Source organism: Thamnophis sirtalis, unplaced genomic scaffold (genome assembly GCF_051295495.1).
Source record: "Thamnophis sirtalis isolate CommonGarterSnake01/CBP01778 unplaced genomic scaffold, rThaSir2_p1.2 scaffold_5, whole genome shotgun sequence".
In the NCBI taxonomy this organism is placed as follows: Eukaryota; Metazoa; Chordata; class Lepidosauria; order Squamata; family Natricidae; genus Thamnophis; species Thamnophis sirtalis.
The window spans coordinates 95,015,178-95,074,949 of NW_028261385.1; the positions used below are offsets into that span (position 1 = coordinate 95,015,178).

At 39.2% G+C, this 59,772-nt stretch overlaps 1 protein-coding gene across 2 annotated transcripts; it reads right to left on the bottom strand.

Annotated features, from left to right (window-relative positions):
* Positions 1-3,773: 3,773 nt before the first annotated feature.
* Positions 3,774-47,258, bottom strand: TMEM38B (transmembrane protein 38B). 2 transcript variants are annotated; one of them, XM_014060893.2, is made up of 6 exons: positions 47,058-47,258; positions 31,533-31,689; positions 24,318-24,502; positions 22,475-22,562; positions 7,320-7,437; positions 3,774-5,862 (listed from the first exon to the last, which is right to left on the bottom strand). In XM_014060893.2, the coding sequence occupies exons 1-6, from the start codon at positions 47,164-47,166 to the stop codon at positions 5,650-5,652; spliced, it is 870 nt and encodes a 289-aa protein (XP_013916368.1). In that variant the 5' UTR covers positions 47,167-47,258; the 3' UTR covers positions 3,774-5,649. The 2 variants fall into 2 exon arrangements, with proteins under 2 accessions (XP_013916368.1, XP_013916370.1); XM_014060895.2 differs by having other exon boundaries at positions 47,050-47,200.
* Between the last annotated feature and the right edge of the window lie 12,514 nt (positions 47,259-59,772).

The following is a 59,772-nucleotide window of genomic DNA, read 5'->3' on the forward strand; positions in this document are numbered from 1 at the left end:
CTTCCAACCATAATGATGATGGAAATTCCAGGCTCAATTGTGGTTTTAAGAGAAAATTACCTGAATTTTAAAACAGAAGCACATCTTCATCCTAGATTTGGAAGAATATAAATAATATTGGATTTGGAGTTTAAAAAAAAACATCAAATGCATAAAAGCAACAAAAAGGCCATACAGGGCTGTTGTTTGAACCATGGGAAGGGCATTAGGTTGGCATCCTGAAAGTACAACCTGTTTTTTAGCCTGCATCCAAACAAGTGTTTCACTCATGCACTCCAAAATCCTTGAATACCTAAAATCCAGCAACTGCTATATTGACAGGTGTAGCCCAGAAATAACAACTGTGCTTCTACCTGGAAAAACATTGACATGGAATGAGGGGAGGCCAATATCTATTGTATTATTGTAAGTGCAAAAAAAAAAGCGCTACCCCTATTTCAGAATGGATTGATGCCCATATGCACCTATGTGTCCTTTGGAACCAAAACAGTAACTTCTTTCAAAACCCTGGATATATACCTCCTAATCTAACACTTTCATCCTTCTCCTACCCCAGTGTTTCTCCATCATGACAGCTCTAAAATGTGTGGACTTCAACTCCCAGAATTTTAAATGTGTTAAGTCTACATATCTTAAAGAGTTGCCAAAGTTGAGAAATACTGTTTTGCACTATACATTAGTGGTGGAACCCAAGTGAATAAGGAATGTACTCCAGAGAACCAAAGCCTAAGAAATATTATCAGAGTCCATTACTGTACAATTGTCTCTATGCATCAGAGGTGGTATTCTGCTGGTTCGCCCTGATTCAGGTGAACCAGTACTGCCGGCAGTGGGAGGCTCCACCCACCCACCCAGACATCATCACAGATGCCCTGTACATGCGCAGGTTCTGCGCATGTGGAGAAACACCACATGTGAGTGCTCCCAGTCCAAACTGGTAGTGAAGATAAGAGGACACCATTACTGCTATGCATGTATTTTTGAGTCAGACTCATGTTGTTATTATTATGGGACAGTTTTCTGGGCAACATTTCAGAATTGATTTGTCCTTGCTTGCTTCCTACCATCCTAAGTTGCCTTTAACCACACGAAAGTGGATCTCCCCATGTCTTGGTTAAAAAGATGTTGAAGGGTAAAAGAATATAATAGGAATTGCTGGCACCTGAGGGTAGAACAAGAAGCAATGGGTGGAAACTAATCAAGGAGAGAAGCAATTTAGAACTGAGGAGAAATTTCCTGACAGTTAGAACAATTAATCAGTGGAACAGTTTGCCTCCAGAAGTTATGAATGCCCCAACACTGGAAGTCTTTAAGATGTTGGATAGCCATCTGTCTGAAACGGTATAGGGTTTCCTGCCTAGCAGGGGGTTGGACTGTAAGACCTCCAAGGTCCCTTCCAACTCTGCTATTGTATTATTGTATTATTGCTTTTCTGTGTACTTGTGGAAAGAAAATTCCACACTGGAGGAATTCCTTCTGGGGGAAGGAATGATTTTTTATATTAGGTTCAATTCTGCAAAATTGAATACTCAGCTAAAAGAAACCTTAAAAATATCCACGCTCTCCACTTGTCAGAAGCTGGCCTTTTACATCTTGTATAGCGAGAGGGAACAGACCGATGGCCTTGCAGGCCTGTATGAAGCCCTTTGACATGAGCTTTGCAGTATTTTAAAAGCAAAGATGGTCTGAGATATTTTGATGGAAATGGCAGCTTTACAACAGTGAACCGTTTTGTTGAAACACGCAAGATGCAAGCGTACTCCTCCTTAAGTCTGGTGCCTCAGTCAGCCTCATAAAAGTACCAACAGTGCATAAATAAGGAATAATGCAGGTGGATTGAAAAAGACATTCTTTTTTAAAAAGTATGAAAGCAAAAAAAGTATATGCTTAGCATCATCCAAAGCAGGAGTGTCCCAACCTTGGCAACTTTAAGCTTGTGAACTTCAATGGCCAGAATTCCTGGAGGTTCCTGCCTGAGGAATTCTGTGAGTTGGAGTTCGTAAGTCTTAAAAGTTACCAAGGTGGTTACCAAACTGATCTCAAGTTTAAGATTCACAACAGACCCCAAAGGAGCAAAGTGCTCAAGTGGCTGCCTCATAAATGGAGATAAAAAATGTGTAGTTTAATACTATACTGTAGTGCTAGGAATGAAGGAAAAGCAGTTTGACACCACAGCATCCCACCTGTTCAGTTCAACAGGCTGGTGTGAGCATTACTCTTGAAAAATAATCTTTTTCTTCCCTGAGGACATTCAGAACAATTCAAAGTTTCTGTCCCGGTATTCAAGCTCACTGAGATTGGCTGTTCCAATCAAAGGCCCTCTTTTCTCACTCCCAAGACCATGATTTCTTATAGTAGCAGGAGAAAAAATTGCAGTTGCCTAAAGGCAGAGAAGCATTGCATGGACGTTAAACTTCTGAAATAAAGAATAAGCACTCAAAACTGACTTTCCCTTTGCCTTTATTCAATATCTATTGACACATATAATTGCCTCATGGTCTTTTATTTAAAAAAATAAGTAATCCAGGGATAAACAGACCTCTGGCCTTTAAAATCCCCTCGACTATGTATGGAATAGACTTTCATCCAATTATTTAGCAAAATGACACCAATTATGATGGGCAAAGTAAAATGTGGCCTATCAAATGTTAATGTAAATATTGGTATCAAGTACTGTTTCATTTATACATGAGGTGATTTTGAAATAAAATGGAAATTGGAAATCAAATGGAAAAAAGGGTCACCAAAGACCCCAAATTATATATCTATGTATTTCTTCCTTGCTTACTGTAAATTCAGAATTCTTAATCTAGCATCTATTGTTTAGAAGCCAGAAAGAGAAAATTTAAGTAATATCATTCAGCTTGTTCTTAATATCATTCAGCTTGTTCTTAATACCCGATATTAAGAACAAGCTGAATGATCTTACTTCTTAACATGCATGAAATTATGAAAAGATTACTTAATGTCAGGGTCAAAAATATAAAAATATGGGACAGAATATAGATCTTTTGCCTTCTTCAGATTCCAGGGATTAATCAAATGTTTAATGGTGGTGGATCTCTGTGTTGACTTCCCCATCAATATAGAGAGATAAGAACTGGAAAAGGCATGGCAGAAATCTCTCCCCCTGCTACCATTCTTATTCCACATCTAAAGGCAGATGTCTTGTGGTTAGATAGCAGTGTTTTTACCAATGCACCATTGGGTGCTAAATAAATGTTCAGAGTAATCAAACTGGTCAAGAGTCAAAGAGAATCAGTCCCACATTTCTCATAGTCTAGGCCAGCTGAAATGTCCTGCTATGCAAAAATGGTAACTAAAGTCTTCAGCTCCTGATGAAATATCCATGTAGCAATGTTTTTTTTTTCCTGGCAGCAAGACAGAATGACTTACCAAAGCTTAGCCTGATCAATGGCCCTTCAAACTAGGCCAGGCTAGGAAACCAAAAACAAGCATATTAAAGTACTGTTTTCCAAATTGTAGCTCTTCCTGTCTCTCAAGATTATTCTCACAGCCTATTATACTGTAAGCCCTGGTAGTCTCTCATCCATGTATAAAACAGATCCAAATTTGATTAGCTTTTTCAAGGTTTAATTGCCATTTCAATTCAAACTAAGCAAATGCAAATATTTCAAATGGGACGAAATGTGCTTCAGGTCCTGTAGAGAAAGAACATAGGGCTTTTCTGGGTGAAGCAGAATGCGTTAGGCACTAAACTTTTCATATCCATGTATTTGCTGATCATATTATTAGCACACTTGAGAGCCAAACTATTTCCATTGTTTAATAGCAGGTTTTTAAAATGCTGAATTCAAATGCAAGGCATACCATGTTCTAAGTATTTTACAGTAATTTTAAAATACATTTTCACATTTATGTATGCTATAAAGCCTACACTATAATTAGTGAGATTGTTGACAAAGGCATTTCACACAAAAAAATCTTGGACTAAAAAGCATCAAAACATTTGTTCAACCCAATCATACAAAAACATCAGTGATTTTACCAGCGTGCATTAAAAAAACCCTCTCATAAACATCTGAAGCACATTGGCTGCTGGTGTCCAACTCAAATATTTTCCAAGTATGTACAGTACAAACCAAGTTCAAAATAATGCCACAAGGACATTTTAATACACTTTTTGGACATTCTTGTTCTAATCTTCTGCAATAGAGGATCTAGAATGAAAACTGCCCTAAATGATATAACAAATAGTTGTTACTCTTTTTTTAAAAAAAATCCCTGTTTTCTGCTTCATTTCTGACTGGATAATTTTTTTTGTAATTTATAAAAAACAGATTACAAATGTTAGTCTCAAAATGTTTATGAAAAATATTAACCAAAGAAATGGAGGCAGCTTGATTGAGACGAGGGTAGGCCACTGACTGTGCATTATAGGCTGTTTGGTGATTAGGGAAAAGGATATTTCCCTGCAATTCTCACCAATCTTCCGGACAGGTGAGCTGTAATCCCTGTTTTGTCTTTTTTAATCTCAGATAAGATTCCAAATAATACTCGTTTTCAAAATTATAAATAGTGGCTCAAAGTTAACAATGCATATAAATTTTGGTCTCAAAGAATTTCATTGTTCTGTAAAAAAATCCAGCAGAGGTATGTACAAATTGTTTCATGTCCAAAAATCTTAAAATTTAGTATGAAAAATTGGTGGAAAAATATATAAATTAGCTTGTGATGCAAGCCAAGTGCGAACACTTAAGAATTTGTGCTTTCAAATCAGGTCATTAGTATATCTAAAATTAACAGGTGCCAATATCAGAAAAAGTATACATCCCACAAACCCTAAATAAAAATATTTGTAAATTGAAAGATTGAAAGAGCATATTTTTGTCAAAGAAGAAAATATCAGTTGAGTCATAAGGAAGCAATAAGAAACATAGACAAAATATACATATTGTGAAGCCTCTCCCATGCTATTTAAAAGTGCCCAACTTTGGATGAACCATACTCTAAAATCTAGTTTTTACGTATTGCCACTATGAGAAAAAAAAGAGAAAATATTTTGACAAGTTTTTATGTTAGGCATTATTTTCTTAAATTAAAAAAAAACAATAAAAATGAGTAAACTCACAGCATTTGATCACAGTATCTTTATCATTCTTTGATGTTCTGTGACGCTTTGTGTTGTTTGTATTTTAATTTTAAATGTGTTTAGCTTCCCAGTCACTATAGTGAGATGGTCGGCCATCTAAACTGTATAAATTTAATTAGAAAAAAAATTGACATGATGCATCTTATTCAATTATGAATTTTAGTTTTAAAAACATAGCCAATTTCGGAAGCTACACAGACCATAGGGCAGGATTAAGTCAAGCTTTCTCTAATATGGTACCCTCAGGGCTGTGGTGGCTAGAAAGTATGGGAACTGTTATCCTAAAATGTCCACATGACAGCAGGATGGGAACTGTTTCAGTAAACAATAGGAGCAGTTCATGGGCAATATAAGAGCTTCACTGAACTGTTGTTTGCCCTGAAAACTTCTCTGAAGGACCAGTGCAGCTATCCTCTTGTCACAGAAATTACCTCATGCACAATTGTCATTTCACATCATTTGGAAAGAGAAATACTACATTTTTATGGGCACACACAAACAAGCCTTTTTGGCTGTCCTCAGCACTTTTGAGGTTATCATTGAGTTTTTTTTGCTTGTTTCTTTTCGACTGCCTCACTCTTCTCTCCCCCAAGAAGACAGTCACAGGGTGAGGAGATGCCATTTAAGGGTCCTTTGATCTCATCCGCAGCGGGTGAATCAGTTGGCTTCAGGCCAAAAAAGAGGCGAGCCAGCGGTTCCTCCAGGGAAGCAAATGGAGAAGTTGTGCATCCTGTCACCATCATGTTTATCTGCAGGAAAACACACAGCAAGTGCATCAGCTCTACAACTAAAACTGGACAAACTCAGCCTAAATAATACCTTTCTGACAACTCAATGCAAACCTTTGGGCCAATTGACGTGACCTGTGCATTTATTATAATACTTTTACCCCCCACTTTTCTTGAAATTCAACAGAGTTTGATTTTAATAAACAAGTTGGGGAAAGCACAGAGAGCACAGTTCTGGAATTCTTTCCCATCTTTTTAGCAGCACTAACCATAGAGAGGAGACTATATTTTCTCCTGTGTTAACAAAGTAATCTGTGCAGTTGTGTGTCTTTGCTCTCCCCTTGCATTGCACTTGTATTGGGTGGACACTGGAAAGCACATTGAATACATTCCATTCTGTATCACTTGATTAGGAAACAACAAAATAAAGGTTTAGATTAAAGTAGTCAGCAACATTTTGAGCCACTGCCCGCTTGCCTCTCCCATAATGATTCACTGGGCAAATTAATCCTGAAATAATTTTCCTTGAATTCTCAAGTCATCTTTCCAAAAAGATATTTCTTTTGCCAGTTTCTTCCTCCGTATTAAAATGGGAGTCATTCTATTTAATTTTCCAAAATGTATGCTGTTGATAGACAGAGTTCTGAATCCCTTGATATAATTTCTTTTCAACGTTCTGTTGAGCTGGTGGAATGAATGAAGAGGCAGACATGCTAATGATACATTCTGGTCTTGAAGGTTTTTCTTCCCAGGGTGGAATTTTAAATATTTCCCTATTAGTTCTGCCTTTCCAAGAAAAAGAAGATAAATAACTATAGGGGGTGGAGGTGGGGGCGACTGATTCTGGCAAAAGGAAATATAGGTTAAATGGGTTCTGTCCAAGCGTGGCTTGTGGTCAAGTGGTCAATCGTTATAGTATGGTCCAATACAAAAGTAAAGTATATTTACAGATAGGCACTGTTCATACATACTGAAAAGTTAGCCAATTCTGTAGCAGATATTGTCACTGGGATCCCAGTTGTGCTCATAAATACTAAGCCAAGATATGAGCCATCACATGAATTGTCATTAGGAGAAAATATAGTTGGTTTGGCAGTGAAGAGAAATACCATGCAATAATAATACATCTGTGAACTACTCCTTAGAATGCCAAATTGTCTCAAATTAAAGTTATGGAAGTGATGATTTTCTCACACGTTCCTGACTGGTTTCCCTTTTATTCTTTAAATCCTGATAGAAGACAGATGTGGAAAATATATGTGAATCAGAATGATGACAGCTATAGTTCAATGCATCTGGAGGGTACCGGACTGAAAAAGGCCGGCATATATAATTAAATCTGGAAAGGATAGTATTAGTATTATTATTTAATATTCAAACTATTATATCTGCCATATGAATGTGCCCAATAGATGTTATTATTGTTACATGATAAAAACATGTTGAACACACATCCATAGAAACCATAAACAGCTTACCTTTGTGGCTACCAAAAACATGGTGTAGAGTAACATGAGATTGTGCTTGGTTATTGGAAGATAAAAGTTGCACTGCATTGTGAAGAGCACTGCTCCTATCAAACTTACTTTCACGGGACTGGGGGGGAAAAGGAACATACAAAAGGCAGGGTATATTTTTCAATTCTCTATTCTCAAAATACATATTCAGTCATCATTGCTGTTAACACCAAGGCTCATTAACAGGGCTTCCTTCAAACATTTAATTGGTTAACTTGTTTATAGGGACCAATGCTCATTAGCTGGCTGGCAATTCAAAATATGTTTGTTGAATTTTTAATGCAGCAAGTAGTTAAGCCCAACTGATCTCAATAACACTTAATGCCCAAACAGATAGTTATTACCATCTAAGACTCTTGGTTTTCTTATGCTATACTATTAAGAAATAAAAGAAGAAAGGAAATTCAGCATGGACCTCTCTTCTAAAAATACACTAGAGTTGCTTTAATTTCTCTTCAGGTTTTTTTAAACCTTCTATTAAAATGTAGAATATTAGATAATATGCATACTACTTCTGAAACTTCTATACTACACCAGGCAATAGAACATGCTTAAAGTGACACATCAATTGGATATAATTAAATTTATAATTAAAAACATAAATTAAAAATAGAAACAGTAAAAAAAAATCCTAAAGGAATGATAAAACAACTTATTTATGGGATCTTCTCTTGCAGATTAAGATAAGGAAGTAAACGAATCACTTGGAAGCAGATGTGCTAAAAGTCCTGCTTCTTGTACTTATCAGGTTTTCCAGATATGTAAGAACTAGAAAAAGATATCTTAAAACAACTCCCAGTTCATGGATTGGCACAGGTCCGCGGCATGTCAGCAACTAAGCCGCACAAAAAAGCGAAGCCCCATCCACAGGATATAGGCAGTACACAAAACCAAACACCCCTCTGCTCCACGGAAAAACCTTTTTCCATGGAACCAGTTCTTGGTGCCCAAAAGATTGGGGACCACTGTCTTAAAACATACAAGAGGGCTCACTTGCTGGGATATCCTAGACATTTTTTTTCCTTCAATGTCTCAATGATTGTATATGGTGTTGTGTTTGGTTTCTATTTACTGTACTTCATCATGCCATGCTTTGGAGTAGGAATAGGGAATTAACTTTCAACAGCCCCAACCTATGTTGTACCATGCTAAGTTCTGTGGCTCTGCCACATCTTAAACAACAAGGCTCACATCCATGGTTTAGAATTACATTTAAATCAGCACCAAACTGCTGTGTTCCGTATCTGCATAAGGTAAAATTCTTTTTAAAACCCTATTAAAATTGTTGTGTTTATTAGAATTATAGTATATAGCTGCCCAACTCCTATAACTGCAACTCTAAACCATCTACATCAAATAGCACATACACACATACCAACAATATTGCAAGTAAAAAAAACATAGGAACAAAAAAGAAAATCCATAAAACAATGTCTTGATTCCATAACACTGCAACAAAATGAGCTCTTTATAAATATTTCTTTTTTCATCAGCTTTACAATGCTGCTTGTAAATATTTAAAGCTGTTTTTTCTTGGCCAGCATATACTTTTAAAACAGAAAAAAAAACCACACATCTGTGGTGAATTAAACTGACAGAAATTATAATTTTCATCATAGCTGAAGGATTTAGCTCCTACGTCCAAGCATACTGTCTTCTTTTCTTCCTCTACCTGAGCAAAGCTTATTTCTGGCAACAAATCTGCTTGAATTTCTCGGTTTCTCTCTTGTCATTCTTTATTACCAAGGATAGTGCCATGGAAGCAGGGTGCCTAAGAGCTTCAATGCCCCTGCTGCTTTTATCACACTGGAAGTCACAGCCCTGTTTTCAAAATAATCATTTCCACAAAAAAGCTTGTCAGGAAGTCAGACAGGCAGGGCAAGGGGACCTTAAAATGCCCACCGTGAGTTCATTTACCTCTTCCTGCAGCAGGCCATGGCCGGCCAGCCCGTTACAGCTCTGACTTCCTGTGGCAGAAATAAAAGTGGAAGCAATTTAACGTTGTCAATTTAGCTTCTGTGAGGCCAAGCTGGATGCTGCAACTCAAAGCAGTATGCCCTGTGTGCTAGGAATAGGTTTCTCACAGCACATTAATATCACTCCTGTAAAAGTTAGAAGGAGCCATTTAGACACTGAATCCAACTCCCAGCTCTGAACAAGAATTGAAAATCAAGTATCTGTGACCACTGGCTCTCCCGCCTCTCATCCAAAGAGATAGAATCCACCATTTCTCTGGGTAAAAGCTTCTACTGTTAAATTGTTCTTACTATTAACCTTCTGTTAAAATATGCCTTCCTGTGACTTAAATTCATTATAAAGTTGGTCTTTCAGTCAGCAGCAGTTCCTTTTTCCTTTATTTTTTTCTTTTAATTGTAAGCTACTTAGAATCATTGGGATTTGAAATTCAATAGAATGAAGTAAAATAAATAAGATTACAGTATAGTATTTCCCCCTCAGTCTTCTCAAGGCTCTACATTCAATCCAGATCCTTCAATCCTTCTTCACTGAACCTAAGTTTCAGATAAGGTTCTTGGATCGCCACTTCCTAGACCCTGTTTCAGTCCAATACCCTGTCCAAGAAGTCCTTAACATCATCCTGGACAAATGATTGTCTAATCTTTTCTTGAAAACCTTCAATGATGGAAAACCCACAGCTCTAGGAAGCAAGCTATCCCATCCATTAATCGTTCTCACTGTCAGGAAATTCCTCCTTATTTCCAAGTTGAATCTACCTCTGATTTGCTTCTTGTCCTGCCCTCAGGTGCTATGGAGAATCACTAGATCAGCTAGTTGGCAGATTAACAATCTGTTCTGGAAAAATGAAATATGCCCAATATCTCTCATGAATATCAGAATCCCTTTTTTGAATTCAAGAGTCTTAAAAAAAAACATACGGGCTTCTAGACTGCACAAATCCAAGCAACTATTATCTTGCAATTAAGAGAATAGTTGTTAGGATGATGGATCATTAGTCCTTTGGGGAGAGAGAAATAACTTGACTGGATAGAGTATTCAGACCTTGCCTTGCCACTCTGATTCACATTCTGAATGGCAACTGGTAGTGGGTTTTCCCAATATTAGTAATTTTAAAATTTTTAGTCAGGGGAAACTATGAATCAATGCTCTTGCAGCATCTTACATATTATCAGGCCACAAACCAAGAATGATATGTGGCGGTTCTTCCAAGTTGAGTTATTGTTTCACACGTATAGACAAAAGACCTTGCCAGAGTGAGGACTCTACTATCTCTGCATACACAGTACACTCTGAGAACTATTAGGGAAGGGCTGTCTTCACCCTCTCTCCCCCATATAGGATATCTGAGTTGCCTGTTACTACCCTGGACTACACCTTCCTTCCTGTGGATCCACTTCCTCACTACATGCCATCTCACATACAAACTCTGCAGACAGCAGCACAGCATGCCCCATCCCAAATGCCAGGGAAGGACATCCACTGAGTGAAGTGTAGTTTACGTCAACATCAATCTGGAGGAAAGCACAGCAAAGCAGCTGTGAATGCACTTCTTAAATTTCATGTTCTTGTTTTCTTCCCATTTCTCTAACTCAGCTCATTATTAATTTTATTTCGGAAGCATGAATCATCCTATCCAATTTTATATCACCTCCAGAACTTGTTAGCTTTCCTTCCACCACTTTAGCTAATAGTAACATTAATAGTTCATTCATTAATAGTAACAAGGAATATAAAACCCAATGGTGAACCTTGTGGCCTCCCACTTAATATTGTAGTTTGATGAGGAAACATTGCTAAGGCTTCAAGTACAATTCCTAAGCCAGCTGTGGTGATCTGGTTAATTGTCATGGCAAATGTCTACGGCATTCTCTCATTTAAAATGGTTACTCTATATAAAAATAAAATATGGTGAGTCTGGCCAAGTAGTGTGAAGATCACTGGATGTGTTTTCTTCTTTTGAAGATATTAACAAAAAATATTTCCTCTTCTCTTATCAGCTGGCATTTCACCCATTCTCCAGATTCTTATAATGCATCAAGGGATTTGCCAGTCCAGTAGCAAGTTTCTTTAGTACTTCAGGTTGCAATTTATCTGGCCCTGAATATTTATACTGATTCAAAGTAAATTCACAGAGTACAGAATGACAAGAGTTGGAAGGGATCTTGGAGGTTTTCAAGTCCACCCCCCCCCTGCTTAGGCAGGAAGCCCTATACCATTTCAGGTTGTCCAATGACTTCTTTAAAAGATCCAGTGTTGGAGCATTCACAACTTCTCGAGGCAAGTTGTTCCACTGATTAATTGTTCTAACAGTCAGGAAATTTCTTAGTTCTAGTTTGCTTCTCTCCTTGATTAGTTGCTATCCATTGCTTCTTATCCTGCCTTCAGGTGCTTTGGAGAATAGGTTGACTCCAGTGGGGAAATTCAATTTTTTTTTCTACCGCTTCTGTGGGCGTAGCTTGGAGGGCGTGGCAGGGGAAGGATACTACAAAATCTCAATTCCTACCCCACTCCAGGGGAAGGATATTGCAAAATCCCCTTTCCCTCCCCACTCCTGGGGGAAGGATATTTCAAAATCTCCATTCCCACCCCACTCTGTGGCAAGCCAGAGGTGGTATTTGCCGGTTCTCTGAGCTACTCAAAATTTCCGCTACCAGTTCTCCAGAAACCTGTCAGAACCTGCTGAATTTCACCCCTGGTTGATTCCCTCTTCTTTATGCAACCCCTTAGATATTGGAACACTACTATCATGTCACCTCTAGTCCTTCTTTTCATTAAATTAGACGTACCCAATTCCAGCAATCATTCTTTTTTAGCCTCCAGTCTCCTAAATTGTTGCTCTTCTCTGCACTCTTTCTAGAGTCTCAACATTCCTTTTATATTGTGGCGATCAAAACTGGATGCAGTATGCCAAGTGTGGTTAAACCAAAGATTATGAAGTGGTATTAACACTTCACATGATCTTTATGTATTCCCTTTGTTAATGCAGCTTAGGATTGTGTTGGCTTTTTTGGCAGCTGCACCACACTGCTGGCTCATATTTAAGTGATTGTCCCCTAGGATTCCAAGATCCCAATAAATATTTCCTCACCAGTATTCTGTCAATCTTCTTCTCCAACTCTTCACAATTGTCTAGTGACACCAGAACATGAGTCAAACAAGGAATCGTTCAGACTTTTCTTAATTATTTATTTATTAGCCACCTGGGTGACTCGGCCAGTCTCTCTTAATCCTCAACATAGAACCATTTGTTTAACAACCTTTGGAAGTTACAACAGCACTGAAAAAAACAAACTTACAACCGATCCTCATACTTACAACCATTGCAGCATTCCCTGCGGACACATGATCAAAATTTGGGCACTTGGCAACTGGCATATATTTACTAGTTGCAGTGTCCCAGGATCATGTGGTCACCATTTGCAATCTTCCCAATCAGTTTCTGACAAGCAAAGTCAATGGGGAAAGCTGAATTTGCTTAATGACTTCATGATTCACTTAACCACCATAGCAAAAAAAATCATAAAATTGGGTAAGACTCAATTAACAGCCACTTTTCTTAGCGACATAAATTCAGGTCCCAGCTGTGGTCATAATTCGAGACTATCTCAAGTTTTTTTTTAAAAAAATCTGAGCAGGAATAGATACTTTTAACTCCTCCTCCTTCCTTTCTTTCTATAGCTTCTGTTCCTTTGATTGTGTCCTTCAACTGCAATCCTGGTACTCATCCCACCAGGACTCTTTTACCTATGGAATCACATTTCCTATAGTAAGAATTATGTTCATCTTGTGTATCTTCCACACTTTGAGCATTAATGTACAAAGAACATTAACTTTTATGTTCTGAATTATATTTCACTGAGTGGTTTAATAGGTCCCATCATAGTAGCATTCCCATTTCCTTCAAATCTTTATTGGAGGTCTATAGTAAAGGGTTTTGGTGAGATGCAATCCATTTTGTGCCAGCAATCCATCATCCAGATAATTCAGACCATGGTACCAGTAACCAGATGGCTCCCATCTGCATAATTTCCAAAGCTAGTCATACTCCGGCAGTATTCTTTTTTTCCCCTTTCTAGCTTTTTTCATAGATTGAAAGTATGAAAACATCTCTGGGGTGCCCAGTTTTTGAATCAGCTTCAAAGTCATGCTTATACAGTTGTAGCTGCTCTTGACAGTGCAATTTATTCTTCAAATGGATTAGCAGGGAGGAATAATTGATAAGTTATAAGCTAAAATATGGCAATTCATTTATCGAATCTTCATATATTTTCCTCAAACAAAATTATGCTCTTGTGCTTGTTGCAAATATATGGAGTGGTGTGATGGCCCAGAGGTGGAGCTCTTGCCTCACAATCAGGAGGCTGTGAGTTCGATCCTAGGTAGAGGCAGATATTTCTCTCTCTGAGCACAATGAGACTATATCTGCTGAATAAAACTCCACATTGGCGACAGGAAGGGCATCCGGCCAGTAAAACAATTTGTTAGCTCCATTCAGTTGCCCAGACTCCACCCCGCAAGGGATTATGGGTTGTTAAATAAAGATGACTTGTTGCAAATATATGCCAATTTTTATTTCAAGGCAATACACTAACATGACACAAGCATTCTAGGTCATGCCTGTAAACCATGGGCATTCATTTTCATTTGTTTATTAAGGCACCAGCAAATAGGATAGTTTTTTTCCCTTGCTCTCTTCTGAAGTTAGCTAAGCATCAGCCGTCAACTTAGAAGGAAAAGAGATTTGAGATTAAAGATTCCCCTTCTTAAATTTCCCTGCTGAACTCTGCTGCCAAATTCATCTTAGCTTATTCGGTAAAGTCTTATTCTCAATTGTTCTTAATATTTTTTTGAAGTTGGACCTTCTCCATCTCCATCACTACAAAGTAAGATGCTGGTGGATGGTAAAGATAAAGCCAGACTACTAAAAAGCATGGGCCTTGACAGATGTTCAGAATTGAAGGACAGATCATCTTCACCAACCATTGCAATTCTTACCTCAATGTGAAATTTACAGTACATACATATTTCACCAATATGATGGATTAAAAGTTGTTATTCCTTATGCAAAAATGATCTCCATGGTGTCCATCAATAAAGTGGGTCCAAAGGAAGACTGTATTGTTCCAATAATCTTTTCCTTGCAGATTCCCCGCCAACACCCCCTTGAAACAAAATCACTGACATATAGGAGCAGCTTAACACTAAACTCCAAAAGCAATCCGCAGAAAAGACTTGTTCAAAGGTAATGATCTGATTTCATAAGCCTTAAGACTAGGCTTATGGTCTTGCTTCCACCTTGCACTCAGATGATAGCTTTGATGCTTCTACCAGGGATTAAGGGGGGGAAATGTGGGGGGGATGGGACACTTAATGTCTATACTGAAAGATCTGGATTTTTCACATTTGTTTACCAAGCACAATTTAAGAAGTTGCTACAGTATTAACCTTCCAAGTGGTAAATAGCTCAAGGCCAATCTCTCCCACTGTGAACTTAGTCAGATGCTTAGCTCTTCAAGGGAGGCTTTTCTGAAGATGCACCTCTTCTGAGAGACCTGGTACACAGCAGAGGCTGTGTAGTACTTCTCTTGTAGAGCTTTTGTGGGAATTGTGTTTGGCCCTCACTCTTTTGGTGTTCAAAACAAAATGTTTCTCAAGATACATATCTTTCTCCATATTAAAACATTAAATTGATACTAATGCAATATAAAGTGAATTATATTAATATTTTAAGCTTTTAACATTTTATATTTTAATTTTCTTAGCCACTTTTGAGAATTCACTAGAATGGACAAGAAATAAAAGGAACACATCATCAATTATAACTGAATTAGTAACTGTGGTTTGATCCAATTTCCTAATCAGGATCTGATACTAATCGCTTATGATCCATCAAGTCAACTCTGATTCCTGATGACAAGCCGCTGCACTTTTCCTGACAGCATTTTCAAAAGTGACTTGCTAGTACTTTATTCCAGGACTGAGAGTCACCAGGCTGTGCATAAGGCAGAATTAGAACTCACAGTCTCACTAATCCAGCACTTTATCTCCCGGATAAAATTGGCTCTGTATCAATATATAACCAAAAATGAAAGGCACTTGTCACTGGTTCTGCAAATTGAGAAAGAACAGCAACTGTTGCTAAAAGAAACACTGCCCCTCCAGCAGAAAAAGAACTGCAAATTCCATCTCCTTAGGATGACTAGAACTTGGTTAAAAAGCTAACCATCTATTCCTAGGTTAGTTACTACTGAAATCGCTAAACCATCTTGTATGAATCAAGACCACATCCAGCCTATGACTTCTTCCCTGGTACTTCCTGAGAATTATCAGTGTACTTAATAGCACTGCATTCCAGAACCCAGGCTTTGGGGAAAATAGAATTGAATAGAAAATAGCATTGAACAGAAGACATGTCTCTCTAAGTGGGGAAGCATCTCAAGTTTTAATCCTAAATAGCGACCATGATCTGCTGCAATATATAATTGTTGCACAAATAACCGTAATGCTACTGTATATTTAGCAAATGGGAAACTGCCAGCAGCCTCAAACAGAATTACCTTTGACTACAAAAGGGGGGAAACCTCTCAAAAATGAAACCAAAAGAAAAAGTTAAGAAAGCCAAATTTCTAGTAAAAATCCTAGAATTTGGCTGGATTTGACTGACATATTCTGCAGAAAACCAGAAATCTAGTAAGTTTCTAACACGAAACTATGAAAATTTAGAAAAGGAAAAGAAACAAAGGAGAAATTGATAGGCAATACATGCAAGGATTGGCTTCTGGTTTTTTCCCCCCTCATTTCTTCACCAGCAGTGGCCATAGTTAGTATCTATAATTTATTCCATGTTACAAGATGTCGTGTGTGTCTGTGTGTGTTTGTTTCTGCTTTCTCTTGGACTAAAACATTGCATATTTCTATATATGTTTGCTTTGGGAGGGACTGTAGAATTTCAGATCTGGGTTACATAACCAGGAGGAAGCAGCTACCCAACTCCCAAGTAGGAATTTTGGGGGGCGGGAATGTATTTCTCCACATCTGCAGCTGGATCCAGCTCATTTTCAAGTGAATCTTTTTTCTTCTAATATTTTTTTTTCCACCATAGCATATTTTAACCCATTCTGTTCATCTTCTGGAAAATTATGCTGTGGACTGGCAGTTGGACAGACAAGTTCAAACCTTTACATAACTTCATCTACCATTCCATTGTCTTGGAGCAGATATTCTGGCAGAAAATGTGCAATGCGATAAGGAGAAAGAAGAGGAAGCATTTGAAAGATATATAACAAAAAAAGGGAAGGGGGAATAAGATCATCTTTAGAAATATTTGAAGCAAAACAAACAAACTAGGAAGGCAGTCAGACATTAAATGATAAAGGAAGGAAATGTATCCTCAGAGAAGACATGGTAATTACCAAGAAGCTGAATTCTTTGTCTCTGTATTTATGGATGCATGTACAGAAGTGGCTAAATCTTAACTTTTAAAAAAGCATGGCAGAAACTAGCAAATTCAATGACCTGCATATTCTAAAAGAAATGAGTATGCCATCCACGTGGACAAATGTAATAAAAAATAAGCAAGCTCAGAGGGCAGATAGATACCTGAGTCTGGACTGACTTTTTTCAAGGAGAAAACAACCAAATAATCTGAACTGCAGTAACAGGAGAAAATATTATAGGACAATTTGAGAGACTACACTGCATAATGATGAGAGATAGTTAAAAACTCAAACATAAAATTTGAGCAATTATATGTAAAGTAACAGGTTAAAGGGCATCCTGCAGATTATAGGTCAATTAGTTTAACATCTATTTTCTGCAAATGGGTACAATTTTTTTTTTTTTTACAAAATGAACCACCTATGCATATGGAGGAATAAGCCTTGTTAAAGAATTGGCAAGGATAAATCCTACTTCATCAACCTATGAAGAGTTTCAACAGGATGGACTGTATAGTGTACCTGGATTTTCAAAAGGCTTTTCACAAAATTCCTTGTCAACAGTTCCTGCCTTTTTAAAAAAACTGACTTTAGAAGAGCAAAGACTACAATAAAATGGACACATTTCTAAATGGAGGATAATGTCTCAAAAGATTTGCGTTTTTAACTCATTCATAACAGTTTTTGATTTAGGGTGAACTATTTAAATTTGTGGATGATACTAAACCATTCAGAGTTGTAAAAAGCAAGAGTATCTGTAAAAAAGAGTTCCAGAAGGGTTTCATTAAACTGGGGAAATGGTTAGCTAAATGGCAAATGCACTTTAATTTACATAATCATAAAATGAAACATGCTGGAGCAAAAAAAAAAACAACCCTAAATTCAGCTTGGCATGCCAAGAAGAGACTGCTTAGAGTTTTTTTACAGGGGTTTTTAAATCAAATTTTAAGGGGAGGGCGGGGGGGGTTTGATACGGATTGCTGAGACAGGCTTGGGGGGGGGGGGAGTCTGCCAGGGCACAGGCCAGAGCTAACTAAGGGGTGCGGGTCGGGAGTGCTGCGAAGGGCTGGGATTCTGGGGGAGACATTAAGCCATTCCATTGGGGGGTCGACGATCTCTACTGTTTGTGGGAGAGGCAGATATGGTGGGGGCCGAGGGCCAAATTATGTTCGGGGGATGCGGGTCCGCTGTTTAAGAGCGATCGCGCATTCCGACCCTCATCATCCTTCTCATACCCCTGGGTGCTCGGGATTACAGGACCCTGGTCTCCGGCTGGTGTCGTTTAACACCAGGTCCATGGTACATAAGGCTCCCCTCATTTATGACCTCATACAAGAGGGTGGAGTGAACCTGGCATGCATTACGGAGACCTGGTTGGGCCATGAGGGGTTGTGTTCCCCTTAGTGAATTATGCCCACCAGGCTTCCGGGCATTTCACCAGCCAAGAGCCCAGGGCAGGGGTGGGGTGATGGTGGTGGTTATTAGGGAAAGTCTCAGACCTCAGGAGGTCACTGTGCCTCAGATAGGCGGGTGTGAGTCCCTTTTTGTGAAATGGGGCCTTGGAGGTCAGGTGGGCCTTTTTGTTACGTACCTGTCTCCCTGCTACGTTTCATCGGCCCTGCCAGAGCTGCTGGATGTGTTAGCTGGATTGGCGGTTGATTTCCCCAGGTTTATGATCCTGGGGGATTTCAATCTGCCTTCCATTGGTGAGACATCTGAGTCAGCTCGGGAGTTCATGGCTTCCATGATGGCTATGGACCTAACTCAGTTAATTCAAGACCCATAATGGGGGACGTACGCTCGACCTGATTTTTGTCTCTGGGCAGTGGATGAATGATCTAGATTTAGGGGATATTTCTATCCAATCCTTGTCATGGTCGGATCATTTCCTCATCAGGCTTGACTTCCATACTGCTACCCCTCACTGCAGGGAGGCGGAACCGACTAGATGGTTCCACCCCAGGCGCCTGATGGACCCTGAAAGGTTCCTGATGGAGCTTGGGACTTTTCCTGAATCCCTTGCTCACAACTTGACCGAAGTCCTAGTGGAAGCCTGGGATAGGGCGACCACTGGGGCTTTGGATCGTGTTGTGCCTTTGCGGCCTCTGACCCGGTGTCGATCCCGGGTAGCTCCCTGGTTTACCGAGGAGCTCCGGGAGATGAAACGCTGGAAAAGACGCCTAGAGAGTGGTTGGAGGGCCAGCCAGTCCGAATCTGATCGAACACTAGTAAGGATTCATATTAAATCCTACTTAGTGGCGATAGAAGCGACAAAACAGCAACATTTTTCTGCTCTTATTGCATCCGCAGATAACTGTCCAGCCGCCCTGTTTAGGGTGACCTGCTCCTTACTTAACCAGGGAGCTGGGAAAGACCCCTTGCAGGGTAGGGCTGAAGAATTTGTTCAGTATCTGCAGGATAAAATCGCTCAGATCCGGACGGGCTTGGACTCTGACTGGGTAGATTCGGGCGAGTCGACGGGGATGAATCTTGTGGAGACCATCTGAGATGAGTTTGATTCTGTGACCCCCAAGGGCATGGACAGGATTATGGGGAGACTCAGTGCTGCCACTTGTGTGCTGGACCCGTGTCCCTCTTGGTTAGTCTTGGCTTCCCGGGAGGTGACTCGAGGCTGGCTCCAGGCGATTACCAACGCTTCTTTGAGAGAGGGGTTCCTTCCCACCGCCTTGAAGGAGGCGGTGGTGAGGCCCCTCCTTAAAAAGCCTTCCCTGGACCCAGCTTCTTTAGCCAACTATCGTCCGGTCTCCAACCTTCGCTTTGTAGCGAAGGTTGTTGAGAATGCGGTAGCACGTCAGCTTCCCCAGTCTCTGGATGAAGCTGTCTACCTGGATCCATTTCAGTCGGGTTTCAGGCCCGAAACAGCACGGAGACGGCATTGGTTGTGTTGATCGATGATCTCTGGTGGGCCCGGGATAGGGGCTGTTCCTCTGTCCTGGTCCTATTAGACCTCTCAGTGGCTTTCGATACCATCGACCATGGTATCCTACTGCGACGACTCGAGGGGTTGGGAGCAGGGGGCACCGTTTTACCGTGGTTCTCCTCCTACCTGTCAGATCGGTCGCAGTTTGTGTTCACTGGAGGGCAGGGATCAACCCCAAGGCGCGTCACTTGTGGGGTGCCCCAGGGGTTGGTTCTCTCACCCCTCCTGTTCAACATATATATGAAACCACTGGGTGAGATCATCTGTGGTTTTGGGGTACGGTATCATCAATATGCTGATGATACCCAACTTTTCATCTTTACCCCAAACCACCCAAATGATGCCTTCGACGTGATGTCCCGATGCCTGGAGGCTGTGCGGATCTGGATGGGGGGGAACAGGGTCAAGCTAAATCCCTCCAAGACGGAATGGCTGTGGTTTCCGTCATCCCAATTTGTGCATCTTGTTCCATCTTTGATGATAGGGGGATAAATTTTAGCCCCCTCAGAGAGGGCCCGCAATCTGGGCCTCCTCCTGGATACGCGGCTTAGTTTAGAAGAACACCTGACGGCCGTGACCAGGGGGGCTTTTTACCAGGTTCGCCTGGTACGTCAGTTGCGCCCCTTTCTGGATCGGGATGCTCTGTGCACAGTCACCCATGACCTCGTCCTTTCTCGCCTGGACTACTGTAAAGCTCTCTACATGGGGCTGCCCTTGAAGAGCACCTGGAAGCTTCAACTGGTCCACAATGCGGCTGCGTGAGTTGTCATGGGGGCACCCAGGTACTCCCATGTTACACCCCTTTTAGGCGGCCTGCACTGGTTGCCGGTTGTCTTCCGGGTGCGATTCAAGGTACTAATTATGCCTTTAAAGCACTCCATGGCTTAGGCCCAGGGTATCTGCGAGACCACCTACTGCCACTGGTAGCCTCCCATCGTCCAGTACGATCCCACAGAATTGGCCTCCTCAGGGTGCCGTCGGCCAGACAGTGTCGACTGGTGACCCCCAGGGGGAGAGCCTTCTCTGTGGGAGCGCCTTCCCTCTGGAATGAGCTGCCCCCGGAGCTTCATATAATCCCCGACCTCCGGTCCTTCCGACGCGCCCTAAAAAGTTGGCTTTTCCAGCAAGCCAGCCTGGCCTGAACAAAACAAATCGAAGTATTGATTATTGTTAATTTTAATTTGAATTATTTTAAAAAAATGTGTCATTGTTAATTTTAATTGGGTTTGGGGATATCCTATTTCATTTCTTTTTAACTTTTGTAGTATGTGTTTCTTTCAATGTTGTACGCCACCCTGAGTCCTTGGGAGAAGGGCGGCACATAAATCGAATAAACCTCAAACCTCAACCTCACATGGATGGAGTCAAAACTTTCTACATTTCTACACTAGAAAAAAACATCTACAGCATAACCTGCATGTCTGGGTACAGTTCTATCACCACAATAAAAAACTGATATAACAAAGCTGGAAAAGATGAAAAGGAATTGTATCAAAAATGATTAGGGGAATCATAACACTTCTCTTCAATAAAAGGGTAGAATGTTTGTTAGTTTTCAATTTAGAAAAAGTTGACCAATGAGGGATGTATTTGAGGTTTACAGTCATGCAGTATGGGAAAAATGGAGAGGGAGAAATTATTTTCCTCTCTTAAAAACATCAGTTCTGGGACCCAAAAAGTTAATTGGAAGATTTAAAACAGAGGAATAGAGACACTTTACACACCACATAATTAATTCTGGGAAGTACATGTCCACAAGATGTGGAAAGAACCATTAATTTGGATCACTTTTTAAAAGGAGATAAAGCGGGAGTGTCCAACCTTGACAACTTTAAAACTTGTGGACTTCAACTCCCAGAATTTCCCAGCCAAGGTTTGATACTCCTGGGGTAGAAGTCCTTCAGGGGCTGATGGTCTTGAAGACTCCATGTTGCCTCCACAGGAGGAACAGCATGCCTCCAGATTGCAAAGGAACAAGGATGGGAGAGGGATATATTTCTGGCTTCTTTCAGAGGGATCTGGTTGGCAGGATGAGAACCAAAAGGGTGAGCTAAAATTATCTTACCCCCACCTCAGCTGTTACAGCTATTCTTCTGTTGTTCTATTCTAGGGAAAAAGTGTTTGCCAGCACTAACGTTCGCCACAAGATACAAGCTAAAGAATGCATTATAAGACATCCACTTAATGCTGGTCCAAAGTATTTGGCTATCATTATTATTCATCTGTTTAAGGAGCAGTACAAAGGTTTTGAGGATAATTATTTGAGGGTGTCAAATTTGCCCATTTTCAAGTAAATGCCAAATTCTGCTAGGTTTCCAGTTGCAGTTTGTTTATATGACAGCAAGATTTCAATTTAGTAAATAAACAAAGGATCACATTTCTATAGTCATGTTATAATGATAACCTCATTGTCACTAAATGAATTTATAGAATTCAATTATCCACACTCCAAATTCCTCCCTGTTGATGTCCCTGAGATTCCTGGAGTTATCTGGCCCCACCACGACTCAATTTTTGCAAAATTATAAGGACATCACAGTGTTCTGCAATATGCCAAATTTCAGTGTCACGTGCTTAAAAGATTTTTCAGATACCAAATTAGTGTGGAGAAATATCCTCTCTAAGGGGGAAAAAATAGAAATAAATCATTTTCTAGTATTGCTTAAAGTTACATTATTGAAGAGCTACTTATACAGATCTTCCAATGGGGAAAAAATGTTCCCAGAACTGCCCCCATTGTTATGTGCTTTTCACTGACTTACTATGACATCTTCAGCAGTTCATTAGTTTCAGGCTTCCATATACCTCTCACCAACTGTTCAAAGTTGGATATTAGACCGCCACCAGCTCCTGTAATTCAATACAAATTATTACATGCTTAAATTGGTTCAAAAGATCTTAGTCACTCAATCCCACTTCTAGTTAGGACAACTGCAAATCCATCACATTACTGTCAGAGGCACAAGATAGGGCCCTTTAAGTTATAGGAAGAAATGAAATGACATATTTTACAGTTATTGAAATTGGATCCTCAAATTGAGACTCTTTAGAAAGTATCCTATTTTGAGATGGAAAAGTTTAATCTTTGTTAGAAAAAAAAAACTGGAAGCAGCAGCTTCACTCTGAAGTCTAGAATCTGTAATGGCCCTATAGGGTAAGAAATGAGCAAGCTTTAAAAGAAGACAGAACTATATCTTACATGGTGCAAATAAGGAGAACTAATTGCTTATAACATGAGACCAATGTGCACAAATTAGGAACTTGAAAGGAAGCTGCAGGAGGACTGAACTTTTCTCAAACCTGTTATAATCCAATAGGCAAGGCAGGTCAACAGGCTATTTTATGTCATGGAGCCCATTCCAATGGATACCATCATGAACACTTTCTTTTCCAGCTTTCATTTTCAATGGGGGAAAAAGTGACTTCACAGTATAAAAACAATCCATCCAGCCCAATTTTGCACCAATGAAGTATAAAATCCTCCCTGTGATAGCTTATCAAATGCAGCTACCAGGCTGGCCTGTATCCTAATGCTACATGTCCCCACTTGGTTAGACAATAATGAGTAGAAATTGCTTCGGACAGGAAGCTTTAGCAGATACGGTATTTGGAGAGCTTTCCTCAATTCCTCTCAGTATGTCAGAAATGGCTAGATATAAAATGAAGAACTTTGAATCTAGTGTGCCCAAATTGTGTACAAAAATTGTTTTTGGAAACATGGTTGTATATCTGACATCAGAGGCCATAAAAACATACATACATACATACATACACACACACACACACACACACACACACACACACACTATCTATATCTATCTATCTATCTATCTATCTATCTATCTATCTATCATCTATCTATCTATCTATCTATCTATACATACATACATACATACATACATACATACATATATAAAATTTTAATTATATCTTCATTTATATGTTATGCTCACTTTTTGTTGCAATTGTTTTAAAGCACTAAACGTTTACTTTTTTAAAATAGCTAAACCCAGGTAGTATGTTCACATACAAGTTAATTTCACACACAATTACTAGGCAGAACTTTCTGCTGAACATTCGGTTTAAATGCAAAGGCATAACAACAGATATGTGAAAAGAATCTCGGCTTTTAAGTTCTTCAACTTATTTATATTGAGATATAAATGTAAATTAAAATGTATATGAAAAAGATAATAAAAAATTAAGAAAATGGGATTTAATCAAATTAAAAGACATAGAGAAACTATCCAACATTAACTGAAAGGAATATGACCATTCGGGGGGGGGGGAGCAAACTGTAAAGCTGGGTTTGAGATAGAGAAAAACTTGTTTCTACAGGTCAGCAATGTTAACCATTGCAGCAGATTTTATCAAAAGGCACCATAAAACTAACACTGCATCTCTAGACATGTTGATGCTTCCTATAAAAGGAATTTATTTCTAATTAGCAAGTTTTAGAGGGCTGAGAAGCCAAAAATAAATAACCCTGAACAGTTTTGTATGAAGTCAGCCTTTCTTCTCCAAATGGTCCCAGACACTCTCCATAAAAGCAAGTAAAGAACAGCTCAAAAATTAGTTTCAGAACAGAGAGGTTTCATGTATTACCTCTGGCCCAACCAACTCCTATCATGATTAGCCAGGCATCTGCAAAGCGTTTATGTGCGTGAACAATTCCACCTGTTATCTTCCACGTTCTTGTCACTTCCTTCATTCCTGCAATCATCAGTCGTATAGGTGGAAAACATAAACAGCGGTAGGCTAGCTCATGTGGGCAGTAAAATATAAGATACCTAAACAATCAGGAGGAAAAGGTTCAGTCTCCCAAAGATGTTTAGAGCAAAAACATGCCAACTCTGCAAGCATGAAACAAATTCTCAACTAAGAAACCTTCTTAAACATAAATGATAAGAAATAATAGATGGTATGAGGCTGCAGGCTGCTTAAATATGTATAGTCGGACTTTCAATAAATTTAATTGTCTTAGGATACTCAGCAAGTTAAACATTCATTTAAGTATTACTGCTCCTTATAGGCTTTTTAAAAATGTTGGCTTTATTTCTTACTACAGAGTGACTTTTCAAATTTTATGTCTGGGGAAATTATACCTAGTCTTCACATACAATATAGATGCCTTTTAAAAACATTAATTATGCTGAATAATTTGAGAATGAATATATGTAAACATACACATCCTACTTACATAACTGCAAGACCACATGACCTTACATGCATGTTCTTAAACATAACACTTCAGCCTAACCCCTGTATAGAAAGAATTATGCCAAATACATCTCCAAGTCACACATGGAGTTTGGGACACAAAATTCAAGTACAAATAAGACAAATGGAGAAAGGACATACAATGCTGAATAACAATTCAGTTGAGAGGGAAAGGAACAGCAATTGGAATCCAATATAGAAAACAAAATATCCATTTTTCAGGTGCTGGAATTCACAAAATTCCTTTTATTCCTTACTGAAAAAGGAGTGAAACTATTTTGTACTAGATTGTAAAACAGTTTACCAAACAAAACAAAGCAAAAAACTTAAGTAAATCTGATAAGTCTACGAGTGAAAAGCATACTAGTTCTAAGGAAAAATTCATGGTTGCTTCAGTTGGGAGAAGCTTCAAGAAATAAAGAAACACCACACATTCTTCAGTTTTTCTCTCAATGCAGAAAGGTTCAGTACATTCAAAATTATAGCAAAATGTTGCAATATCAACTCCTGCCTTTCTAGTATTGAGCTCTGATATGTTTCTTTTAGATGACTTCATGCCATTTCCTCCTGTTTTATATCTCTCCCATCTTCTCCACTAATATTTGTAATCAATAACTTCACTCAGATCTTCTCTGCCTCTACCATACTGTTCTCTGCCAAATCTATACCTTTTTGTTTTGCCCCATTTTGGAATCCATTCTCCTCTAAGTTTGAACTTCCAAATGATCCTGGTATTTGGGCCAACAATAATTCCCTTTTATCCAGGAATAGCATCATCTAATTACATAAACTTTAGATTTTTTTTTTCATTTAAAGCAGGACCCTTTTATGACTTGTGGACTTAAACTTCCACAATTCCTGAGCCAACTCAGGAATCCTGGGAGTTGAAGTCCACAAGTCATATAGCAGTCATAGTTCCCCACTTTTGATTTAAAGCATTAATTGTAAAGATACAACTGAGGCAAGATGCATAAACAAAAAGAAGTAGAGAAAAAAGAAAGAGAAGGAAGATGGTATCAGTTGAGCAAGAAAAAAGCTACCCAACAAGCTACTGACTTTTGGCTCTTTTTCTTCAACTATTATACATTATGGCCAGAAGTTATTTTTTCTTCTCTATTCTCAGTTCCTTTTTCTTTTTTCTTGTGATTTTTAGATTGCAATTTTGAAGGTAGGGCTGCTTTGTAACTATAAGCTGTTGAAAAAAATCTTACAAATACTATATTTCAAATGTCTACCAATCACATCTTTAGTTCAGACACAGATCAACATAAATCCTTCAAATAAATACTCATTTTCAAAGAGTTTCCTACACAGTTTTATGACAATCTGTACTTCTGAAACTGGCAGTATTAATGATTCCAATTCTGCTCTGATTATTAACAAGTATAAACTATACAATGACTTGCAACTCTCTCTCTCACTTAACCAGCTCTGTTCAAGGTCTAATACGGAGTCTCCCCTCCCGTTTTCACCTGCCTATCACAATAACTTTAAAAAATCAGTATTAATGTAGAGTTGCAATCTATACTCCTGTTATAGTTTTTTATTGGAAACTAGCTTTACAGATGGCCTGACATATTCAGTTTTACACTGTGATCTTAAGGAAATTAATATACAAGAACTGTAGATAAAAGAACTATATTTGCTGATTGTGAGGTGAAAGTTCTAAGAATTTACCATTAGATGTCACTTTTGAGTCACGTCATTGAAGAACCTTCAAATGTGGAAGCTTAGGATGGAATTAATATTTTTCACTTGTGCCTTTTAGTGATCTTTCTTGTGCTTTAAAACAGGGGTGGGGAATGATGGCCCTTTTAATGACTTGTGGACTTCAACTCCCACAATTCCTGAGCCAGCCATGCTGGCTCAGGAATTCTGGAAGTTGAAGTCCACAAATCATAAACTACGCATCGTTCCCCACCCCTGCTTTAAAGGAATTGCTCTATGCATGCAGAGAGAACTTGGGAGAAGCATTTGAAACAGCTGCACCAGCCTAGAAAAACACATGGTTCCTTTAACAATGCAAAAAGCTGCCTCTCATGGAGTCCTAAAGCTTTGCATAACTCTGTCTTCTTAAGATAATTACCTATAGGAAGGGAACTAAGACTTTCAACATAATACATAGAAATTAATATTTCAAATATTTATGAAAATCTCTATCTACTTTCTTTTTCTTCTCCTCTTCCTCATGTTCAAGTGATTACCTCAGTCACTTGATGGAATAATATATGCTAACCTTTATTGTCATTTGGTTTGTATACACAATGGCACACATTAAAAATAATTAAAAGGCATCAATTGGCTTCAACAATGTTTATGGAATCCAAATTGGACTGATTTCTCAATCCACACAAAATCGGTCCAAACCAAAAGTTGCTTCATAGGCCATAATTTTCTAGAGATAATTTATGTCAAGGATCAGCAACATAATGAGGTGAAGGGGATTTTTAAAAATTTTTCATTGATGTTAAAGATACCAAAATGAATTATACAATTCATTTTTTAAAATAGTTTATGAAATCTAATGTACTGTGAGATTTTGTAATATTAGTACAACTCATGGAATCTGGATCAATATTTAACATAAAAACTAGAAATTGGGAGATTCTTGAATGCCATCTAGTGGTGCTAGGCTATTGTGCTAGCAAACACTATGCTATTAATCCTCAAGCTATGTAAAAGAAAAAACATTTTATTATTTTCTGTGGCAGCAGGTTAAATCCCATATAAATGAATCAGGCAACCAAAATGTGAAAATTGCTAACATTCAAGTCAAAGAAAATTAATGCATATGAATTTAGAAAAACTGCTTTGTATGAACCTATACTCAACATGAATATTTTTTCCTTGATAATGATTTGCCTGAATAATGGCATTATCTACAATGAATGTTTGTAACAATTGATCATGTATTCCCTTGCTCATTATATATTTATCCAATTTTTAGACAATCGCTGCTTTCTAAACCTGATCACATCAATCAAAAAAAAGAAAAAGACCCTGACATTAGAGATAAAAATTAGGAAATGAGTTTTTCCATGATAAAGGGACAAGTCATAAGCCAGTTATCTACCCTGTTTCCCCAAAAATAAGCCCTCCCCGAAAATATTGCAACACAGACACAGCCATGAGGTGACCACGCTCGCCCCCTCCTGCACCTCAAAAATAGTAAGACCTCCCTAAAAATAAGGCCAAGCACTTATTTCGGGGTCAAAAGAAAATAAGACCCTGTCTTATTTCCAGGGAAACATGGTATATTTGTTTCAGCCCACATAATCTTCACTTGTTCTGTTGTGAACATTATGGCCTCCACACTAGAGGGATGTGATGGGATGGTTGCCTTTCAGCTCTCCATAGAGTTGAAAGTCACAGTGTCACATTTAATAGGAACTGAGTAATGTATGTGGAAAGGAATAGAAAGCAGGATTTTGGTCCTACTTCTTACCCTGACATTCTTGTGGAGAGGCAGGGAATGAAGATGTCCATTGCCCTTGGTCTCTTTCTGTTTTCTAAAGTTAGAACATTGTGCATCCTAACCATTTAAGTCTCCAATCAGTAGCCCTATCTACACAAAGGTCATTCTAAGCATAACTTGCAGTATCTACATTCTGGCTTCAGCAACTTGGGATAAATCTCAGCTTATCAATCATTTGTGACAAAACTAGCAACCCACAGATTCAGATTCCAAGTTGTTCTTCTGTTTATGAAAATCGGAAGGAGGCAAATCTGGCAATTTCCATTTTACCTCATTCTTATCACTATCATCATCACCTATAAACATCCCCCAGCATCTCTAGGTAGGCCACAAGAACATACTGAATGTGTATATATGTACACAGATAGCTAAAGAAGAAAATAATTTGAAAACCCCATGGTGTTAGAAGAAACTGTTCACAGAAGGAAACTTCAGAGTTAAGATACATATTTTCCAGAAGAACCTATGCCTGTCAGCCACAAACCATATGGCTTAAGACAAAGCATATTCTCTCCCTGCCAATAAGTGCTAGTCCATATTATTAGGGCTTGAGCTGAGTAGCTTCTGGGGTGAAAGCAAACCGCACTAAATAAAATGTATTCAGCAAAATGCGGGCGGCAAGAAGTTAATTCAGCAGTTTTATGTTGCAGCAACTGCAAAAGGCTGAGATTCAAGCATCCCAACACTATTCAATGCTGCTAATTAGGTTTATTACTTAATGAGAGGCCCTAAAAAGAACAGCATATCTTTTATTTACTGGTAATAGGACATCAGTGTCAATTGCAAAGTAGTCTAAATGCTATTGCTGTGTCTCTTGGTTTGTTAAGAAGTTCACATTGGAGTGTGCATTATTTTTGCTCAGGGTATCACTAGCCTCCACACACACACACACACACACACACACATACGCACGCACGTGTGTGTGTGTGTGTGTGTACTCTATTCTCTGTGCCTTAAATGTTACATTTCAAGCAGACCAGGGAAAGGCAACTGCCATAAAGGTAACAGATTGTTGGCTTCCATTTATAGTTTAAGAATGGGTGTAGGCAGCCTGACTGACCCAATTTTCAAATATGGAAAGCTAAACACCACTGAGTTTCAATTGGAACTTGCTCCACCTAAGCAGCTTGTAAGAAAAGCATCAATGAACACACTTTAAATTCTAAAATCTAAAACCCTGCTTTTTTGTCCCTAGCATTTTTGCTCTACATTTTGCTCATAGACAGATGTACCCGTCAATCATATGAAACCTTATCTTAAATGACCCATCTCCCATCAGAAACATGAGGCATTTTTAAAGAAAGAAAGTACTGCATTTAAAATACCTTCAGCACACTTTTTTTTAAGGTGAATTATATTGGCAAAACAACGTTGAGTTGCTAGAAATGGAGCAAAGGAAGGAAGGAAACAGGGAGGGTATTGCTGGCATTGGACTGCAGGTAATCCTTGATTTATGACTGTAGTGAAGCCTGCCCATCACTGTCAAAAATCATGACAATTTCATGACCTTCTTTGTGGTGGTCATTAAGCGAATACTGCAGTTGTTAACGTAATTCACTATAGGTACAGTTTTACCAAAAAAAAACAGAACAATTTTTGGCTTTCAGCAAAACTGGCATAAAACACAGTCAAGTGGCTACGGGAGGCTGCAAATGGCCATAAATGCACCCCGTTGCCAGCGCCTGAACTTTGGTCATGTGACCATGGGCCATGGGCAACTGTCAGAATTTCAAATCTGGGTCATAAGTAGCTCCAAGATAAGTCCACTTAACTTCAAATGGTCAATAAGCAACCAGTCATAAACTGAGGACTACCCAGGATTGATTAGGGGAGACATGATAGCAGTGTTCCAATATCTCAGGGGTTGCCACAAAGAAGAGCGACGTCAAACTATTTTCCAAGGCACCTGAGGGTAGAACAAGAAGCAATGGGTGGAAACTAATCAAGGAGAGAAGCAACTTAGAACTGAGGAGAATTTTCCTGACAATTAGAACAATTAATCAGTGGAACAGCTTGCCTCCAGAAGTTGTGAATGCCCCAACACTGGAGGTCTTTAAGAAGATGTTGGATAGCCATTTGTCTGAAACGGTATAGGGTTTCCTGCCTAGGCAGGGGGTTGGACTAGAAGACTTCCAAGGTCCCTTCCAACTCTGTTATGGTATTGTACTGATTATGCCATCCCATCAGGATTATTCATGTATTTTATTCATTTATTAACTTAATTTACATTGCCATACAATCACAGGATTATTGGAAGTTCACAAAAATTGCATACATTTGTGCACGCACAAACACACACACATATACATACATTTCTGATATAAAGACACAGACAGACAGACAGACAGACATAAAAGTACTAAGACAATTAAAATCAGATGCAATACAGTAACGGATATTTATCTCCAAAAGCCCTCATGGAAAGCTCTGTCTTTAGCTTTTTCTAGAAGGCAGATAGTGTTGGATTCAAATAAACACCCAACAGGAGACCAATCCAGAGGGACAACCTCATGTAATGCTTCAGTCTCCCTCTCTCCCTCATGATAGTCCTGTGCAAAATTCACAAAATATATTTTCACAATCTTGAGATTAACTATATATAGTTAATTGTTGGTTTTATGTCTGACATTTATCAAATGCTTACTTACCTCAATCAAATGTTAAGTTACTATTACAGATTCCTAATTTCTTTCCTAGAAATGCTTAACAGTTAATTGTTAAATAATGACTAATTAATAGTAGTTAGTACATAATTAATAATTAAATAATTAGTAATCTTTAAATTTAAAAAGTCTAGACAGTTCCTTGTATTTAAAACCAGACATTGTTTAAATTATACACAGATCTCTCTATCAGAAGAAGACTTTTTGTTCTTTCCAACAACAAAAAAAGCTTTTTCTAGGGGGAAAGGGTTTTTTCCCCCTTTCCAATTACTGATAAGAGCTGTAAGCATTTTTATGCAAATTAACTATATTAACAATCATAAAATCCATTGACAGATTTCTTTAAGCAGATGACAACTTTAAAATGAACTCTTTATAGCATGGCTTGAAGCCATATATGCAATAACTTTGAAAATATGTATTAGTTACCAAAAAATACACCATATAATGAAAGTTACTTACCAGACGGATGAGGCAAGAAGAACACCTGTGGTGTTGGCAAGAAATGCAATTGGAGGTTCTGCTAGCATCAGCGAAGATAATATGGATCCACCAAAACAGTAAAGCATAGCACTAAACCAACACGCAAGGGGGCTGTCATATGCGACTTCAACTGCTCCTGAAAACAAAAGAAGATACAAACAGCACTTTATGAGGAATTTTGCTTTTAATTTGCTGCAAAAGGAGAAAAGCCAACAAATGGCTCTTTAAATTCTCCGATCAGCTTACTGCACTATTAGCAATAGCACTTACACTTATATATCGCTTTACAGCCCTCTGTAAGTAGTTTGAAGAATCAGCCTATTGCCCCCAACAATCTGGGTCCTCATTTTACCAACTCAGAAGGATGGAAGGCTGAGTCAACCTTGAGCCAATCAGACTCATACCCCTGGCAGCAAGCAGAGAATTAGCCTGCAATACTGCATTCTGACCATTGTGCCATAATGATCCTGCTATGCAGACCACAGCAGCATGTTCTAAGGAAAATAAGGGGTCTGAGAGGAGGAAGCTCAGGTGAAGAAGCAGAAAAAGGTACCCTTGGATGGAGAGAGCAGGTTGGTAATCAAAGGCATGCGAAAGGATGTGATGGTGGAATATTAAAACCCCATAAAATGGCAGAATGGCTTAAGAAAAATGGTGGAAGATATGGTTAGATTCAATAAAGGCAGGGAGAGGATCTGTTTTTAGAACACAACAGTCACAAGCTTCCTGACTTAGTGTATATTATATATCAGGAGTTTTACTGGAGTTTATGTTCCTCCATGAAATATAGATAGATAGATAGATAGATAGATAGATAGATAGATAGATAGATAGATAGATAGATAGATAGATAGATAGATAGATAGATAGATAGATAGATAGATAGATAGATAGAGATAGATAGATAGATAAAGATAGATAGATAGATAGATAGATAGATAGATAGAGATAGATAGATAGATAGAGATAGATAGATAGATAGATATGGATATATATAGAGAGAGATATATACACAAGCACACATATATACATATATACATACAGAGAGAGAGAGAGAGAGAGAGAGAGAGAGGGAGAGATCCAATAAAAATGGAGTGTGATAAAGTTGAACACAATGTGGGAGATATAGTTTACATGAATTTGATCAATGTGGTGGAATCCTTGCTTCAGTTTGCTGCAATTATTATCATAATGCTACTCAGGGGGTGACGGTTGCTAAGAAGGCCAGAGATAGTCGGAATATACAAACAACTTAAGTGTTTCTTAGGCAACTATTACTGAACCAACGTGATATAGCACTGCCAGAAAGTCATGTTGCAAGGGAAAGAAATCCAATTCCAATTTGTTCTTGAATAAAAACTAACTACTGCAGCATTTGCTGTGGAAATTAACAATAGTACAATTTAGAGGAAAGGGTTTGATAAGCTCTTGATTATTTTGAAGGCAGCAAAAATTTGTGAGGGGACGGACGACTAAGAAACCTGTCTATAGAAAGTATCCACGAACATCTCGATCATCTGTTACAAAGAGTTTGGTCTGGAGAGCTTAGCTTCAGAGGAACACACATTATTTGATTTACTGTTTGAAGGTGTTACCTAATATAATTTGTATTCAAGAGCATAGTAACTGGAAATCTTGGAATTTTAGAATCTCAAATTACGCTGTTGTTCATAAAGACAGAGCACATTGGGGGAGAAGGGCATATTCTCTTGAAGGAAAGTTTAAACAATTCATACTTGATTAATCTGAAATTTCAGAGGGAATTCCTTTGAAGAAATAATATAAATGTTTATAATTCATGTTTCCTGCTTGATATATGATTGAATCATCCATTAATAAATTCAAAGGGATTTTGTTTTATGTGGTGATTTCAATCATCATAATTCTTTATGGGGCAATGGTAACTCAAATAGGGATAGGAATTCCTGGAAAGCTTTAGAGAAAAGTTTGAGTTAATTCTTTTTAAGAAGGGGGGCGGAGCTGCAGCCGGTGCAGCTGGAGCGTGTTTGCAGTAGTGCCTCCCGGTTTTATTTTATCAATTTTTAGTACTCCTACTCGATTCTTTTTTATTTAATTAACATCTTTTGGTGGAGATAACAGCGTAGAACATAATACAAACAAAAACTTTTGTTGCTGCTGAAGAATTAAATAAGCATGGGAAAAAGAAAGAAACACCATGACACCAGCCCAGGATCTTTCCCTCAAGTGAAGACAGCAAAACAACCACGAATTGAGGAGCTCTTTGTTGGCAAGAGATCTGTAAGTAAAACTAACCCCCCCAGCCCCAACAATCTGGAGAGATTAGAACAGGACCGGCAAAAAGATATGGCAAATCAGCATTTACTAGACTTCTCCGATCTGGTGGAGGGGGAACAAAATGATTGCCAGCTCTTATCACAAACAACTAGCCCAACAACTTCCTTTATGGAGTCTAAGTTAAAGACTAAAAAGGCAAAGAACAACCAGATAATTCAGAGTATGGAGAGTTTACCCTGGGAAAATTCAACCGAGTTTATGGCAAAGCAATGCCTTCTCACAGTGCAAATGGTGGTTTCAATATTTGAACAATTAATTGCCATCCAACATGATGTAGAGTCATTGAAAAAAGATTTAGCTGTTTTTCTTCAAATGCAATATCGGGCCCCAAGAACTCCCACTAAAGTTCTGGCAGAAGATTTGATTAACTCCCATTCGCAGGATAAGGATAAGGAAATAGAACAAAGAGCCAGAGAAACAGTTAAAGAGACAGATAAAAGGAGACAGTCCTCTCAAAAAAAACAGTCCCCCCCACCAGACAAGGCATCGAGAGGAAAAGGTATCAATAAAGAAGAAATCAGGAAAGAATCCCTCCCTCAATTACAACAATCACATCGCTCGCTACAAACACAAAGGATAGCTTTTAGAATCCATTTGAACAGACTTAATTATGGACTTTGGAATTCCAGAAGTGCAATATTAAATTCCCTAAACCAGCTCCTTCACTGTCATAGGGGCATGATTGATCTCCATGCTGTGGAGTGGTTACCTGAGGTCCCAAATTGGAAGCGGATCATTCTGTCTTTCAAACAGCCCACCATACCACAGATGTTATTCAAGATGAAGGCATTTTTAGCCTCCTTCCAAATCTTTCCCATCAAAGTCTTGGGTGAGGAAAGAGTTATCCCGTTAATAACTAACATGCGAGCCTCCAAGGCGAATGACACCACCTCATTTTCAACCTTGGAAAAGAAAGAGAATGATAGTGGGAGTCAACCACTCTTGCCTGGAGAAGAGATACTTAACAGCACAGAAGCTGGCCTCATTAACGCTTTTGGTGCTCTCCCAAGGAAAGAACAAACAATATTTTATTCAAGCTAGAAAATTTAAAGAAATCCTTATTGGTCACAATGGACCCAGCAGAGCCACTTATAGACCTGGTTTCCCCAATAATTGAGCCTCTCACTTCCCTCCCAGAGGACAAGAGATTGCATGAATTCAAGATCATAGAAAATAGAAGCCAAGACCCAAAGGGGGAATTAGAGACCCCAGTAGAGATGGAGATGTTTTCGTCCCTGTGTGAAAATTCCATGACACCTTCATCACCACCAGCTCCAAACCAAGATACTGAGAGTCGACTCACGAAAGAGCCACCATTGCAAAGAACGAAAGATGACCTAATAACGCCTTGCCCTACAACCAGAGAAGTGGCTTCAGAATGGCAAGCTCTGCTAGCTGGTGCTAAAACCTCTTACCCTGAACAAGTTTCTCAAGAGTCTACTCATGACCTAGACGGGTCCTCCCTATTTTTAAAGAAGACCAATTCAGTGTGCGATGACACCTCAATCCATGGTAACAACCAGACAACTTCCCTTTGTATAAATCAAGTTTCCTGATGAGCTCCAAAAGTTGACCCACTCTCCCTTATAACCTGGAATATAGCAGGTTGGTCCGTCCCATCAAAAGACCAACTCTTTTTTGACTATATATCACAATTTGACATCCTCTTCTTGCAGGAAACCTGGGCCTCCACAGAGATTCAGTTATATGGCTATTGGGTCAACTCAATTCCGGCCGTCCCAAGCAAGGTGGGGGGGGGAGAGCTAAAGGGGGTATTGTGACATTAGTTAATACATCCTTGCATTTTAAATGTGTACCACTGCCACCTTTCCAGTCATGGGTTTTAACTACATTGCTCTTATTTAAACAGGTGGAGATTTTGCTTTTCAATATCTATATTCCTCCACTTAATGAGAATAATGTGATTAACAAGATTTGGGACAGCATAGAAGATTTTATTCTTGGCTGTTCAGCCAAATTCCCCAAAGCTGCAATAATTATAGGGGGGGGGACTTAAACGCTAAGATGGGTCCAAATGATCAAGCATTATATAAGTAGTTTAAGATTCACTATGATGAAAATGTAACAGATGAATCTTTGCATGCCAGACAATTTAAAGACCCTAAAGCTAATCGGGCAGGCTTATGTGTAAGACAAATGACTGAACATTTGGATCTGTGTATCCTTAACGGGTCCCCATGGGGCAATTTCCCAGCAGAATATACTTACTGGGGAGCAGGAAGAAAATCCACAGTTGACTACTGGATAATATCATATGACCTCCTGAAGTTCTTACAGAAGATAGAGGTAGACTCGCGATTGGAAAGTGATCATAATACAATACTCCTTACTCTCACATTGCACCAGAATTCTCTAAGGGCAGGCACAGCCTACCCACCCAGGTTAGAAACTCAAAATACCCAGGTAAAAATTAAATGGAATGAGAAAAACGCTAAGGAAGTTACCAAATGGATGTTAGCCCCTGAAACCATAGAGTTACGTACATCTTTACTAAGAAATAACTGTGGGGGATCTTACCTAGAGGGGTTTGAATCCTTAATGGTAAACTTGAATTCGGTTCTCAGTAACAGATCACTAGCTCACCCCAAAATGCTAGTTTCACAAAACAAAAAATGGTTTGATAGAGATTGCGTTCAACTAAAAAAGATATATAATGAAGAATACAAGAACAGTAAAGGTGCCCGCTCCGAGGAGCACACTTACTACTTAAAGCAGCTGAAAGCACAATATAAGAACCTTCTAAAAGTAAAGAAAAGTGCGGCCCTGAAGGAGTCTTGGCATAGACTAATTACGGCAGTCAGGACAAAAAATACATCCCATCACCATGGGACTGGGAAAACCTCCCCTACCCCCTACAAATCAGGTTCCAATTCATGCCTGGGAAGAGTACTTTAGGGAGCTTTATACAGATCCTGACTACGTAACCAAGGAGAGCCAATCTAGTTTGGACCACACTCCTCATTGCCCCCCTGTTACACCAGAAGAGATATCCCGGTTAATTGGAGCCCTAAAGGCTAATAAGGCACCCGGAGCTGATAATGTCCTGCCAGAAATAATTAAAAAGAATGCCAGTTGGTGGGCTCCACTTTTAGCATCACTGTTTACATTTATAGACAATACAGGCCATATGCCTAGAGATTGGGGAGTAGCAATTATCATACCAATTTATAAAAAAGGGAATAGAAAGGACCCAGGCAACTACAGACCCATTAGTCTTCTAAGCGTTATTAGTAAACTGTATGCCAAACACCTAAATTATAAACTTCAAGATTGGCTAATTTCAGGGGGGATAATCAAAGACGAACAAGCCGGTTTTAGAGAAGGAAGATCGACGGTGGATCATATCTTGGTACTCCACCATTTAGTACAAAAATACACACATAAAAAAAAAAAAATCCTCTCTTTTTGTGGCCTTCCTGGATTTTAAACAGGCCTTCGATTCAATATCCAGGATCACCCTCTGGGAGAAGTTAAAATGCACCACTATCGATAAACACCTCCTCTTCCTCATACAAAAATTGTATGCCAATTCCACCCTGAAAGTGAGGTGCAATCCCCAAGGGAGTTTAACCGGCTCAGTAAGGGTACAAAAAGGGGTACGGCAGGGTTGCATCCTGTCCCCTTCCCTCTTCAACTTCTATGTTAATCCCCTGATTGAGCTTTTACAGAACCCGGATTTCCATCCTCCTAACCTAGCACAACGCAAAGTGCCAATTCTCTTATATGCTGATGACGCCGCTATCATTTCACAAACCCCCATAGGACTGAAGAGAGCAATTAGGGCAACACTCGGCTATTGCAGGCAAAACAAGCTGGTCCTTAACTTCGATAAATCAAAAAATTTAGTTTTTGCTAAAAGACCATGCCAATACTCCTGGCAAATAGAAGGATATAGTTTGGAACAGGTTAGAACATTTAGATACCTTGGTGTGGTTTTCCACTCGCTAGGGACAATGGAAGGCACACCTGGATCAAACATTGCAAGTAGCCATTAGGTCCTCAAATGCAATCAAACATTTCTTTTATACAGGTGGAGGTCAGTTAGTACCTGCTGCCTTAAAACTTTTTGAGGCCAAAACATTGGCACAAATTCTTTACGGGGCACAAACAGGAATCCTTGCAAAGAGAGACTTGTTAGAAACCATTCAAACAAAATTCCTGTGAGCCATCTTAGCTGCTCCCAATGGAACTCCAAATGCCCAGTTAAGAATTGAGACAGGCATGCCTCAAATTCAAGTAAGAGCCTGGAAGATGATGATCATTTATTGGCTTAAAATGCATTTCTTTCCAGAGGGACTGTCCCCACTAGTGTTGACTGACAATTTCCCTTCCCCCTGGAAACAAGCAATTGATCATAAGCTAGGCTCTTATGGGCTTTCACCTTTATTCTTAATGTCCCTAGGCTTTGAGCAAGCAAAGCAAGTAGTAATCAATAGAATGAGGGACATGGAGTTCCAAGAAAAACTAAATAGGTTGCCTTTCCACAGTAGGGACAGAATCAAACAGGGTGTGTGGGAATCGGCAAGATATCTAAATGACCTGATCTCTCCAAAACAAAGAATAGCTTTCTTCAGAGCCAGATTTAACATTCTTCCTTCAGCACTCCTCCAGGGCAGGTATAAGAGAACACCTATAGCCGAACACGTTTGTATATGTGGTAAAGGAGAAGTGGAAGATATTTCACATGTACTATTACACTGCGAGCTATACAGAGCTTGTAGGTCTGCATATATTTTCCCCTTATTAGAGAGATTGCCAGGGAGGGCAGACAATTTTTATCTAGGCTTTCTCCTCCAGGACACTAACCCGGTTATCACGTATGCAGTGGCAAAGTTCTGTGCTGCTGCAATGTCCATAAGGAAAAAATTGGCTACAGTATAGTACCATCTTGTACCAATTATCTGGACATACCTTTAACAATCTTTGGACCATAATGTTATTATCCACTTTTAATGTAAATACTTTTAATTATATTTTAATGTTAGTATTTTTAATATAGTGTAAAGACAAATGTATATTGCTGGTCTTTGACCATAATAAAGACCTTACTTACTTTTAAGAATGGAACCCCCCACTCAGTTTGATTTGTTTATGAATAAATTTTCTTCTTTAGATTAAACTGTTTCCAGATGTATCCTGTCTTATTGTGGCTGGGAAGTTCTCCAAGTCGATAATACAGGAAGTGATCATTTTCCCATTTATTTCTTATAGACAGGTGGGATTTTACTGATTAGGCAGAGGTAGTCCTTTTGTGGATTTGACAAACACAAATGGGTTTCTTCAGACAAAACTATGTAAATTCTGTTGGATTTATGGTGAGAAGAATGACTCAGAGGAATTTCAAAATATTTATACTCTGTGATATAGTTACTGCAACTGATCAGGCTATGGCTAATCAAATCTAAAAAAGAAAAATCAGTTGGCTACATGATAGGTTGCTGAATGTGCTAAATCTACATGAGTAGATTAACATTTTTAATATATTTAGTTGCTGATGTTAACAATCAAGAAAAGAACACTATAAAGACAGAACTATATTGAGTACAATAAGGTAGGGAAGTTCAGTGCAGTAAAAAATGAAATGAAGACATCTTACAGATAAAGGTAAAGGTTCTCCTTGCACAAATGTGCTAGTTGTTCCCAACTCTAGGAGGCGGTACTCATCTCTGTTTCAAAGCCGAAGAGCCAGCGCTGTCCGAAGACATCTCCGTGGTCATGTGGCTGGCATGACTAAATGCCAAAGGTGCACGGAACATTGTTATCTTCCCACCAAAGATGGTTCCTATTTTTCTACCTGCATTTTTATATGCTTTCGAACTGTTAGGTTGGCAGAAGCTGGGACAAGTAACAGGAGCTCACTCCATTACATGGTGTTAGGGATTCGAATCACCAAACTGCTGACCTATCTGATTGACAAGCTCAGCATCTTAGCCACTGAGCCACCTTATGTAAATCTTAGATATTAGCAAAGTGAAATGGAGTGGAATTAGACACTCTCAGTTATGCTGTTTAATATATATAGTACTCCATTTACAACAATTGGGACCAGAATCTCATTCACTGAGCAAAGCGATTGTTAAAAGAGCCAAGGTGGCGCAGTGGTTAAATGCAGCACTGCAGGCTACTGCTAGATCAGCAGGTCAGCGGTTCAAATCTCACCGGCTCAGGGTTGACTCAGCCTTCCATCCTTCCGAGGTGGGTAAAATGAGGACCCAGATTGTTGGGGGCAATATGCTGACTCTCTGTAAACCGCTTAGAGAGGCCTGAAAGGCCTATGAAGCGGTATATAAGTCTACTGCTATTGCTATTGCTATTGTTAAGTGATGTGTCATGAGACCAATTTGTTCGACAACTACAATCCTGGCTCTCCTGACTGTGGGAGATTAGCAACTGCACAGGGTATTAAGCCTAGTGCAGGGGAGAGGGTTTAGATCTCCCAGGTATGGTGGGGCAAGGAGGGAACCCAGGCTTCTAAGTACACTCACAAGACCCAGGCCCTTTCCCCAATGGGGAAAACAATCATATGAATGATGGTGTTTGCTAACATTTTTTGCCAGATTTGAGGTCCATTCCTCCAACATGCTGAGAAAATTCACCATTGCGCTGAAAAAAATGGGCTTTAAATCTGGCTAAATTGTTAGCAAATGTCATTGTTCTAGAAGACTTGTGAATATATTGAAATTCCATATAACAAAGAGGTCTACAACCAAGATCTTAGTAGATGATTTTCTATTTATAAAAAGCTTTGAAGATGAAGTCAGATCAATTATTAGTTATTATTAAGTTGTTATCCTTGAGAAAAAGCAGCTTAACTTCCTGACCTTCTAGACAGCTGAGTAAGACTCCTAGTGACCTCATTGGAAGAAGCACAGCCAAAATTTCCTCGCCCCTTTGGAACACTCTACAGGTTGGGAATAGGATCAAAACACTTCCATTTCCATACTTATAAACTGTGCAAACTCCAAAGCAAAATTTGCTGCAATTTAAGAGCACAATCCCAAGTGCCATTTTAGAGAAGATGAAATATTTTTTGTATTTTGGAAAGAAACTACTACTCTGGATTTAAAATTCAGAAATGTACAGGTGTATTCACTTTCAGTCTTTGAATTGTCTATTTATGTAATGAAAAGACTGATCAGTATAATCCCACGTCAAACATTGATCTGTTATTTTTACATATCTACATATACACATATACACAAACACACACACACACACAAACACACACACACACACAAACACACATATTTAGAGTTACAACCCCCGGTATGCCCAAATATGGGAGGAAGATCACTACTTCCATTCTCTGTTTTTCGGCTCGTCACAAGAGACCATCCAGACAGAAACCCAATATTTTTACTGTTGCCTTTTTGTTACACTTGTTGTATTTGTGCTGATAAATAAATAAAGGGAGACTAGTATAGATCTATTTCAAGCTATTTAGCTCTCATCAGCTAGCCATACCCTTACTGGGGATCGAACCTGTGCTGTATTGCATCTTAGGCAGATGTGTTAACCACTAAGCCACAGAGTTCGACTCCTTATCAGCCAAGCCAGGGTGAAAGGTAGGGTGTAACTCTAAATAGATATACATACATACATACATACATACATACATACATACATACATACACACACACACACACACACACACACACACATATACTGGGATTTTTTTCTTTTTTGGTTAAGTCGTATTTTATACACACTCACTCACTCACACATCCTACATGAGCTAGTGTGGTATAGTAGTAGTTAAGGTAAAGTGTTAGAAGACAGAAGACCATGAATTCTAGATTTATTTTAGACCTGGAAATCAACTGGTCAACTTTGGGAAAGTCATATTTAGTTAAGACTAAAAAGTCATAAATCCTTTATTTACAATTAGTACTGGCCACTATGATAGATTATGGTCCACAACGTGACCATAATCTTGAATGAAGGTTTTTCTATTATTTGATTGAGGTGGTGGATTTTATACACACCCAGTGTTGTTTTAAATAAATTATAGTAATATGAATAATTTAAACATGAAGAAATTGCATACAAGATTCCATAAAAACTAGCATGTTACTACAGATCATCCCTAGCTTTGATGTGTGTACTCTACACCCTCCACATGTGAGAATTTATAACTCCCAATAATCCCAGCAATTGCCATAATGGCTGGGAAAACCAAGAGTTGCAACCCATGCAGCTGAATGTTTTACAGGGAAAAACAACTTGTTTTCTAACAACTTGTTTTTTAGTAACTTTCAATACATTAATGATGCTTATTTCATTTAACTGCTTCTCTTTCATTATAAAGTTAGCTAAGGGTCACTGAATTGGCTCACAATCAAGATCAATCCGCAATAAAAACAAAAGAAATAATGGAATAAATTATTCTTATTCTGTTAACAAATAATAATAATACCTTCAAGGCTTTTCAAAAATTACAAAATAAATATAATTTATCAAAAACAGCCAAAAAGCTAGCTAGTTCTTACCCTGTTTGTAAATTGTTAAATTCTGTTTAATCCCAATGCTTTAGCTGTCTATGAAATATAAGGAATTTGAATGTTTGAATGTTTCATAGAGACAAATTCAATATTATTATTTTATTATTATTATTTTTATTATTATTATTTTTATTATTTCAATATTATTTTTTAAAAATTGCAACAACAAAATTGAATAATATGCACAAAAACTGCACAAGTACATTTGCCTATTACAAAATCAACATCTTGCACAAAAATGTCTTATTTAAATAAATATCATATATGATTTATTGTATGATTTTAAAATCTGGTTGATTCAGCAAAAACAAATCCAGTCTTTAAAAATTTGATTGTCAGCCTTTTATGTTGGAGATGTAATAAATAGCAGGAATATTAGTGCAAATGCTCTTGACATCTCTCCTATATTATCCGTGACCCGTCAAAAGCGCGGAGGACAAAATCGCGCTCGACGAAAGCGTGCATGTGACGTCATCACAGCGCGACGAAAAAAATTAAAAATTGAAATAAAATTAAAATTAAAGCAAGCCGATTCACATAAAGGTAAGGGTTAGGTTAAGGGTTAGGGTTAGGGTTAGGTTAAGGGTTAGGGTCAGGTTTAGAGCGTTAGCGTTAGGTTTAGCGTTAGGTTAAGGGTTAGCATTAGGTTTTTCGTTACGTTAACGGTTAGGTTTAGGGTTAGATTTAGGGTTAGGTTAAGGGTTAGGTTTAGGGTTAGGTTTAGTGTTAGGTTTGGGGGGGTTAGGGGAAGGTTTTAGCTTTATTTTTACATTTTTCGATCACAGCGCGATGTTTTCGTCGCGCTGTGATGACGTCAAATGCGCGCTTTCGTCGAGCGCGATTATGTCCTCCGCGATTTTGTGGTGGAACCATATTATCTTGAGATAATAATAATCAGGTTCTTTATTGATTTTTATTATTATTGATAAACCAGATCACTGAGATGATATTATAGTTTAGAGAACTTAATGTTGCTAAATTATTTTTCTAAAAACTGAAAATTTTATATTTATGAAAAGCTTTAGATTTGTGCCTGGGGACCCCTTTCTTAAAAGCCCCTAAATGCAGAGAAATAAAACTACATTTACATTTTTGCAATTTATTAGAGATGGATCTCTACCAGCTGCCAATAAATTTATGTGTAACAGTGCTGGGATGGCTTCCAGAGAGACAGTTTTTATCTTTTCTTTCTAAAATAATTTTCTATCAATTTGGAAAAAGTAATGTTAGAAAATGAAACAGAAGATAGAAGTGTACTGTTCCCTTGCAAAATTTTGTTCATGCCATTGGGCAACTTGGGAGCACTTTAGAACTTGAAATGGAGAGGCCACTGAACATTATTTTACACAATAATTACATTAGCATAAAAACAGCATCCACAACAGATGGCAATTCCTGAATCTTTAAAATTCAGTTTCTATTTTATTGCTCAGATAGCTTAGTGCCCACATCAGAACTGTATTCATAAAACTAAGAACTGTAATTTTTTAAGATTTTTTTTTCCTGCCTTCATTTTTATAACTTAATACTTAATACTTCTCCTCCTCCTATTTTCTACACAACAACAACCCTGTGAATGTGAGTTGGGCTGAGAGAGAATGACTGGCCCAAAATCATCCAGCTGGCTTTCATGCCTAAAATGGACATTAAAATATCACATTAGTATTATAAGTTTAAGTTACTAGTAAAACAATTGTTACTTTTTATATCCTTGCAACCTTAGATATTACAGTTTTAAATTTTAAAATAAAAATAATAGTGAAAGTAGTGAAATAGAAATAATTGATTTTTTTTGCTGTATTTTTCAATTCTATGTGTGATTGATATCTTTAAGAACATTTTACTTACTTGTTAGGTTTAAACGTAGCAAACCCTAACCCAGATAATTATTTCTAAAAATCATCTCTTCTGATCAGAAGTTCGAACTTTAGTGGGAGGAGGGGAGGAAGAACATTATATATAGCAGTCTGAACCCATCACTCCCAAATATTCCCATATCCCTGCTAACACTAGACACACAAACCACCCCCAATTCTTACGTTTTTATTTATCTGATCACATCAGATTCCACTTTACAAATATTGTCTTTGAAAGAAGTGTCACTCATGCTAAATTGAGCAAGCTCACAATCTCAAAGAAAGAATGGAATGGAAGAGGGAAAAAAGAATAAGCTCAATTGTTCAAAACAACAAAAGGTATGATGATAAGATAAATGGATGGATGGATGGATGGATGGATGGATGGATGGATGGATGGATGGTGTGTGTGTGTGTGTGTGTGTGTGTGTGTGTGTGTGTTCATTTCTCTTTTCAGGATCTGTGGTGGCATTTTTCTCACCTAAATTTACTCTGAATTTATAGCTGAACGAAGTGAGTCACTAAAGGGTCCCAGCTTAGGTGGCCAAGGGACAGAAATAGGAATAGGATAGATCATTTCAAGAGAAGCAAACTCAATTCAGATGGGTTATAACAGAAGACTGGTGTATATTTGTGTACACGCACTATTGCCCTATCGATTTACATTTCATTTAGTGACCATTTTAAGTTACAATGGCATTGAAAAAAGTGACTTATGACCGTTTTTCACACTTAACGACTGTTGCAGCATCTGCATGCTCATGTGATAAAAATTTGGATTTTTGGCAACTGGCTCGTATTTATCACGATTGCAGGCTTCTGGGATCATGTGGTCACCTACTGTGGCTTTCTGACAAGGAAAGTCAACGGAGAAGGCAAGAAAGGTCGTAAAATGGGGCAAAATTCACTTAACAAATGTCTCGCTTAGCAAAAAAAATTTGGGCACAATTATGATGATAAGTCAAGGACTACCTGTATTATAGTAGTGCTGACAACCAAATTCCAAGAATCATTGGTCTTTCCTAAATATTGCAATTTCTGCCTTGTTTCCCCTTCTACAAGAGAACATGTATTTATTTTAGTAAACAAATTTACATACTGCTCAAGTTAGACATAGATGATTCTGAGTGGCTTACAACATTTAAAAATTCATTACATAATAAAACCTATTAACCACCACCACCACCCAGCCCATGGCAGCAACAACACAACAAATCAGTCAGTTCCATCTCTGTTCACAAAATGTTTTTAGGCCCCTTCCAAAATGCAACAAGGTGGGGGCCAACTGTACCTGGGTGGGGGGTGCACATATGCATCCAGAACAATACAGCTAGTTTCGACTTACAATTGTTTGTTTAGACACTGAAAAAAGTGACTTATGATAGATTTTTACACTTACGACCGTTGAAGCATCCCCCATGGTCACATGATCAAAATTCAAAAGCTTGGCAACTGACTCATATTTATGACGGTTGCAGTGTCCTGTGGTCATGTAAATCATCTTTTACCATCCTCTGACAAGCAAAGTCAATGGGGAAGCCAGATTCGCTTAACAACGGTGTTACTAACTTAACTACAGTTATTTGCTGAACAGCTGTGGCAAGAGAGCTATGGTAAAATGGGACAAATTCAATTAACAACTGTCTCGCTTAACAACAGAAATGTTGGGCTTAATTGTGGTCCTAAGCTTGGGACTTGGGACTGTAAAGGACAACAAAAATGAGTCAAATCAGAGCAAATATATTTACCTGTTTTAGAGATGAAGCAGGCAAATGTATGGCTAGTCATATGAAATAACTCCCTCAAGTTTGCTATCTTCTGATATTACACAGTTACCTTGTCATTCTGGTAAAAAAATGAAGCTAATACTCTGCATGCATTAAAAATAGAAAATTATCTCATAGATTAGTTCCTAGTGGATGTTACATAAAAAGAACTCCACTGGGTTGGCCAAAAATCTCCCTTGCCCAATATTCTGCTTCTAAAAGGAGCACCAAGTACCTCTAGTAAGCCATTTACTTTATACTGAACTTACACAAGTTAATTTTCACCTAACACTTTCAGCTAATCGTTGTAGATCTTCTAATCCTTCTTTTTTTAAAACATTCAAATAAACAGTTAATACTTTGCAAAGTCTATGTGAAGTTTTGTTATCAAGAAAACATGACATTGTACAGTAAAATAAAATCCTTCCAGCTAAGCCACTAACAAGGCATTAAAGATTTTTTCCCCCATCAAATGTGTATGAAATTATCTATGATCCAAATACTTCGCCTGTATTGCTTTCATAATATTACTGAGATCCTTTCAACATCAAAAATGTTTATTTTCTAAAGCTGTTGAAACGTTTAAAAAATTGAGTACAGTATTAATGCGCTTTATAAAGAATGTTTTATTAGAATTTTATTAGAATTATAATTTGAACCTTTGTAAAACTGCAAAAGTTTCGAATACCCAAAGGGGGGGTTTCTACGTGATTGTTCATCAAGAAATCTCATGGAGTTCAATTTCATACATTTAATTTTGCTGGGTAGAGGTAAAAATAGCCATTTGTGTCAATCCTAATAAGCAATCTTCCAAATACCCAAAATAGGAAGTTTAATTTTATCTGGAAAATGTGTTATAACCTAAGCTTCAGCATAAGCTAGTAGTCTTCATATGAAACAAGGATGAGTTGTAAGCCCTTTGGTCGCACTTTAGGAATGCTTGTTGACTTTGAACATGCTCAGGAGCTGTAGTTGCTCCTTCCGGAATCTCTAGGACTAAAACCAAGTTTGGTACTCCAGACCTCGGCCTACTTACTCACTCACCCCGCTGCTCCTTCAGAGACATGATGGAAGCGGCGTAATGCGCTAAATCAAAGAAGGGAAACATGGGCAAACGAGCGAAGCGCAGCGGCAAATCCCCCAAGAGCTCCATCGCGACAGATCCTGATACGCATGCGCCAATCCTGCCAAGCGGCGAGCGAAAACGCGAAAGTAAGAATTGCTCGGGAAGGGGACGGGACCAATTTCACATAAGGCAGAGTTAGAGGGGACTCTAACGCCCTCCCCGTTCTTTCACGGCCTATAGCCGCGCGGGAGAATGTGACTATGGAAAATTAAAACTCCGCCCCATCTTCGCTCTTAGGCCAAACCGCTCTCAGAAGGCAGGGCGGAAGAAAGGAACTCGCGCCCACGAGCCGAGGAATGATTGGTTCGGCTTGAATCTAACGTCATCCAGGACTAAAAGGATATTGGCTGAGCTTTGTAAGGCGGGCCGAGAACACAGAATTGTCGATGGGTAGTAGTTTGTCGGTAGCAGGAGCGCACGTTTTGGGCTGTGCTACAGTAATGGGTGGAAGCTCGTCTTGAGATCCCTGAGAAGCAACAACAGTAGTTACTAACCGCCGGGTGTAGGTTCAGCCTATCACCGTCTTGGAAATTAAGTGAATATCTAAAATTCTAGATAAAGACAGCGAAAGTTATAATAATAACCGTACTTAACACTATATAAGAGGGACGCAGTGGCTAAAACGCTGACCTTGTCGATCAGAAAGGTCGGCAGTTCGAATCCCTAGCACCATAACACATTGAGCTCCTGTTACTTGTCCCAGCTTCTGCCAACGTAGCAGTTAGAAAGCATGTAAAAAATGCAAGTAGAAAAATAGGGACCACTTTGGTGGGAAGGTAGCAGCCTTCCGTGCGCCTTTGGCTTTAGTCAGATCCACTTTGAAACATGAGCACCGCCCCTTGGAGTTGGGAACGACTAGTACATGTGTGAAGGCAACCTTTACCTTTAACACTATATAAAAAGGTCCCTCCCTATACAGGGCATTATAGACTTCTATCAACCTATTTTCCAAAACACCAGAAGGCAAGACAAGAAACAATGAACAGAAACTAATCAAAAAGAGAACCTAGAACTAAGGAGAAATTTCCTAACAGAGAACCATAAACATTTGGAACTGCTTGCCTTCAGAAGCTGTGGATCACTGGAGGCTTTTAAGAAGAGACCAGACAACCACTTGCCTGGAATAGTATAAGGGTCTCCTGCTTGCACAGGGGGTTATACTAGATGACCTCAAGGTCCCTTTCCAACTCTGTTACAGGTAGTCATTGAGCTACAACCAAAACTGAGCCCAAAATTTATGTTGCTAAGTGAAACATTTGTTTTGCCCCATTTTACGACTTACCACATTTGTTAAGTGAATCAGTGCAGCAGTTAAATTAGTAACACAATTGTTCAGTGAATCTGGCTTCCCCATTGACTTTGCTTGTCAGAAGGCCGCAAAAGCTGATCAAATGACCCCAGGATACTGCAATTGTCATAAATATGAGATAGTTGTCAAGCATCTGGATTTTAATCAGGTGACAGTAGGGATGCTGTGAAAAACAATCATAAGTAACTTTTTTCAGTGATGTAACTTTGAATGGTCACTAAATGATCTGTTGTAAGCCGAGGATTACCTGAACTAGTTTGATGCCTTTTGGAGATTCTGGGCTACAACTCACAGACAATTGATATCTGTCCCGTAACCTGTTCTGCTGGTATTTTCAGTGCAGTGCGTAAAGGTTCATTCTGCTCTGCAAAGTGCTACTTGAGTCCACTCTTTTTCCAAGACACAGCAGAGCATTGAATAAAGTCATTATTTTAGTGACTGAATTAGTGTTGCCTTTTGGCAACTGCCTGAACAAGTCCCTGCAGGGTTTTTAAAGCAAAATATCTGAAGGCAGTGGTTTGCCACTGCCTCCTTCCTAGGGCTGAGAGAGGGACTGTCAGCCTCTGCTTTGCTGCTGCTTCAGCTGTCATTGAAACAGGGAGGGGGAGGCATGGTATCTGGGAGGGGAATCATTATGTGCTGGAGGAAGTTTCTAGACGCTGTTCTGACCACCTTACTGCGCATGTGGAAGAAGGGAGTTTCCTGCCAAGGCCAACTGTCCAGCATTCCATCCTGATGAGGATTTTTGAAGTTATCTCCCACCTGACAGTTGGGTGCATTATAATTGGACTATGAACAGGGGTGCCAAGGGGAGGGGATTGAATTGTGCTTGATATTATCCGCTTTCACGCCTAATTAACCAGACTCAGCTTTGCTTTGCAACTGTTCATTTATAATTAGTAAAAGTACACTTGATTTCAATTCAAATGGAGTCGAGTGGTTTCTTTCCTGATTACTGAATGAAGTCAATGCTGACAGGGACTGGAGCAAGGTTACCCAGCTGGCTTTTTGTTTAAGATAGGACTAGAACTCAGGGTTTTTAGCTTGGAACTTCGACTACTTATTTATTTAGTTTGTCAAGCATGTAAAAGATAATGGCTATAAGTATAAACATAAGTATGAACACAGTAAATGAGTACAAATAACTACTATACTAGTTTTTGTGCCTAAAGCAGAACTTGAACTCAGTACAAGATTTAGCCTGGTGTTTCAACCACAAGTTCAAAATGGCTCTCATGAGTAAAGGGTTAAGTGCCTAAAATGTGATGTGCAAACCAACTCTCACCATGCTGGCTCAAATACAAGCTGCCTGGTAGAGCTTTCACCTAGTTAGAAGCTGGCAGGCTGAAACAACAAAGAGGATGTGCTACAGTTCTTTATTCCTTCAGAAGCCCCTTTTTACTCAGTTTTTCAAACCCATAGCTATTAGCTGGAGATATCCCTAGCTTTATAATAAATATCATTCATAACTGAGCTCTCAGAGTACAAATAGAGCATAAAAATAGATCATTATAAATGATACGTCACCTTTATTTTTGTCGCTTCAGTAATACTATATTGTGTATGCACTGAACCCCTAATCAGAAACAAAGTATATGTAGATACAACATAATTTATTGTCGAAATGAACAATTGAAATTTAGAATCTGAGTGCTTCCAGAACAATCTCTTAAAACGCTTAAATAGCAGTTGGCAATAGCATAATAACATTTTGTATACATATATTTAAATTTCTATTTCTGCATAAAAATGAAACTACTTTAAGATATGAAATCTAATAAAATATTGGTCAATTACATAAATACCCATTAACGTAGAAAATACTGCAAGTCAAATGTTACGTTTGTAATTAGAGGAGAGTCTCTTAATTTTCATGAGCACTGATTATAGGTCATTTGAAAGATTCCTCTGTAATCAGTTTGATTAATTATAGTTATTTTTACCCACCAATGTTAAACAGGATTCTTTATTTCCCCTTCTATTGGATAAGTTGCGATGCCAGCCCAACCCATAACTCAAAAGTATATCTTGAATAATTATGTGAGACATTAAATGTGTAGACATCATTTTATAAAAGCATAAAATCATGTTCTTTGCAGTTCTACTTGATATCCACTGAGTGGCAATAGATGTACACATAGGAAATAAAAATCCAGTTATGTCTGACTTTTGCTCACAGATGGAGCAAGCTGACACAGAAGATCAAAAAGAAGAAAGATATGGACTCTGCCAGCTCGAGATCGGATATGGACTACACTTTATCCTAGCAATGGAGATAAGATGGTAACTTGCTCATAGTATATCCCTGGGCAATATACATATTTTAATTAGCTCAACCAAAAGTCTTCATCTGAATGTAAAAACAGGTGTGCTGGATCAATCCAAGGATCATCTTATTTAAGCATTTTGTTGCTCACAGAAGCAAACCAAATGCCTATGTGGTACTCACAAGTAGGAAGTTAGAAGCTACCTTTCTCCTACATTCCTGAATCTAAATACCTGCTGCCCCAATTTGAAGATGAGTTGAGTCTTCAGGACTTAGCCCCGAGTAGATATGATTTCTGTGAATAATCTATTTTAAAAATTCCCCTTTAAATCTATCCAGATGAATAGCCAATACCATGTCTTGAGGTGATGAATTCTTAAGGGTTATTGTGCACCATATGCATAATTTTACCTGTTTTAGATCTTATTCCAATCAGCTTCCTTGGAAGGCCCCTGGAATTAATACTATATACATATTTTAAAATACAGTAAGATCTTTCTTTCTCCATTTCTCCATGCCATGTGTGATGTTACACAAATCAGTGGCGTTTGTGCCAGAAGTTGTCTTTTTTTTTTAAGTTGAAGAATCCCAAATACTCAGTTTCTGTTGAAAGAGCTATGTTTGGTTCCTCTAATTTTGATGCCCTTATTGTACTTTCTCCAACTATGTTACATACTGGATTTGTTTTTTCAAATGTGGTAGCCAGAACTGTATACAATGTTCCAGATGCAATGTACATTGTATAAGGAATTACAACTTTGATTGTTTTGTTTTGAGTCCGTTTCTTAATTATTATACTAGTATTAAAAAAGAGAATGAATGAATGAATTCTGGCATAGAATTTGTCATTTTCAGTTTCCAGCTATGGATGGAATCACACATTCCATATGATACCTACTACAGCTCCAGGGTTCCTTCCTTCATGTTAATCCCATCATTGTACAGGTAGTTCTTGACTTACAATAGTTCATTTGGTAACTATTCAAAATGACAACAGCACTGAAAATAGTGACTTATGATCATTTTTCACAGTTACAACTTTTGCAGCATCCCCATGATCATGTGATCAAAATTCAAATGCTTGGCAACTGGTTCATATTTAAAACCGTTGGTGTGTCCTTGGGTCATGTTATCACCTTTTGTGACCTTCTGACAAGCAAAGTCAATGGGGGAGTCAAATTCACTTAACAGTCGTATTACTTACTTAACAACTGTTTTGATTAGCAAGAAAGATGATAAAATTGGGCAGAACTCAACAAAGGTCTCACTTAATGACAGAAATTTGGGGCTCAATTGTCGTAAGCTAAGGACTACCTGTATATGTAAACATAGGATATTTTGCCCTGGTGTACAGATTTAAATTGGATCATGTTTGCAATTTGATTTAAACATTCAATTTAAAGAGAATCATTAGAAATTTTTCTGCTTGTAACTTTTATTTCCTTTAGTAAATTATTCTCCTCATAGATTTACTTTAGTTTCTTGTAATTCAGCCATCAATCTTTTGTCTATGTTGTTCCAGTTCTATTTTAGCATCCAATTGTTCTTTTTGTTTATTACAATCCCTTTTTTTGTTTTGCAGTTTATTAAATTAAAAGGCTCTTACATAGGTGTGTGTATGTATATGTATACATATGAGAGCAGTTTGACTAGAAACCAAGATACCATGAAATATTCTTCCACCATAGGCATGAAAGCAGGCTGGGTGACTTTGGGCCAGTCACTCTCTCTCTGCCCAACTCACCTCACAGCTTTGTTGCTGTGGAAAAAAAGAAGGAGAAAAGAGTATGAGTTATATTAGCTGCCTTGAGTTATTTATCAAAATAATAGAGGAAAAATAAATAAAATTTAAATAGGTTGTATGTGTCAACTTCTAAAGCGTTGCCATGACTATTATCAGGTTGGCATTCAAGGGAGGATTCCATGCATACCTTCGCCCAGAGTTGGATCTCTGTGAAGTTCTTGGGAACTTCACAGAATGTATATATACAGTAAGCTTCGGGAACCCTTTATTGTCAGTTATGTTTGAAAATAATTGGAAGAACAAATAAAACTGATACTGTTCTTGCTGTTAATATCATCTGCCTCACCAAGGAGAAAATGTAGATGAAACATTCAGTATTCCTACACAAAATCCCACCAAAACTCACAAGACATTGTGCCTTCATAAGATGTCAGCCTTAGTGGATGGGGAAAGTTGCCATCTTCCCTTTATCTTGATGAGAAATGTGTGAACATCTTTAAGGAAGATTGAATGTTCAATCTGGTTTTGGGTCCAGACTGATATGCATGCTGAGAGTTGACAAGGATTAAACTTCTCATTATTTTTATGCTAAGGAAAGCGGGGGGGACATGCAAACAGGAAACAATGTTAACATTATGCCTCCCACGTCCCACCATGACCTGACCATCACATCTTCCCTACATAATTGAACTCTGGCCTGTTTGGAACAATCTCAATATCATCAGAGGCTTTGTCTTTCAAGACAGAAGTTGCTTCCTTGTTAACAGCACATTGTCCTCCCTTGCCACCACCATCTTCTACCTATGCCTGGTGTGGGGCACTATCTACAGATCCCAATGCAGTCTTTGGGATCATGAAGTCCAAATTAACATAATCAGATTAACTGCATGGAGCCATACATTTGAAAAGAACAAGGGGAGGGGTGGAAGAAACAAAAGGAAAAAAGTATCTCAACAAAGGGAAACCCTAAGGAGGACAGAAAGGGTTTATTGTTGTTAGGCTGCAGTGTTGAATGCTTTGCACCTGCATGGTGAACAAGTCCTCTTCTAACGAAGGACCCTTAGATGGTATTAAAACATGGAAGGGAGGGAAAGAAAAGAAAATCAGGCTGAATGCAAGAGGGAGTGAATGAATCAGCCTGCATCCCATTAATTGATTTATCGGGATAGAAAATGTGCAAATGGCTGTCAGTGGTAAAACGGCCGTGTGATTTCTACTCAGCATGGAGAGGAGATCAGCCAAGTAATCTGGTCTATTGAGATAAGAGTTTCGGAGCCTCTGCAACAGAATGATAAGAAATGCCAAAATCCCAGTAGACATTTAGAGCTGCATTTTTTGGCATTATTTTTTCAAATGCAGCTGAAATACCGTAATTCTATTTATAATTATAATCATTTTTATTCATTGAGGAATAACACAACATCAAGAACAGCAAAACTAGACTGGACCAGAAGACCTCCAAGGTCCCTTCCAACTCTGTTATTCTATAAATATTCTAAAATAGAAATACATTTTTCATTGGTGTTATTGAAAAATTAAAGTCCCAGCCAGGAACTTAAAAATTATCCAAATAAAATCATAAGCAGGACAAAATCATTCCTTCTTCTTCCCTGCTCTTTCTTTTTCTTGCTTCTTTTTGTAACTTAAAATAAACTGCTAGTATGCCAAAGAAAGAGGAGGACTACGGAGGCAAACTGTCCTGCTTCAGGGAACACATGTTAGAAGGCTAATAAAAAGAGAGCAGGTTCTTTTTTGAGTTATACCAAAAAGGTTTCGGGTGTCAAATATATTTGGAGAGTTTCTGCAAAATAGCTCTAGTTACTTGCTAATTTTGGAATGATTGACTTAACCCCACTTGAAAAGTTGAATAGCGTTATTACTAGAAACTTCTGCATTTAAGTTTACTTTGTCTGATTCTTCTATACCTCAACTAGATAATATGCAGAAAAAAATCATGGTAAGCTATCATGCTGCAAAGCAAAGTTCCAACCTCTAGAATCGCCTGTATGCCCAAGAAGACCTTTGGGATTCATGTAGGCATCAGAAGTTTTTACAAAATAAACGTGATGAATAGCTGCGGAAAACAAAACAAAGATAAGGGGGGAATGGTCGAAAATATGCTAAAGAGCAGATTAAACTGTTAGAGGAACTTTTCTGCAGTTTATTTGGGTAATTGGCTATGGCACCATTTTGTAAATAAGCAAAAAGATTAGCAAAAAGATACTTTCCCTTGTAGTAGTATCTAAATTTAGAAAAGTAGGCGTGCTCAGAGTACCATGGGTGAAATAATGTCACCTAATGGGTCCCAGGAAGTATACCTTTGGCTTTTTGCAAAGCTCTGAAGATTGGCTCTTTCCCCAGGCAGCAGGGGTTGGAATGTTAATAATAGGAGCTTTGGTGGTGTGGATGTATGCTATTGATTTTGGGCTTTTACTGAGCTTCAGTGTGGTTTTATTTGTGGTTTATGCATTTGTTTTGGTTTGATAGAAAACCTTGTTTTTATTTTGCCCATTGCCCAGTTTCTTGGATAGATGGGCAAGTGTGTGCATGTGTGTGTGTGTGTGTGTGTGTGTGAGAGAGAGAGAGGGGGGGGGAGGGAGGGAGGGAGGGAGGGAGGGAGGGAGGGAGAGAGAGAGAGAGAGAGAGAGAGAGAGAGAGAGAGAGAGAGAAAACAATCCTAGTTATCCATTATGTGAGACCACCAGGAATAGATTTCCAATATTTCAGATTTGCTTCCAAGCCTCAAAAATTGCCTGCCCCCATATATTATGGAGTAAGAGAGCTGAATAGATTGTATTAAAATGGAATGGATTGTATTTCTGCGGCATTTGTTCTATCTTGGTGGTTATGCAGACTGCAATATCTACCACTTCCACTATTTCATAGTTGCACAGCACAGCCTAGGGAGAAATTCTGAACAGGAAACTATGTATCTTAAAAACAAAGAGAAAAAAATGGTCAGCACTATTAAACTGTATCAGGAATAATTTGAAAACCATGATATATGTGGTCTAATCATAGTTCCTGATTAACCTCTGCCTTTCTGTTTGTCGTTCTGCTTTTGTGTTTAGACATAAAACATTGTTGCAAAAAGCAAGCTATCCAGATGCAAAAATATACAGCTCATATTTAATTGTATTGCAAAACCATCGCAAATGACATCAGCAGATATTATAAACCTTTTCTTCCTAACAAAAGCCAACTTAAATGCTTTTTATGGGTTATATTTGAATCTTAGCCTAGTATATGTAATCACAGTGTTAGATAAATCTGATATCTAATAGCTGTCAGCCTCTGCTTTGCTGCTGCTTCGGCTGCCATTGAAACGGGGAGTGGGGCATGGTATTTGGGAGGGAATTACTAATTGTGCTGGAGGAAGATTCTGGAGTTTCTGCTGCCTGTCTTACTGTGCATGCGGAGGAGGTTCCCGCCAAAGCCAAAGGCACCGACATTCCATCTTGGTGATGCCTTTCGAAGTTATCTCGCACCTGACACTTGGAAGAATTATGATTGGACTATAACTGGGATGCCAAGGTGTGGGGAATGGGTTATTCTATATATCATTTGCTTTCGCGCCTAAATAATCAGTCTTCGCTTTGCTACGCTTCTAATCATTTATAATTAGTAAAAGTACACTTGATTTCTATCAATGGAGTCTCGTGGTTTTCTTTCCTAATTATTCAATGGAGGAGTGCTGACAGTAAGCGAAGACTCACTCACACCCCACCAGGAGTTTTCAACCTACCGTGGGGGGTGTACTCACAAGAAGGAACGAAGAAAATGTCATTGCAAGCGAGCGATGAAGAGGAGACTGGAAGAGAAACTGCAGAACCATCTTTACCTGAAAGGCTAGCTGGCCTAAGAGTAGAAGAGCCTGCGGTTCGGCCCCGTTGGACTTTGGGAGTGGGGCAAAAAGAGGATTCGGAGAATTTGGATGCAGGAGTTACCAGAAGGAGACAAAAGAAAAAACCAGCAGACTGGGAAGAAGCTATGACCGAGCGAAGGTCCCGAGAGAGAGCGAACAGAAGAATTTGAATAAAGGTACTCCATGCATAAATTTAGGGAGGGTGAAGAGGCCGAGGGGGATGGGAGCAAACAAACCCAGAAATAGCCTCCCCCTCCCCAGCCAGGGCTGCTGCCAGAGTAGGGGGCCCCCCCAGAAGACGCAGAATGGCAAAAGTCCCTCCCTTACCAGTAAAATATAACGGTGATGCCAGGGGCCTGGGTCGTTTTGTTATTCAGATTTAGAACTATATGGAACTTTATGGGCCCGATTTAGAAACAGATGAGATGAAAGTGCAAATGGTTTTACTTCCCTTGGAAGGAAAAGCGGCCGATTGGATGGTCAGCTTACACCAATGTAACCCCCCTCTCCTGAGGAATTTTGATCTCTTTATGACTGCTCTAAAGAGGAGATTTGATGATCCGCTGATTGAGAAATGAGGGAAGGTGAAATTTATGGCCCTAAATCAGGGAGATAGAGCAGTGGCTGAATATATTCAGGAGTTTCAACAGCTTTCATCGTATATGAGGGTTTGGTCTGAAGAGGCGCTCCTGGATCAGTTTGCATTGGGATTAAATGAGGACATTTACCAACAATGCGTTAACAGACACCTTCCCAAGCGAGTTGTTGCTTGGTATGAAAATGCAGCAGACGTTGAGCTAGACTTGATTAGACTTCAACGTGCGAAAGAGGAAAAAGCAGAGAGATCGCCCCCCCTACACAGCTCAAAGGGCCCCATTCCGCATCAGGGGTGAAGGGAAGGGAAGTTCCGCCGGCAAGGCCAAGCCTTTCACATGCTTCCGTTGTGGGAAAGGAGGCCATCGAGCCATGGATTGCCGCGTTAAACTTCCTCCAACCGCCCAACCCCCTACCAAGAGGGAAGCAAGGCCCCGGGGAGGAAGAAGGAGGCTGCCTTCGCTGCTGAAAATACCCCCCAGCGTTTCTGGCAGGAGGCGGAGGAGGAAGCGGACGTGACCACCAGCTCCTCTGATGACTCCGATGACGACGCCTCGCCACGTTGGGTGAGTTCAAATAAAGGCCCCATGTTGATCCCAATTGAGTTAAGGGTGCCACCTGCTGGGGAGACAGAGCGGCTTTCCGCCCTCCTCGATTCGGGCTGTTCTAGATGTATGATTAATCCTGCAATGGTTGAGAAACTGGGCTTGAAATTGAGGACTTTGAAGACCCCTATTGTTTTTTGCCAAATCGATGGATCCATTGCAGGGGGGGGCAGCCCATTTCTACACTGAACCTCTAGAGATGAAAATGGGCACCCATTTTCATCTCTAGAGGTAGAATTGATCTCTTTTATTGTGGTACCTGGAATGGACAGACCCCTTATTTTGGGACTCCCCTGGCTTCGTAAATGGAACCCTCGCATTAACTGGAGGGAGGGGTGGCTGCGTATTTGGACCAGCACAGCCCCAGATGGGGTTGTCGACGGCCCTGAGCCTGCTGGCTCCAGCCCCGCATTGGCCGCCAGGGGCCAGGAGAAAATTGAGGGGGAAGAAAAGATTCTGAAAGAGTATTGGGACCTAAAGGGGTTTTTTAGTGAAAAATCTTCAGATAAACTTCCACCCCACAGACCCACTGATTGCTCCATCGAAATTTTGCCTGGAGTGCCGCTTCCAAAACCCCAAATATATTCTATGTCGCCCAGAGAGATGGAGGAAATGAGGAAGTTTATTGACAAAAACTTGCAAAGGGGTTTCATTGAACCAGTCAGACCCAAGGTAGCAGCCCCTGTACTATTCAGGGGGAAAAAAGATGGCTCTCTTCGTTTGTGTGTGAACTTTAAGAACCTTAATTCAATCTCTTCTCATAATCTCTACCCTTTGCCTCTGATGAAGGACATGCTGGCCCAACTGGGAAAAGGCCGCATTTTTACTAAACTGGACTTAAGGGAGGCATACTATAGGGTCCGAATAAAGGAGGGGGATGAGTGAAAGACTGCTTTCAACTGCCCCCTGGGTTGCTTCCAGTTCCGTGTAATGCCCTTTGGCCTACAGGGGGCACCTGCAGTTTTCATGCAATTAATTAATGAGAATTTGCATGACCACCTTTACAAAGGCGTTATCGTATATTTAGATGATATCCTTATTTACACACAAACATATGAAGAACACGTCAAGTTGGTCCGCACTGTCCTGAAGAAACTCCGAGCCACGGAACTTTATGCAAAGTTATCCAAATGTGAATTTCACCAGGAGAAGATAGACTACCTTGGGTATCGTATCTCCCCCGCAGGTGTGGAGATGGACCCCACTAAGGTCAAGGCAGTCACTGAGTGGGAGGCGCCCCGTACACATAGACAATTACAGAAATTTTTAGGTTTTGCCAATTTCTATCGTCAGTTCATCCCTTCTTTTGCCAAAATTGCACTTCCCATCACTAATTTGTTGAAGTCCAAAGGTGGGCCGAAACCTAAACCTAGCAAGCTGTTGAATTGGACCATGGAGTGTCAAGCTGCTTTTGAAAAGTTGAAACGACTTGAGGAGCCAGTTCTGAAGCATCGAGATGGACAAGCCCTTTGTCGTTCAGGCTGATGCCAGCGACGTGGAGGTGGGGGCCGTCTTGCTTCAGACTAACGACCAAGGTAATTTACAACAGTGTGCCTACACCTCCTGTAAACTCACAGACACGGAGAGATGTTGGGCAATCTGGGAGAAAGAAGCATTTGCTGTACATTGGGCTTTGGCCACATGGCGCCACTTCCTGGAGGGCGCTAAGCACCCGTTTGAGGTGTGAACTGACCATAAGAACTTGGAGGCTTTGAGGACTCCCAGGCGGCTCTCCCCTAAGCAGATGTGCTGGGCTCAGCATTTCAATCGTTTTAATTTCACCCTTAAGTACATCCCGGGAGGGAAGAATTTCATGGCTGATGCTTTGTCTAGACTCCCTCAATACAACTGCTCTAAGCTCAGTGTCGTCCAGACCGTGGTTCCCATGTCCAACCTTGCTGCTCCTGTTGTTACTAAGCAACAGACACGCTCTAAGGTAGACGTGTCTCAAGATTTTCTTTCCGATCTCAAGAAGGCCCTTCCTCAGGATGATTGGTTCCAGCAGCATCAAGCTGAATGCACAATGAGGGACGATTTGCCATGGATTGGAGCGAAACTTTACGTCCCTGCTTCTCTTCGTCTCGTTGTTCTCCAACGGGCTCATGATTCCAAGTTGGCGGGGCACTTTGGATTTGTAAAGACACTGCATCTGTGAAACAGCAGTTTTGGTGGCCCTCTTTGAAGAAGGACATTGAACTTTATGTTGCCAGCTCCCCTGTTTGTGCGGCCACTAAACGCCCGCCGGGGAAA

Coding starts and splice junctions, on each gene's coding strand:
- TMEM38B (XM_014060893.2), bottom strand. CDS start 47,166: ATGGAGCTCTTGGGGGATTTGCCGCTGCGCTTCGCTCGTTTGCCCATG. Junction 24,503..31,532: donor CTTCTTGCCTCATCCGTCTG/GTAAGTAACTTT, acceptor CTGATTGTTTAG/GTATCTTATATTTTACTGCC. Junction 7,438..22,474: donor GAACTGCTGAAGATGTCATA/GTAAGTCAGTGA, acceptor TTTCCCCCCCAG/TCCCGTGAAAGTAAGTTTGA.